General features: G+C 40.6%; 1 protein-coding gene across 1 annotated transcript; it reads right to left on the reverse strand.

Annotated features, from left to right (window-relative positions):
- Positions 1 to 8,173: 8,173 nt before the first annotated feature.
- btbd10b (BTB (POZ) domain containing 10b) lies at positions 8,174 to 34,612 on the reverse strand. The gene is made up of 8 exons (XM_062028588.1): positions 34,458 to 34,612; positions 29,173 to 29,366; positions 20,805 to 21,120; positions 19,196 to 19,298; positions 16,240 to 16,360; positions 15,833 to 16,030; positions 15,633 to 15,743; positions 8,174 to 9,158 (listed from the first exon to the last, which is right to left on the reverse strand). Exons 2-8 carry the CDS (start codon positions 29,321 to 29,323, stop codon positions 8,827 to 8,829), a joined length of 1,332 nt encoding a protein of 443 aa, XP_061884572.1. The 5' UTR covers positions 29,324 to 29,366; positions 34,458 to 34,612; the 3' UTR covers positions 8,174 to 8,826.
- Between the last annotated feature and the right edge of the window lie 37,477 nt (positions 34,613 to 72,089).

Below are 72,089 nucleotides of genomic sequence, written 5' to 3' on the forward strand. Positions count from 1 at the left end.
AGGGCCATCAATCAAATTTTGACATAAAGTAACTCTCCCCCTTACCCCCACCATCCTCTGACCTCCCCTTCACCCCACCCCTCCTCTTACAGGGCCATCAATCACATTTTGACATAAGGTGTCTCTCCCCCTTAGCCCCGCCTCCTTCTGACCTTTCCTTCACCCCACGCCCCTCTGACCTTTTGAACTTAGGGTCGTAAATCTTTTTTTGACATAAGGAGTCTCCTTAACCTCTCTAACACCACATTAACATTTGACAACCAATCAATTACACAAGGCAACTCGGTAAAGAATCTCTGTATTATCTTTGGCCCAACTCTCTCATTTGAGTCACACATTAAACCTCTAAAGGCTTAGTGGCCACATGCGTGGACAGCAGCTTTTAGCTCTTATTTCCAAAATTGTGTACACTACTGAATTGGGGTCTTATGGCCGCTTATGTGGACACTTATACTGCCATCTGGTGGTGTCAGAAGAGTATAACATACTATGGAATTTGGAAAAAAAGTGTAAAAATAAGAATTAGCATGTCACTAGAGATGGGTAGTAACGCGCTACATTTACTCCATTACATGTACTTGAGTAACTTTTGGGATAAATTGTACTTCTAAGAGTAGTTTTGATGCAACATACTTTTACTTATACTTGAGTATATTTATAGAGAAGAAATGTTACTTTTACTCCACTCCATTTATCTACATTCAGCTCGCTACTCGCTACTGATTTTTATCGATCTGTTAATGCACGCTTTGTTTGTTTTGGTTTGTCAGACAGACCTTCAAAGTAGGATTTATCGCAGGCCTGCGTTTCACCAATCAGATGCAGTCACTGGTGACGTTTGACTCTGTTTCACCAATCAAACAGAGCCAGGCGGTCACATGACCGTCACACGTGGACCCCGACTTAAACAAGTTGAAAAACTTATTGGGGTGTTAGTGGTCAATTGTACGGAATATGTACTGTACTGTGCAATCTACTAATAAAAGTTTCAATCAATCAATCAAAAGTGTGAAGGAAAAAAGACACCTTTTTATTTCAACCGTACCTCTTTCAAAAGCCTAAAGACTGACCGCACAGTTCCTGTCTTCACAATAAAAGTGCTGCTCCATCGCGCCTGCGCTAACAAAATAAGATTCTCCGAAAGCCAGCGCAAACAAGCTAGCAAGCTACAGAGTTTGCCGCCAATGTATTTCTTGTAAAGTGTATAAAAACGAATATGGAAGCTGGACAAATAAGATGCCAAAAACCAACCACTTTCATGTGGTATTAGACAGAAAGGAGGAACTTTTTTTCTCCTCCATTTGAAAACGTGGACGTTATCAGCACTGCTGTCTGATTCCAATCAATGCAAGTCATCAGAATCAGGTAATACACCAACTTATATTCTTGTCTTCATGAAAGAAAGGAATCTATATGTTAAACATGCATGTATATTCATTAAAACACTTTTAACATGTGAACAAAAACGGCAAAATAAATAAATATAAATTATATACTGTATATATAAATGTATATATATATATATATATATATATATATATATATATATATATATATATATATATATATATATATATATATATATATATATATATATATATATATATATATATATATATATATATATATATATATATATATATATATATATATATATATTACCGTTCAAAAGTTTGGGGTCACCCAAACAATTTTGTGGAATATCCTTCATTTCTACAGTCGCGTTTCAGATGAAAGTTCTCTTTTTCTGGCCATTTTGAGCGTTTAATTGACCCCACAAATGTGATGCTCCAGAAACTCAATCTGCTCAAAGGAAGGTCAGTTTTGTAGCTTCTGTAACGAGCTAAACTGTTTTCAGATGTGTGAACATGATTGCACAAGGGTTTTCTAATCATCAATTAGCCTTCTGAGCCAATGAGCAAACACATTGTACCATTAGAACACTGGAGTGATAGTTGCTGGAAATGGGCCTCTATACACCTATGTAGATATTGCACCAAAAACCAGACATTTGCAGCTAGAATAGTCATTTACCACATTAGCAATGTATAGAGTGTACTTCTTTAAAGTTAAGACTAGTTTAAAGTTATCTTCATTGAAAAATAAGGACATTTTAATGTGACCCCAAACTTTTGAACGGTAGTGTATATATATATATATATATATATATATATATAATATGTGTGTGTATGTATATGTATATATGAGGTAGATCACCTCAACTTGGTCATTTAAAACGTAGCTCGCCTGCTGAAAAAGTGTGGGCACCCCTGGCTTACATGAACTCAACGTAAAATTTGAGGAAGCACGTCGCTGTAAATAGTTTGTCTGTGTTTAACACTTATAAGAGCAATATCTCTAATATCTGCCAACAATATGTAAATATTGTTGGCAGTTTTTGGATGTTTATTTATTGGGTTTTATGGGCAGAATAGAGGACCTCCTGTTGGCTCCGCTGTAAGCAAACTTCTGTATACGTTTATTTAATATTTAGAATGCATTAAAAAATACATCCATCATCATGTCTTTCATAATGATCGTGAACGATTCGCCCAAAAAAGAGCAGATCCCCTTTAAGAGAGGAGTTATGATGCTAATTTGACCACAATGGTGGTCACCGAAGCAGAATTATCAAACTGTTGAGCAGCTAAGAAATATGATATTAAGTTTTATTGTCAAGTTATTTCAATGATATTTATAATAACTATTTAAAGACATATCTCTATATATTTCTTTTTTTTCTTCAAAATTGACAAAACAAGGCTAATTGTTATGCTTTAGGTTGCGAGCAAAAATTGGGGTTACGATCCTCCCCACTGCTAGTTGGTGCAGCAAATGTCACAGTGAACCCTGTAAGGTCCAACCACAACATCTGGTCTTACTCGCTAGCATTAGGACAGGATAGACTTCATTTGCAGTGCTGGCAAAGTCCACAAAGATAAAGTAAAAACAAGAGGGAAACATTAAAGAACACAAAGGACATAAAAGTCATTAAAAGAGCACAGAGCTAGAACTAACAATGTTTTTTACGGTAAAATTATGGCAACTGTGCTGCAAGTTGTTTTTTTTTGTATTACCGTAAAATCTACGGTTGTTGCTTTCTTGGTGTATTACTGTAAATAGAAAAACTATACCACACTTTTTGACAGTAAAAAGCAGGCAGCTCAGTTGCCAGAATTTAAAAGGACCTGTACTGTTTTTCCATTTACAGTAACACACAGTAATACATAAAAACAGTGTACTGTTTTTCCATTTATCGTAATATGTTGGGAAAAAACAACAACAACAACAACACTACATTTTACAGTAACATTCTGATGACTGAGTTGACAGTTTTTTTACTGTAAAATCTTCAGTTGTTTTTTTTTTACATTGTATGTGAATATGCAATAATTAAAATGCATGTATTATTCGGGCATACATAACTGCGATGTGGCCCTTAATGAAAACTGTGTTAGCGTAACAGGACTAAAAGTAAAACCCAGAGACATGACTAAAGTGTCAATTTCAACTAATTGTTATTTTAAAGAAAATAAAGTTGGGATATGGAGCAACAGAAATCTGGAGGAAAAACAAACTGAAAGATTTACTGAACATTATATTTCCATGGTAAAGTGTAATTTTAAGAGAGAAGCAACAAACAAGTATCTAAGGTAGTTTAAATGAATATTTGGTGTTGTATTGACACAATCATTTTGATTTGCATAATAAAAACACACTTCACCGTTAATTTGAAAACACAGATGTAATGAACTTAATTCTGATGAACGTTGTTGGTATTGCGACCATTGGTGGAGTAGTGGTTCACACAGCTGATTTTCAAGGGAATGCCCCACTCACAACTGACACATGAGCGGTCCACCTCCCCATCAAAGTTCCAGCTCACCTCCAAAGTGGATTATGGGCGTTTACTTCATAGGATTCATGTTCACAAGGAATAATACACATCTGTGCTTCCAGTGCCCCCAGCCAAGAAAGAGAAAAGTGTTTCTGTCAGGCGCACAAACACAAACACAACAGCAGTGTGTGATGGGTGTGTGTGTTGTGTATCACTTACAAACTCATCAAGATTTCCACTTGCTAGGAACCTTCACCAAGTTCTTTTCCACCATTCATAACAAGAAAACAAAGGGACTGAACTTAGCTTCAGGGGGGAAATAACAACAATGTGAGTCAAGTCCTTTGTGTCGTGGTGGATGGGAGGGCTTCTCATGTCATCATGGATTGTGTTGCAGCGCCATATTGGTTCTTCTTTTCTAGCACGACACTGGGAACATGAACACATTATGTTGCATGTCACACTTATTATAATGCTGCAGGGAACACAGGCTGCTACTTTGTGTACATGCTAACCATTCTGTTACAGTAAATACTGTTGTTGTTTTCAACTGTTTTAAAGGATCACAATAAGTGAGCCTGAGATCCTGCACTTCATCTTCAACCTGAGTCTGAAGTTAGAAAGGATACCAGCGTTGGGATGGCGTGGCGCGGTTGGGAGACTGGCTGTGCCAGAAACCTGATGGTTCCTGGTTCGATCCCCACCTGCTACCAATTTCGTCACGTCCGTTGTGTCCTTGAGCAAGACACTTCACCCTTGCTCGTGATGGGTTGTGGTTAGGGCCTTGCATGGCAGCTCCCGCCATCAGTGTGTGAATGTGTGTGTGAATGGGTGAATGTGGAAATAGTGTCAAAGCGCTTTGAGTACCTTGAAGGTAGAAAAGCGCTATACAAGTATAACCCATTTACCATTTAGCGTTGTGGAATGACTTCAGACCGGTTGCCCTGACGTCCCAGGTCATGAAGGTCTACGAGAGACTTGTGTGGGCGCCCGTGGCTGCTGGGTCTGGTGCAGGGGGGTGGCTGATGTTGTGACTGGTGGCAGCGCGCGCGTGGTGGTTTCTCGGGGCTGACGAACTGTGTATATGTGTGTGTGTGTATGTATGTATATATATATGTGTATGTGTATATATGTGTATGTATGTGCATGTACGTGTATGTGTGTATGTGTACATGTATATGTGTACGTGTATGTATATGTATATAGGTATGTATGTATATTTCTGGGGGTACGCTCTGGGCCTGCCTGTCAGGCGGGGTTCGGCGCCTCAGGCTACTGCATCCGGACTGCGTGTCTGGAGCTCCTGGGTCCCACCGTCCATCCCTTCCGGGTGCCCGTCTTGGTTGGGGCCTGCTGGGTCTAGTTCCTGCGTCTACTGTGGTAGCTTGGTGCTGCAGGGTATTCCGAGGTGCTGCGAGTCGGCCAGTTGCTGGGGTAGTGACCTTGTGTGTCAGCATGTCTGTGATCTTCTTTTAATTCTTTTTTTTTTTTTTAAATGTATTTATTTATTCATTTATTTTTTTTTTTTTTTAAATATATTTTATTAATATTATTTTTTTATTTTTCCCCTCCCTCAGGGGGGGGGGGACTCGGCGGGGCGGTTGCTGGTTGTTCCATCTCCATCGTTGGGAGATGGAGATTAATGTAGGTCCTGCCACCTGCAGAAATACTCTGATGACTCTGCTGTGGTCGGGTGTGTCAGATAGGGACAGGAATTGAATTGGAGTACAGGACACTGATCGCTTACTTTGTGGAGTGGTCTCACGCAAACTATCTGCTCCTTAATGTGGACAAGACCAAGGAGCTGGTCATCGACTTCAAGAAGAAAATGACTTCGGTGAAGCCCATCAAGATCCAGGGCCTGGAGGTGGCAGTAGTGGGGAAGTACAAGTACCTGGGAGTCCACTTGAACAGCAGACTGGACTGGAAGGACAACACCAAAGCTGTTTACAAGAAGGGCATGAGCAGACTATTTTTCCTGAGGAAGCGTAGGTCCTTTAATGTGTGCTGCAAGCTGTTGGAGATATTTTATCAGTCTGTTGTGGCCAGTGCCCTGTACTTTGCAGTGGTTTTTTGGGGGAGCAGCACCAGCAAAAGGGACTTAAACCGGATTGACAAACTGATCCGGAAAGCTGACCAAACTATTGGCACGCAGTTGGAGACGCTTGTTTCAGTGAGGGACAGGAGGACACTGGACAAACTGCTCGCCATCATGGACAATCCTGCCCACCCACTCCACCAGACAATTGAGAGACAGCGGAGCTCATACTCCAACAGGCTCCTTCAGCTTCGTTTCCACAATGTTCGATTCAAGAACTCCTTCATCCCGCACTCCATCCAGCTGTATAATCACTCGCCATACAGCAATAGATATCTATTACCTGACACCTGACATGTTAGCTACCTCTCTTTGTTTATAATGTCTATTTTTGGCTGGATCTACTCTCTATTCTATGCTGCAGCTGTTACATATACTGTAATATTGTAGTGGAAGTCTATCAACTGACATTCTGATGGTGTGGCCAGCCCATCGCAGTTGGTACTGGAGAAAAGTGGCCTCCATGCTCTTGGTACCAGTTTTACTCAGGACTTCCGTGTGTGGCACACGATCACGCCATGTCAGCCCAAGGATCCGCTGGAGACACTTGATGTGAAAGTTCTCCAGCTGTTGGATGTGGCGGTGATACAGGGTCCAAGCTTCACAGCCATATAATAGTGTGGAGACAGATGGCTTGGTAGACTGCCACCTTGGTACGTATGCTGAGGTCTTTGTTCACATACACCCTCTTACGCAGTCTACCAAAGGAGGCTGAGGCAGACCTGATTCGATTTTGAACATCATTGTCCATGCTGCAGTTTTCGGAGAGGATGCTCCCAAGATATTTGAAGTCTGGGACTATTGCTAGGGGCTTGTCATCGATGTTAAAGACAGGTGATGGTGGTCGAGTTGGCGGAGGGGAGTTCCACTGGCACAGTACTTCCGTCTTTACAGTGTTCACAGTGAGACCCAGTCTACTGTAGGCCTTCACAGCAGCTGTTAGCGTCGCCTGCAGAGCCTCTGATGTATGTGCCACGAAGGCACAATCATCAGCATACTGTAATTCCACAATGTTCACAGTTTTGACCTTGGTAGCCGCCTGCTAATTATATATTATATAAAAATTATAATATGATAATATATAAATAAATGATAAATGGGTTATACTTGTATAGCGCTTTTCTACCTTTAAGGTACTCAAAGCGCTTTGACAGTATTTCCACATTTACCCATTCACACACACACATTCACACACTGATGGCGGGAGCTGCCATGCAAGGCGCTAACCAGCAGCCATCAGGAGCAAGGGTGAAGTGTCTTGCCCAAGGACACAACGGACGTGACTAGGATGGTAGAAGGTGGGGATTGAACCCCAGTAACCAGCAACCCTCCGATTGCTGGCACGGCCACTCTACCAACTTCGCCACGCCGCCCCATATATCATATACTGTATATGTAATGTGTAAATATTACATATATGTTATATTGCTACTATGGTACATTTTTAGTCTACTTTATACCTTTTGTTTTCGCCCTCTTTTTGTGCCCTTGTGTGCATTATCCATTCCATCCTTACCCGTTCCATCCTTTTTAACTGAGCTACTGTGTGGAGCAATTTTTCTTGTGGATCAATAATGTTTGTCTAAGTGCCACAGACATCTTTTTGATGTTCTTTTCCTCATACCGGTGGACCAGCTGATGACATTCATGTTCACAAATTAAGTGTAGTTGTACCCAATCCTTTAATTCACTGTTTCTCAAACTGGTGGATCAGTTGATTAAAGTACAGTATCCAGTGTTTCCCCCCCCTATATTCAAACACAGTGTTACTGTTCAAACTGTGTAATGATAGTTGCCAAAAACATTAAATATACTGGTTGAATATAACATTTGTTTTTATTGAATACTTAGGCCTATTACGCTACTGTATTCTAATGTTGGTCATTATGGGGGTAAGAGTCAAGTGTTTTCTGAGGTGGTACTTTGTGAAAAAAGTTCGAGGACCATTGTTTTAACTAATGCTTACTACTGTACTTTTATTTTTGTCATTACCAAGTGAGAGCAAAAAAACGGGACACATACTGCTGACACACAGCGCCCTCAATTGGTCACTTCAGTAAACATGGTGTAGCTTTGTGCACTTCTCTGTCATTACTGTTAAGGGCAATGTTCTCTGTAATTGGTGAACATTTATATTTTAGATATAAATATTTTATGTAAATTCTAAAATATGTTAAAACTGTTGAAACGTTCTTGTTTGCATGGCTTGGTTTCACTGAGCAATCAAGAGGCTGCAGTACTTTTGGACATCTTTATTGAACATTTGTCAAGCTTTGCACAAAAAGATTGAGAGCGCACAACAGCCTGTGCTCTGCTGTAATATTCTGTCTGCGGTAGGAGCGTAACATCACATATCACATCCAGCCAATGACGTAAGAGAACACGTGGAGATCCTGACACTACAGAAGTGAGACGTGATGATTTTCTCCATGAGCTGTCTTCTACCCTCCTAAAAGCACACTAAGTAGTTTAAGACACCCAGGAAAGTCTAAAATCTAGAAAGAAATGATTGGTGAAAGAAAATCTGTGAGGAAACATACGACAAGAGTGCTCAGCCAAACCTGACAAATTAGGATGCAACATTGTCAATAATAATCACAACAATAATAATAATAATGGTGATAATAATGCATTTGCTGACTATATTCCAAAAAAAAAAAAAATAGCTTTGGTCAAGTAAAAAAAACAAATGAAATCAAATTAAAGTGACTTCTTCCTTTGAGCAGTCTTATGTCTCACGGTCCACCAGCTTCTTGGCTCTCTAAGGCTGCGAAGGAGGTGTCAAGGCAATATGGTTATGGTGCCCCTTAGCACTCCATGCTGCAGCATGCTGGGAGTCGGACAAGAAGGACAGGAGTGGGGTGGAGGAGTCCTGGCCGACGGGTCCTCCTCAGACGGCTGGCGACGGTCCATCGAGGTCAGGCTCGTTACTGTAGTTGTTGCTGTAATGGTTCCCGCTGGGTGGGTGGTTGGGCAGGATGTCCAGCTCGTCCACCTGGGGTCCCGGGTGCATGACCACCAGCTGGTCCTGGGGGATGTCTGCTGCTGCCGCTGCCAGGTTGGTGATGGATTTGGATTTGACACACTGGAAGTCCACATGACGGCTCTTGCCCTCCTCTTTCTCCCACGACATGCGGATGAAGGGCCTCTGGACGTAGTTGTAAATGACCTCTGGGCGACCTCCTGGCCGTTTCTTCACCTTCTCTTTATATGTGGGGTAACCTGGAATATGGTTACACACATGTTCAACAAGACATTTACACACACTGTATTCCTGCATTATAGTTTGATTTCATATCCGTCCATGCAGCCATTGTCTTTACCGTTTATATGGAGGTTCATTTGTGTCTTTATTACAAATACTTTTTTGGACACTGAATTTTTGTAACTGAATTTTTTGCGTTTAAATTTTGTAAACTGAATTTAAAAGTTTGTATTATTAGGTCCATCAGTGTTAAATATTATAAACTTATCACTTTCCTCCGGCACTGTTCCCCTAGCATTCAAAAAAGCGGTTATTCATCCTCTGCTCAAAAGACCTAACCTCGATCCTGACCTCATGGTAAACTACCGACCGGTCTCCCACCTTCCGTTTATTTCCAAAATTCTCGAAAAAACTGTTGCACAGCAGCTAAATGAACACTTAGTGACTAACAATCTCTGTGAACCTTTTCAATCCGGTTTCAGGGCAAATCACTCTACGGAGACAGCCCTCGCAAAAATGACTAATGATCTATTGCTAACGATGGATTCTGATGCGTCATCTATGTTGCTGCTTCTTGATCTTAGCGCCGCTTTCGATACCGTCGATCATAATATTTTATTAGAGCGTATCAAAACACGTATTGGTATGTCAGACTTAGCCTTGTCTTGGTTTAACTCTTATCTTACTGACAGGATGCAGTGCGTCACCCATAACAATGTGACCTCGGACTATGTCAAGGTAACGTGCGGAGTTCCCCAGGGTTCGGTTCTTGGCCCTGCACTCTTTAGTATTTACATGCTGCCGCTGGGTGACATCATACGCAAGTACGGTGTTAGCTTTCACTGTTATGCTGATGACACTCAACTCTACATGCCCCTAAAGCTGACCAACAACGCCGGACTGTAGTCAGCTGGAGGCGTGTCTTAATGAAATTAAACAATGGATGTCCGCTAACTTTTTGCAACTCAACGCTAAGAAAACGGAAATGCTGATTATCGGTCCTGCTAGACACCAACATCTATTTAATAATACCACCTTAACATTTGACAACCAAACAATTAAACAAGGAGACTCGGTAAAGAATCTGGGTATTATCTTCGACCCAACTCTCTCGTTTGAGTCACACATTAAGAGTGTTACTAAAACGGCCTTCTTTCATCTCCGTAATATCGCTAAAATTCGTTCCATCTTGTCCACTAGCGACGCTGAGATCATTATTCATGCGTTCGTTACGTCTCGTCTCGATTACTGTAACGTATTATTTTCGGGCCTCCCTATGTCTAGCATTAAAAGGTTACAGTTGGTACAAAATGCGGCTGCAAGGCTTTTGACAAAAACAAGAAAGTTTGATCATATTACGCCTATACTGGCTCACTTGCACTGGCTTCCTGTGCACTTAAGATGCGACTTTAAGGTTTTACTACTTACGTATAAAATATTACACGGTTTAGCTCCAGCCTATCTCGCCGATTGTATTGTACCATATGTCCCGACAAGAAATCTGCGTTCAAAGAACTCCGGCTTATTAGTGATTCCCAGAGCCAAAAAAAAGTCTGCGGGCTATAGAGCGTTTTCTATTCGGGCTCCAGTACTCTGGAATGCCCTCCCGGTAACAGTTAGAGATGCTACCTCAGTAGAAGCATTTAAGTCCCATCTTAAAACTCATTTGTATAATCTAGCCTTTAAATAGACCCCCCCTTTTTTAGACCAGTTGATCTGCCGTTTCTTTTCTTCTCTCCTCTTCTCCCCTGTCCCTTGCGAGGGGGAGTTGCATAGGTCCGGTGGCCATGGATGAAGTGCTGGCTGTCCAGAGCCGGGACCCCGGGTGGACCACTAGCCTGTGCATCGGTTGGGGACATCTCTGCGCTGCTGACCCGTCTCCGCTCGGGATGGTTTCCTGTTGGCCCCGCTGTGGACTGGACTCCCGCTGATGTGTTGGATCCACTGTGGACTGGACTTTCACAATGTTATGTCAGACCCACTCGACATCCGTTGCTTTCGGTCTCCCCTAGAGGGGGGGGGTTACCCACATATGCGGTCCTCTCCAAGGTTTCTCATAGTCATTCACCGACGTCCCACTGGGGTGAGTTTTTCCTTGCCCGTATGTGGGCTCTGTACCGAGGATGTCGTTGTGGCTTGTACAGCCCTTTGAGACACTTGTGATTTAGGGCTATATAAATAAACATTGATTGATTGATTGATTGATAAAAAAAAAAAATATATAAATCAAATTATGCTGACGATTTCATTGAAAACACATTCGTAAGCTAAATGTGTTTTAAAAATTCAGTGTGAAAACATTGGCTGCTTCAAAAAGCAAGACTCACTTCCAGTAAATTAGACTGAAGTAATTGATCCTGTTTCTGGCCAATGAGGTGTTAAGTTTGAAGTCACGTGACACGGGTTTTTGCAAAACAGCATAAAAAAGGCAGTTAACTGGGCTACCTTGTCATAAAACAACGTAATTAACATTTCAGTGCAGCCCGCTGGATATTTGCAAACTATAGAAATGATTCCAATTGTTATAATCTAAACTTTTGAGTGACATGCAAAGCTCTGCTTCATACGGACCGGGCACAAACAGAGTGGGCGGGGCTTTTTTACAAAGCAAAAAGCCTGATAGCGAGTGTCAGACAGAGGCAGATTTCTACAGCAAACCTACGCAGAACGGTGGTATTATATTGAATATGTGGATTTTTATTGGGTTATAGATTGCGACAGTGCAGACTTTTGTATTGCACAGAGAGCTGTTTTTAATGTTTTCTACCTCTGAATAAGGTAACCAAAATATTATACACAGCCTTGATATGGCACACCGTGCAGTCAACTACAATGCTCCCTCAGACAACAGTGGGCGAAACTTTACAGTGGAACCTCGATTTCAACCACTAATTTTACAAACTTTTTGATACAGGAACTACATACGGAATAATAATATGCTTTGGTGTATTAACCTTGTCTCCATGTACATGCAGTCATTCATTTCATCCAATGTTACGTTCCCAGATGGCTCTGGGACTAGGGATCGTAGGAGAACGCAACATAAAAGTGTATAAACTAAATTAGGTGTATATTACAGACAACGAAGCTAAGAATTGAAAACAAAACTAGTGTTATTGAAAGGTAACCATGGGAAGGGGTAGACAAGACACAACACTAGCCTAGCTCGGGCTGTTAAAGGAATGAACAAAACATACCAAAAGACACCTCTGACAAACAAAGGTAAGCTTACTAACTAAAGCTATTTAATTAGCAGAAACCAGAAACCAAAAACCTACCTAACTACTCTAGCCAAAGAGGGAGTCCAAAACCTAGAAAGGTGACAGCCACCACTAAGCCTGGTGTCTCCATACATACAATTGATTCCATCTGCGATTCCGATGACGCGCAAATCTATAATTCGGTTTACTTCCGCATTCCCAGAAGTGTGCCGATAAAAGGCCGACTCAGATTGGCTGTTCCGCCGTGTCTTTCTATGCTTTGCAGCAGCACCTGAATAAATATTTCAGCTCGCGTGTCATAATTACGATGGATAAAAAAAAAAGTATTGATAGCAGTATCATTAGTCCAGAGGTTTTACGATCCGCTTGCACAGACCCAATTAGGAATCGGTACTCGGTATACATCCCTACCCATGTGTGATGTCTGTAGAAGTGTTTTCATGCATATTTGTCGTGCTATCTTAATGTACTGATGCCAGCGTCGTTAGCATGAGCTAATATAACACATTTACAAGTGTCTATGTTAGTAGTATTACCGTACAACAGCATTCTTTTTGTATTGTTTCCTCAGTAAAATCACGAAGACGTCAACGTGAAGTTATTGAGTCTGTTTATCTGATTGGAGAGCTAGCTTTTGCGGTTAGTGGGTCCATTACAATGACTTCTGTTTTGTTTGATCAGTCACTTTACTGCTGTGTTACAGTCACCGATCGGAAACAATTAAGGTATGTAAATAAACATTTACAAAATATTTTGTATCGTATATATACACAGGACTGTCTCAGAAAATTAGAATATTGTGATAAAGTACTTTATTTTCTGTAATGCAACTAAAAACATGAAAATGTCATACATTCTGGATTCATTACACATCAACTGAAATATTGCATGCCAAGAGATTTTAGAGCAATGCATGCTTCCATATGTTGAAAAGCTCTATGGAGATGATGATTTAATTTTCCAGCATGATCCAGCAGAGCCAAAACCACCAGTAACTGGTGTACTGACCATGGCATTACTGTCCTCGATTGGCCTGCCAACTCTCCTGACCTGAACCCCATTGAGAATTTGTGGGGTATTGTGAAGAAGAAGCTGAAAGACACCAGACCCAATAATGCAAATGAGCTAAAGGCCACTATTGAAGCATCCTGGGCATCCATAACACCTCAGCAATGCCACAGGCTCATTGCCTCCATGCCGCATTGATGCAGTAATCCGTGCAAAAGGATTCCCAACCAAGTACTGAGTGCATTAATTGACATTTTTAAATGTTTGATTTTGTTTTGCTGTTATAAATCTTTATTTTTTACTTGGTCTGAGGAAATATTCTAATTTTTTGAGATGGGATTTTTGAGTTTTCTTAAGCTGTATGCCATAATCAGCAATATTAAAATAATAAAAGACTTGCAATATTTCAGTTGATGTGTAATGAATCCAGAATGTATGACATTTCCATGTTTTTAGTTGCATTACAGAAAATAAAGGACTTTATCACAATATTCTAATTTTCTGAGACAGTCCTGTATGTGACTAATAGTCCGTTGCGGTTAATATATGGGAAAACATTTTTTATTCTAAAATATAGCGGGTGTGGCTTATAACCCGGTGCGCTCTATAGTCTGGAAAATACAGTATATGTGACCTGTGCTGGCAAAATGAGTCACAATGAGGAAATTTTAAAAACTGAGTTACTGTTATTTACACATTCTCCATCTAAAGACCTTCAAAATGATATATGGTTTGTTGGAATCGGACAGAAAATGACCGAGCTACATCCGATTGAAGTCGACCAAGTTTGAGGGTCCGTTTTGAGGAAAAACCAGCTTAAAGTTTACTGTTCCAGAACAGAATGTTCCAAAACAAAACTTCATAGCAACCATACCTTAAAAGTCCTTGTAGCAACACCAAAATTGGTACAATTAAAATCAAATCCCATGTCTAAAGGAAAAATATATATTCAACTCTATTGAAAACGGTTACTGAAAACGGTTATGTACAAAAATTTCAACACTGTTATGTCAGTTTTTTTGTTCACTGGTCAGTTTGTCAGCTGGTCAGCTGTCTGTAATATTCCTGACCAGCAGCACTAAGAAGATTCGCCGACTGCAGTGAATTTAGCGCACTTGCAACCGCCTGTGTACCCTCTCCACCTTCTAAATCCATTACGGAATGTAAAACAGTCTAACTTATCCACAAAAATAATAATTAAATGTTCGAAAATCACCTTTTTTCACATAATATTCCGCTCGAATTACTGTGTTGTTTTTCATCAGGGCGCAGCCATGATACCACAATGCACCGCGCGGGGTGATTCAACCAATGAGGGTACGCCTCACAGGACCCTTAGCAACAAGCCGGATTTGTTTACGTCGGGACAGGTTTAAAAACTCGAATTGTATTGGTTCAGAATGGCGTCATCGGGAATTCCATGCTCATTTTTAGAAAGTATGTAAACTTGGCGTCACAATGATACCAAATATGGCTAGGGGGATTCCCCCTTATTGCCGCGAGTGAGCGTTGAAAACACTGGATTTTCTCAAGGAATTTTAACACAAAGGACTAATTTCTGAAGACATACCTTGTACAAAACCTTAAAATAAAGGTGATTTAAGATGTTTTCTTGCTATTTCGATGATTGGGATCGCTAGATTGTGGCTTTATGGACTCATTTTTGTGAAAATCTCAATTCCAACCAAGATACATTTTTTTCACTTATTTGTCTGTAGCTCAAAATTAGCCTGTGCGCATTCCGACTCATTTTGCCAGCACGGGTCACATATATGATACAGATTTCCCTGAAGAGCTTTGCGCAAGTCCACCATTGTCGTTTGTGCTGTACTGAATAAGCTCCTACTTGTTCTCTATCCTCTTGTTGTGTTCAAGAACATATTAAGTTGGTAAATCGAGATTCCACTGTATATGGCAAGGAATAATACTTTGTAAGATAAACAACACATGCCATCACTATATCCCAGATGAACCACATTTCTTCCAGCCAAGAAAGGTTGACAAGTACATAATGAAGTATACACAGGTATGTTATACACAATAGTGTTTCATTAAGTTGCATAACACGGGTTAAAGCATGCAATGTGAGGTTTTCAATTATATCACAAGCTGCTTGATAAAAAATATTTTCTTATACGACTGACATACGACGGTAAGTTTCAATCGCACACGAAGCAGCACTCCAGCCCGATATAGGATGACAGAGTATCCTGCTTTTTGCTCACATAAAGCATCGACACCTGAGTATTTCTGTGAACATACCTTCAATGCCCAGCCTTATTTTCTTCAATCCCCTTTCCTTCAACACCGATTTGGCTACATCTCTATTCTCGATGTACTTGAAGAATCTGTAGAGCTTTGTACTGTAGATGACTGCAATGTCAACAGCAAACGGAACAATATTCACACACCTGTTACACGGACATAAAGCACAGAGCCGTACTTATTATCACTATACTCACTTTGAGAGTACTCCTCTCCCATCTGAGGCGGGTATTCTTCATCCCAGTCCACTATGTCGTCATCGGTGAGGACGACGATGTGACACTCTCTCTCGCCGCTCTGGGCGCTCGCCACCATCAGAGGTACAACCATTTCTTCAAGGTAAAATTCAAACTGTTGCCGAGCGCCATCATTGGAGAGCTCGTGCATGAGAGCACCTGAAGACAAGCAGTCACTATGGTCATACGTCTTGCTGGATGAGCTTGTAGACAGTGAATGCAACATGTCATTCATCTTCTTACACCTCAAGCTTTTTTACAGGTGAAAGCAATAGGAACATTTAGAGGAATTTAGATGAATGGCAGAAAATACAAATAAATGTGTTAAAAGTGTCATAAAAAGAATGCTTCATCATGAAAACACTCACTGAGGTCTCTGCATTTGATGGTGCTGTAGTCAAAAGAGATGCATAGATAGTCACACGCCTCACGCAACTCAGGGATAGAGATTCCATCAGGACAACGAATGATGCCCGATTTGTAATAATCCTGCCAATTAGACACAAAGCAAAGTCAGTTGAGTGTTTGTGTAAAAATCAACACGTCTGGACAAAGCTTAAAAACAAGAGTAATCTTAGTTAAGACTACCTCTAAAATATCATTAATAAATATACTGTAAGTACATCAACCACTTTTTGTGCCAATTGTCCCATCTGTGAGCAACATAAAGAAAAAAAAAATCTTACTCTCAGTAAACTGTGGAGTTCCTTCAAGGCATTATATTAGGGCCTTTACTGTTCCTAATATACGTAAATGACATGTCATCAGCATGCGACTGTGAATTGTTCCTGTTTGCGGATGACTCGGCCCTGCTGGTATCCGGCAAGGACAAGTCACAGGTGGAAAAAATCCTCAGTGCTGAACTCCTTAGTATTTGCACCTGGCTCGCTGACAATAAACTATCTATTAGGGGTGTGGGAAAAAATCGATTCGAATTCGAATCGCGATTCTCACGTTGTGCAATTCAGAATCGATTCTAATTTTTTAAAAATCTATTTTTTTTTTTTTAATACATATATATATATATTTTTTTTTTTAATTAATCAATCTAACAAAACAATACACAGCAATACCATAACAATGCAATCCAATTCCAAAACCAAACCCGACCCAGCAACACTCAGAACTGCAATAAACAGAGCAATTGAGAGGAGACACAAACACGACACAGAACAAACCAAAAGTAGTGAAACAAAAATGAATATTATCAACAACAGTATCAATATTAGTTACAATTTCAACATAGCAGTGATTAAAAATCCGTCATTGACATTATCATAAGACATTTATTAAAAAAAAACAAAAAACAATAGTGTGCTTACACTTGCATCGCATCTCATAAGCTTGATTACACACTGTGTCCAATATTTTCACAAAGATAAAATAAGTCATATTTTTGGTTCATTTAATAGTTAAAACAAATTTACATTATTGCAATCAGTTGATAAAACATTGTCCTTTACAATTATAAAAGCTTTTTACAAAAATCTACTACTCTGCTTGCATGTCAGCAGACTGGGGTAGATCCTCCTGAAATCCTATGTATTGAATGAATAGAGAATCGTTTTGAATCGGGAAAAAAATGTTTTTGAATCGAGAATCGTGTTGAATTGAAAAAAAAAAAAAAATCGATTTTGAATCAAATCGTGACCCCAAGAATCGATATTGAATCGAATCGTGGGACACCCAAAGATTCACAGCCCTACTATCCATACACTCAGGTAAAACAGAATCCATCCTATTTGGGTCCCAAATCAATCTCAAAGAAAGTCAGTGACTTCACTATAAAAGTGGGTGACATTGTTATCACCAGGAAAGATGAGGTCACCTACCTAGGTTCCATTCTAGAGGTTAATCTTTCCTGTGATAAAATGGCAACCAAGGTAATCAGAAAGGTCAACCAACGAATGAGATTTCTCTACAGAATCTCCTCTCTGGTCAAAAAAGCACCTTGGAAGATTCTAGCGGGAACTCTCGTTCAACCCTGTTTCGATTACGCTTGCACGTCCTGGTACCCCAGCACCTCCAAAACCCTCAAATCTAGACTCCAAACATCCCAGAACAAGCTAGTCAGGTTACTTTTAGACCTCCACCCCAGATCACACCTCACTCCTACAAAGTCAGGAGTGGAGGACAGAGTAAAACAACTTGCACTGAGCTTAGTCTATAAAATCCGCTACACCTCCCTGATACCGAAGTACATGTCAAACTACTTCCTTAACGTGATGCTGAATTTCCCCCAGGGATCAATAAAGTACTTTCTATTCTATTCTATTCTAAATGAACGCCATAACCACAACACCAGGGGGAGTTCCACAAACCACGTTAAACCCAGATTCCGATCTAACAAAGGTCTAAACTCATTCTCCTTCTATGCCACATCAATATGGAATGCACTCCCAACAGGTATAAAAGAAAGTGCATCTCTATCCTCCTTCAAAACCGCACTAAAACAACACCTCCAGGCAACTTCAATCCTTGACTAACACCCCCCCCCCCCCCCCTCCACATCCCACCTCCCCGGATTGTAAATAACCAAATGTAAATAATCAAATGTATTACTAATGTATATACTTGTTCTTATGCTATCTGAACTCACTATGTTTTCTGCTCGCTGTACATATCCTACCAAGTCAGACCTACACTGTTTCAATGCCCATTTTTCTGATGATGCAATTGTTGATGACTGAAGTATGCTGTTATCAACCAAACCCTCCTCATCCCACCCCCCGGATTGTAAATAATGTAAATAATTCAATGTATATACTCAGATGATTCACTTGTATGATGACTGTATTATGATGATAGTATATATTTGTACCATGAATTGATTACGTGGACCCTGAACTTAAACAAGTTGAAAAACTTATTCGGGTGTTACCATTTAGTGGCCAATTGTACGGAATATGTACTGAACTGTGCAATCTACTAATAAAGTTTCAATCAATCAATCAATGCTAAGCCGGAAACACAAAGTCAATGAACCCACATGAACACACCTCATGTTAGTGAGACTTAGATACTTCCTGGTTAATATTCAGCCAAGCAAAACATTTTTCTCCCCTCGTTCAGTTATTTGCTTTCATGTGGCTTGTTTGCAATTCATTTTGAGTAGTGCTCAACAACACTTCTAAAAGTGATTTCTGATAACATTATTTATTTGGAAATATTCATACGGTGCTCAAAATCGAGCTGCCATTCACACCACATAAAAACTGTATTATAGAAAACATAACATCAAATAATTTCTTATCATACAATACCATACAAACATTACATTATTACAAAATACAAGTGCAACGTAAAAAACAAAAATTCACTGACCAGAATTGCTCGGAAAACTGTTGAGCTAATTCCTTCAGCAACTTCAAACTCTCCCTTCTCATTGGGCCGTGTGAAATTATGCTCTCGTCCCGATCCAAACATCCTGAAATAAAGCAGCTTTGGTTAACTTTCAACATTGACATAACATACACATACATTAAAATACTTTTTAGAAGGGATGATCGATCATAATGCACAGATCGTACAGCCACCGATCGGTGTACTATGAAAATGTTTTGTGATTTCTATTGCTTAATAATGCCTTTTAATGTCGATCAGAAACGCTGATCTTCTCTGGCTGACAAGCAGCTAGCAGCAAATGATGTGTCTCCATACAGTGTGGAGCAGCTGCCCTAAACTAATAATAGTCCTCTCCATTATGGAAAATAAACTGCATTTCTTAGTATTTTCAGTATCATTTTCAATTATTACTGTGGTTTTTGCTGATGACACACATTTTTGCTCTGGGGAGGACTTGCATTGTCCCTAAACTTGAACAAAATCAAATTAGTGGTTTACAAAAACTGCAAAGTACAAATAAATGTAAAATTCGAAATTGATAAGAGATTTAAAGAACATATGAAAGTACATTTTTGGGTGTTGTATTAGATCACAAGCTCTGGCGTAAACCTCAAATCAAATATATGAGTGGTAAAAGAGCAAAAAGTATTGGAAACCCAGGAAAAACAAAACACACCCTGAACCATAAAACCTTGAATACTCTATATCAGGGGTCGCCAACCCGCCGATCGCGATTGACCAGTCGATCTTTGAGACCCTAACGGTCGATTGCGAAAATATTAGGAACAAAAAAGATATTTGACATTAGTTACACACCCACCCTGAACACGCCTCGCCTCTCTTCCTTCAGCCTCACATCTCACGGCTCTCGACACAGCCGCCACACCCCCCCAGGTCCAGCCGCACACTTTACCCGCTCGTCTCGCAAACGCGCATTGTATGACATGCACAAAGATCATGCAGCTGCAACAATACATTAAGGCTGATTGTTGCACTACATTGGACATTTTCTAGCATCCAACATCTCTTCCCTCAACCACGACAATCATCGCTCGCCTGCGACCAGGTGAACAGCGGATTTTACCACTTCCGGCGCTGACATACAATGAACAAATACATTACATTACTAAGACTATAGTGGCCATAAACAGTTAGTGTCTACAGCTGAGGTGCCCAAAATGCGGCAAAGGGGCCATGTTTTTTATTCATTATTAACATCAACTTGTCAACTTGTTATATTAGGTCAAAATATATACTGTTGTTGATAAGGAATCAAATTACTATATCTGAGTGATGAGGCAGGACATTTTAAGATTTTGCTTCTACCTACTTCTTTTTGGACATGCTAAGTTTTTCTTTTTTTATTTATTTTCTTTAATTTGTATACATGGTGAGTATTTTCAGTTGTTGTGATCGAAAAAAAGGATAAGACTATTACTCTCACTGGAGGACGAGACTCAACATTATTACACATTTAGATAAAACCAGGAGCCGGCATGGTAATAGCTATCCACATAGCGACACATCCCTACTTTTTAGACATTAATGTGATTGTACATATAGATGGCCCATGCAGTGTGCATCATACCTGCCCAACATTGTATTAGGCTGTGCAGTGAAAATGGAGGGGTCGACCACAAAGCGTGTGTTGTCAACGATTAGCGTAACTCTCTCTGACGTCCGGATGTTTCGGTTGCAGACATTGGCACCGGCTGCGCCTTCCTTCGAGTTCTCGTACACAAAAACCATATCTCCGACAGCCAAACTTTTGAACGTTCCTTCAGTGCTGGACAGGCTGCTGTTGCGGCTGCTAACCACTCCGCTGCTGCTGGAGCCGCTGGGAGAAACTCTCTGTGGTCGAGGACTGCTGGGCCTTGATGATGGCCCGCCATCACGGTCACGGTCTACAAGCACGAGGAAGGATAGAAAAATATTTTTTTTCAGTCACAGAGGAACTACAAAGCCCAGTACTAAAATTTTAACCACAACAGTTTTGTAATTACCGCAGTATTACCTGTTTGGAAGTCTAATTGTGTGGTTGTTGTGCAACTCATATCATTTCACTGCAATATTTGTGTTTTATCCGCTAACTATGACCGGAAGCTGGAACCACATGCAACACTGGCTAAAAGAGGGACAAAGATAGAAATTAAAGTTCCCCCGCTGCCAGATGCAAAATGACAAAAGGAGGAAATGAACAAGGATGGGCCTTTTTTGACAAAAACGTCAAAGACGAGGTCATCGACAGGAAAGCAATGATGTCATAACAGCCTCAATACTAAGCGTGCAATCACTTTGCTCTCATGTTATCCCGAGCATTGTGATAATTGTGATATACACAGTGTATTTTTTGTCAATTTAGCTCACTGACAATGCTCTCTTTCAGTCTGAGGGCAGTGGGCAAATACATTTTTAAGGAAAACCGCATCATTAATGCTTGAATTTTCAGTAATTTGATGCACAAAAGTATTGTTGTAAAAGCTAGCATCCTAGCATTGTCTAAACGATCAATGTTGTTAGCTGGCAATGTCAACAAAAGTAATTTTTTTCTTTGCTGACTTCTTTGGTTTAAAACATTGTGTCAAACTCTGGCCCGCGGGCCAAACTTGGCCCTTGAGGCGATATCAAATTAACACTAGAGCTGGCCCGCCGATTATATACAGTGGTGGTGCCGCGGTAACACTGCATTCACCGCTAATTCTCATACTTGCCAAACCTCCCGGGAGACTCCCATGTTTCAGTGCCCCTCCTGAAAATCGTCACGTCCGCTTTTCATCCAGTCCAACGAGTGCTGGCCCAGTCACATAATATGTGCGGCTTCTGCACACACACACAAGTGAATGCAACGCATACTTGAGCAACAGCGATACAGGTTACACTGAGGGTGGCGGTAACACTGTTACAAATACAAACCCCGTTTCCATATGAGTTGGGAAATTGTGTTAGATGTAAATATAAACGGAATACAATGATTTGCAAATCATTTTCAACCCATATTCAGTTGAATATGCTACAAAGACAACATATTTGATGTTCAAACTGATAAACATTTTTTTTTTTGCAAATAATCATTAACTTTAGAATTTGATGCCAGCAACACGTGACAAAGAAGTTGGGAAATGTGGCAATAAATACTGATAAAGTTGAGAAATGCTCATCAAACACTTATTTGGAACATCTCACAGGTGAACAGGCAAATTGGGAACAGGTGGGTGCCATGATTGGGTATAAAAGTAGATTCCATGAAATGCTCAGTCATTCACAAACAAGGATGGGGCGAGGGTCACCACTTTGTCAACAAATGCGTGAGCAAATTGTTGAACAGTTTAAGAAAAACCTCTCAACCAGCTATTGCAAGGAATTTAGGGATTTCACCATCTACGGTCCGTAATATCAAAGGGTTCAGAGAATCTGGAGAAATCACTGCACGTAAGCAGCTAAGCCCGTGACCTTCGATCCCTCAGGCTGTACTGCATCAACAAGCGACATCAGTGTGTAAAGGATATCACCACATGGGCTCAGGAACACTTCAGAAACCCACTGTCAGTAACTACAGTTGGTCGCTACATCTGTAAGTGCAAGTTAAAACTCTCCTATGCAAGGCGAAAACTGGTCGCTACATCTGTAAGTGCAAGTTAAAACTCTCCTATGCAAGGCGAAAACCGTTTATCAACAACACCCAGAACCGCCATCGGCTTCGCTGGGCCTGAGCTCATCTAAGATGGACTGATACAAAGTGGAAAAGTGTTCTGTGGTCTGACGTGTCCACATTTCAAATTGTTTTTGGAAACTGTGGACGTCGTGTCCTCCGGACCAAAGAGGAAAATAATCATCCGGATTGTTATAGGCGCAAAGTTGAAAAGCCAACATCTGTGATGGTATGGGGGTGTATTAGTGCCCAAGACATGGGTAATTTACACATCTGTGAAGGCGCCATTAATGCTGAAAGGTACATACAGGTTTTGGAGCAACGTATGCTGCCATCCCAGCAACGTTATCATGGACGCCCCTGCTTATTTCAGCAAGACAATGCCAAGCCACGTGTTACATCAACGTGGCTTCATAGTAAAAGAGTGCGGGTACTAGACTGGCCTGCATGTAGTCCAGACCTGTCTCCCATTGAAAATGTGCGGCGTATTATGAAGCCTAAAATACCACAACGGAGACCCCCGGACTGTTGAACATCTTAAGCTGAACATCAAGCAAGAATGGGAAAGAATTCCCCCTGAGAAGCTTCAAAAATGTGTCTCCTCAGTTCCCAAGCGTTTACTGAGTGTTGTTAAAAGGAAAGGCCATGTAACACAGTGGTGAACATGCCCTTTCCCAACTACTTTGGCATGTGTTGCAGCCATGAAATTCTTAGTTAATTATTATTTGCAAAAAAAAAAAAAAGTTTATGAGTTTGAACATCAAATATGTTGTCTTTGTAGTGCATTCAATTGAATATGGGTTGAAAAGGATTTGCAAATCAATGTATTTAATTTATATTTACATCTAACACAATTTCCCAACTCATATGGAAACAGGGTTTATATACGCCACACCAAACAAGAATGACAAACACATTTTAGGAGAACATCCGCACCGTAACACAACATGAACACAACAGAACAAATACCAAGAACCCTTTGCAGCACTAACTCTTCCGGGACGCTACAAGGTGTGTGTGTGTGTGTGTGTGTGTGTGTGTGCGTGTGTGTGTGTGTGTGTGTGGGGGGGGTGGGGGGTGGGGGGGGGGGGTGTATTTTGTAGCGTCCCGGAAGAGTTAATGCTGCAAAGGGTTCTGGGTATTTGTGCTGTTGTGTTTATGTTGTGTTACGGTGCGGATGTTCTCCCGAAATGTGTTTGTCGTTCTTGTTTGGTGTGGATTCAGTGTGGCGTATATTTCTAACAGTGTTAAAATTGTTTATACGGCTACCCTCAGTGTAACCTGTATCGCTGTTGATCAAGTATGCATTGCATTGAGGTGTGTGTGCGTACAAAAGCCGCACGTTGTTAGAATGGATGAAAAGCGGACGTGACTACAGCTCGAAGAGGACGTTAAATGCAATGCAAGACTGTGGTCCGGGTTGACTACGAGATATAATGACTGATGAACACCTTCGTTCGATAATAAAGGTTGCCTCAGCTCAAAGCCTGAGCCCCGACATTAATGAACTAGCATCCAAGAAAAAATGCCAGGTATCTGGCTTGGGCACATCAGATTTGAGTTTGACACCCCCGGTTTAAAACGTGCTGCTGCTGCTGCTGACATGCCAGTGTTTCCCACACATTCATTTATTTGTGGCGGCCCGCCACGAAAGAATTACGCCCGCCACAAATAAAAAACATTTTAGGAGAACATCTGCACCGTAACACAACATAAACACAGAACAAACAGAACAAATGATGAGGTGGTTCGGGCATCTGGTCAGGATGCCACCCGAACGCCTCCCTAGGGAGGTGTTTAGGGCACGTCCGACCGGTAGGAGGCCACGGGGAAGACCCAGGACACGTTGGGAAGACAATGTCTCCCGGCTGGCCTGGGAACGCCTCGGGATCCCCCGGGAAGAGCTGGACGAAGTGGCTGGGGAGAGGGAAGTCTGGGTTTCCCTGCTTAGGTTGCTGCCCCCGCGACCCGACCTCGGATAAGCGGAAGAAGATGGATGGACAAATAAAAAATTTTTTTTTTTTTGGTTCTCTCCAGCTTCTCAGGCAAATCATATAGTTGATGTAGATGCCCATATCGGCTGTTCAGATTTACTTTACAAAAGAGAAGTGTAGGATACTTCTCTTGTTGCCTTTTTTGGATTTGACTTTATTAAATGTATTTATATTATCATTTGGTGCAGCTGGGCCGGAGCAGGAGGGGATAGAAAGAGAGAAAAAAGAAGACAGAGGGGGAAATGGTGGGGACAAGAGGGGGATTAGACAGAGAGACAAAAACAACAACAGCAAACACAACACAACAACAACAATAGAGCAACATCAGCAAATACGACATGTACAAATATGATGGTAAAAGTAATAGCAAATAAGCAGTTAGCGAAAACAAAAAACAATACAGAAATGACAATGAGCATTATTACACTACAAACGGAGCAATACAAATACCAATAGAAATAGCGCTATTGATAATGAACAATACCAACACTTTACCTTTATTATCAACAATACAGTTGTTCAAATGCAACAATACATATACGTAATGATAACTTGAGATACGAAAGAATGCAAAAAATGGAGGGGAAGAAAGAGAAGCAACCTACATAAACCTTGTAGATTGTTATAGTAACAACAGATTAAGCTTTGTCAGTGTGCCATGTGTTACCCAGTTTACCCTAGGGCAACAACTTTAATATATGTTTGATGAAACGTGATTATGTGCATGAGTGTATGTATGCATATGTACTTGTATATATACAGAATGTGTATATGTGTTTGTACAGTGAATGCATATGTACAGGATGTGTATATGTATGTTTGTACAGTGAATGTATATGTACAGTATGTGTATGTTTGTATATTTAGTATGCACTAATTAAAGGGGCAGAGCTTTAAGAGACATTTTAGCTTTTATATTTTATAAGATATATTTTTTGTAAGAACCACAATTAATAAATATATTTCAGTGAATAACTTATTGTTCAAATCTGTATATAAATATGTACATAAAGGGTTGTAAAAATGGATGGAAGGACGTTTAAAACAAAACTGTTATTATTAATTAGTAAGTATACATTTTTTGAGCCTTTTTAGAGAAAATTATGTCATTGTAGAAAATTATGCAAATTACTCGATTATGTCATGGTGACCACGCCCATAGTTACACCCCCACAGGTATCTTGGCAGTTTGTGGGAAACACTGCATGCTCAGAGTAACAACATTAGCAAACTCGTTTTTACATTGTGTCCAGTACGGCAGGAAAGGAGACAATGGAAAGTAATCAAGGAGTCAATCTTGCTGCACATTGCCCATTTAGACAGTAAAAAATAGGGATTCAGCCATGCGACTCAAGGTGTGCTTCCAAGCTACAAATAAATATTTTAGGCGGTCACCTTGCGGTCACGGCTGCGTTGACCCTGGAAAAAAGAGCTGGACTGCTGCTGAGTGGTCCAAAGTCATGTTTTCTGACGAAAGCAAATTTTGCATTTCCTTTGGAAATCGAGGTCCCAGAGTCTGGAGGAAGACAGGAGAGGCACAGGATCCACGTTGCCTGAAGTCTAGTGTAAAGTTTCCACCATCAGTGATGGTTTGGGGTGCCATGTCATCTGCTGGTGTCGGTCCACTCTGTTTCCTGAGATCCAGGGTCAACGCAGCCGTCTACCAGCAAGTTTTAGAGCACTTCATGCTTCCTGCTGCTGACCAGCTCTATGGAGATGGAGATTTCAAGTTCCAACAGGACTTGGCGCCTGCACACAGCGCAAAATCTACCCGTGCCTGGTTTACGGACCATGGTATTTCTGTTCTAAATTGGCCCGCCAACTCCCCTGACCTTAGCCCCATAGAAAATCTGTGGGGTATTGTGAAAAGGAAGATGCAGAATGCCAGACCCAAAAACACAGAAGAGTTGAAGGCCACTAACAGAGCAACCTGGGCTCTCATAACACCTGAGCAGTGCCAGAAACTCATCGACTCCATGCCACGCCGCATTAACGCAGTAATTGAGGCAAAAGGAGCTCCAACCAAGTATTGAGTATTGTACATGCTCATATTTTTCATTTTCATACTTTTCAGTTGGCCAACATTTCTAAAAATCCCTTTTTTGTATTAGCCTTAAGTAATATTCTAATTTTGTGACACACGGAATTTTGGATTTTCATTTGTTGCCACAAATCATCAAAATTAAATGAAATAAACATTTGAATGCATCAGTCTGTGTGCAATGAATAAATATAATGTACAAGTTACACCTTTTGAATGCAATTACTGAAATAAATCAAGTTTTTCAAAATATTGTAATTTACTGGCTTTTACCTGTACACACACACACACACACGCACAAAAAGAAACAAGTGGTGGATTCGACAAGTAGTGAAATAAGTGAGATAAAAAGAGAAAGAAAAACCATAAAGAAGAGAGAGCGGTTCGTGTTTACGTGAGCGGTATCATGATGCAAAGGCATATTGTGAGTGAGAAAAAAAGTAAAATGAAAGAGGGTATAAAGCATAATGAAAGAAAAAAAAAAAGAAAAACATTTACCGTGCTTCAGATGTTAATAATACAGCCACGACGTGGCTTCCAAGTCACGGTAAAGTTGACCGTTGATAAAAAGTTTATCCACCCCGATGACAGCATGGCATCCTTTGGCGATAAATGTCTTACGAAGCGGGAACAGGTGGCGCCGTCTGACGAGAATCTCCTTGGGGAACTGGTCCTTAATGCTGAAGTTGGATCCTTGCAGCTCTCAGCCCCGGCTCTTCACCTGCTCCTTCTGCTTGAAGTGTTAAAACTTTGGCTTCCTATTCTCCGGCTTTTTGGCTCCAAGCCGGTGGAAAGTTATGTTCCTGATCGATGATGTCCGCTGGAAGCTTGAGCTGGTGTTCCATGAAGGACTTCACGGTTTCCTCGGATTCTTCCTCTGTCTTTTTCGGTATTTTCACAAAGACCAGATTGTTTCTCATGCTTCTCGCCTGGAGGTCCAGCATCGTCTCCTTAATGGTCTTGTTTTGCTGGATGAGTTGTACCACTCCGTCGGTGAGGGATTTCACGAACGCACGGAGAGCAGCATTCTCTTGGGCGTGAGAGACGACCTGTTGTTGTCCGAAGTCCAAACTCTCTCGGATGGCTTGGAACTCCTTGTGGATCACCTCGACAAGTGCGAGACGGCCCTCCAAACAAATCAGTCTCGTCGATGGAATTCAAATACAGCAAAGCTTTAACACGGTGGTGACACAGAGCCAGGTGAGTCTTCCGCTTGGCTCCTTTTTTATGTTGGCGTCTTCGAGGGCTTCCCCATGACGAGACGATTGAAGTACTCTTCAATATAGTCTTCGAGTGCTTCCAGATTTCCATATTTTAAGGTTGTTTGCTTATTTTTGCCTTAGTTCAATTTTGGCGGATGTCTGAATGAAATCAGAATTGTTTGACAGCCTTGTGATCCGCTGGACTGTTTTTGTCCCGTGTCATGTGCGCTCTCACGAGACTACAGAGTTACTGACACCTCCTACCTTACTGACATCTTTTGACGGCCGGTATAGAGTCTGTTGAAATAAAAATTGCTGCTCGCATTCCTGCCGGTCATTTTTTTCTTCTTCATATTAAGCTCACAGCAGCCGCCATCTCACAAAATCCTTGGGTGCCATGTGTTTCAATCAAGTGACAAATGTGACGTCATAGGGATGATTGCTAATTTTTAGGTCTATAATGCCCCACGATCGATCAAAGCATCTTCTGCAAATCCAACGGTAGCTCGCTATTGATTTAATAGGCAGAGAGAGAGGATAATATAGCAGTGACTGAGGAGTCCTGGCATCAGTTGGTGTGTGTAGCGGCCAGGCTACACTTAAAAGGAGGGCGATAGCCATATATCGGTAGTGTGTATACCAAGGGTATAGCATCAGTATGTGATAGACACTAGAGCGGTTAGATTTATATTTTTACAAAAACCTTTTTTGTGTTTGGAAATGCTTACAAAATCAGGGAAGAAGTCCCCTGACACAAGAGCACTGAGGGCAATAACCAAATTATTTAAAAAAGTAGTAGATAGTAATGTTTCCTTTTCTTTAGTAACTGTTTACTATGTACTTAGTTTTTCCCAAAGAATGGTGTGTAATTAAAAAGGGAATAAAGAACTACTTTGAGTAAAATTGAAAATGTTCCACTGCCAATAGCACTCACCATAAATACATTTGAAAAATGACACTTAATACAAGTGATCAGTATTGGTATTGGACAATCTGGATGAGCGGTATCGTAACTGGCAGCATAAAACTCTGATCGGAACAACCCTACTTGTCTATGTGTGCATACTCACCTATGTTGTTTTGGCGGGTTGGTGAGGTGAGGTTGCGAATGCAAGGGGTAAGCTGCCCCTCTCTCTCATGCGAGGAATCCCTGGAGCGATCGCTAGAGCGGCGGCGGTCACGTGAGCGGTCGCAGCCCCCACTGGCACCAAGCAAGCTCATTTTCCTCCGTTGTGCCTCCACTTGAGATGACCGGGCTTGATTGCTGCATTCCAACAGAAAAAGCTTACTCAACATCTGTAATAACACAACTTTTGCTCTATTGCTATTAAGTCACAACAAGCATATGTACAGGAGCTTAAGCACCTAACACAAACATTTGCAGGGTTGTCCCACTTTGTACTAATCTTATTTGGATCTAAAAAAAGTGAAACAACCTGGACATATTTATATGCAGCTGTAATTAAAATTGTGACAAATGTGTACATAATGCAGTCAAACCACATTGACGATCAGGTAACAAGCGAAGCCAAAGTAGGGCCTGCCTATTAAAATTTAAATAGACAAATCCCAATGTTATACTATACGATAATGGATAAAAAAAATATAATCGAAGCATACATAACCCAGCGGATCTAGACTCACTGGTCACATAGGGTCACCAATACAATCAAATTAAAATCGAATGCAAGAGCTGTATTTGTATGACAATTATGCCCCTCTCTATGAAGATAATGCTTAGATTTGATTAAAAGGGAGTCATTTAACAATGTTTTTATTGTATTTTGCCTTTCAATCAGCTATATCATTTATTTTGCCATAGCGAATCAATCACATGTTTGATTTGTCATATCAAAACCTCCCATATATCCAGGCTTTGGATTGGCACACAATAAATGTCTCAGTATGCCAGTTGTATACCACTATTAACTTGAATCCTTGAAAGTAACTACAACCACAATAATATTCAAAATATTGTGTCAAACCAGAATGGTTCATAAAATCACCAGTATGAAAATCCAGTAAATTAATATTGTGGTTCATGGCTGTTAAAGTGGACCTGCACTTTTGGAGGAATTTTGCCTTTAATTCACAATTCTTACAAGAGACAAGGACACAAGTCTTTCTTTTTAAATGCAATCAAACTGGTAAAAGAAAAGCCCGCTTACAATGGAGCCATGAATTTATGACATCATTCCGTCCCCCCCGACCATAAAACTCACTAAAGAAACAGCCAAAAAGTGCCAACAATACCCTATTTACATTTCATGACCTAAATATTAACCAAGACTTTAAAGACATAGATCAAGAGAGGTAACAACCTTCTTTTTAAGCACTTTATAAGCAGAAGAGAACAACTCCCATTGGCTCCATTGCTAGCAGACTTACAGTCGTGGTCATTAGTTTACATACAGTTGTGAAGGACATAATGTCATGGCTGTCTTGAGTTTCCAATAAATTCTACAACTATTATTTTTTTGTGATAGTGATTGGAGCACATACTTGTTGGTCACAAAAAACATTCATGAAGTTTGGTTCTTTTATGAATTTATTATGGGTCTACTGAAAATGTGACCAAATCTGCAGGGTCAAAAGTATACATACAGCAATGTTAATATTTGGTTACATGTCCCTTGGCAAGTTTCACTGCAATAAGGCACTTTTGTTAGCCATCCATAGGCTTCTGGCAAGCTTCTGGTTGAATTTTTGACCACTCCTCTTGACACAATTGGTGCAGTTCAGCTAAATTTGTTGGTTTTCTGACATGGACTTGTTTCTTCAACATTGTCCACATGTTTAAGTCAGGACTTTGGGAAGGCCATTCTAAAACCTTAATTCTAGCCTGATTTAGCCATTTCTTTACCACTTTTGACATGTGTTTGGGGTCATTGTCCTGTTGGAACAGCCAACTGTGCCCATGACCCAACCTCCGGGCTGATGATTTTAGATTGTTCTGAAGAATTTGGAGGTAATCCTCCTTTTTCATTGTCCCATTTACTCTCTGTAAAGCCCCAGTTTACTTTTGACTCAGCAGATTTGGTCACATTTTCAGTAGACCCATAATAAATTCATAAAAGAACCAAACTTCATGAATGTTTTTTGTGACCAACAACTATGTGCTCCAATCACTCTATCACCAAAAAATAAGAGTTGTAGAAATTATTGGAAACTCAAGACAGCTATGACAATATGTTCTTTACAAGTGTATATAAACTTTTGACCACGACTGTATGCTAACATTTATATACTAGTTAAGAGTGTATAACAAAGATAAACGTGTGTTCTTGTCTTTCAAAAGGATCGTGAAAGATAGGCAAAATTTCCCTTTAAATGTTAACAGTGCCAACACTCATCTCTGCTTGCTGAAGTTCTGCCTGATATTTGGCTTAAAAGGGCAACCTAAAAATAAGACGCATATCATGACTTGCACAGATTAACCGCCTCACACAGAAATTGGTCCAGTTACAAAACAGTTAATAACAAATAAGCAGGTAGATTTCAAATCCCATATCGACGTGGTTAAATGTTTCCTACGTATTTAAATCATATCAAAATATGGCTTTGCTTTTGCCCCGGAAGGTGTTGGGCTTGCTCACCTCGAATGTTTACACACTTTGCGAGGGCGGCATGTTGCTTCCCGCTGCCAGTTTTCGGTGTCACTGGAGTTAGTGCATAAGACCAGTGGTCCCCAACCACCAGGCTGCGGCCCGGCACCGGTCCGTGGACCGATTGGTACCGGGCCGCACAAGAAAAAATAAAAAAATAAAAATAAATTTTTTTTTTTTTTTTAAATCAATATCAAAAACACAATATATACATTATATATCAATATAGATCAATACAGTCTGCAGGGATACAATCTCAGATACAATCCGTAAGCACACATGATTGTATTTCTTTATGACAAAAAAACAAAACAAAAAAAAACACCCTCCCCCTCGGTCCGTGGGACAAATTTTCCAAGCGTTGATCGGTCCGCAGCTACAAAAAGTTTGGGGACAACTGCATAAGACTGCAGACTTGCTTTGTTGCCATCACCCATTCAGGGGGTACATCACCCGTACAGGGGGTACATCACCCGTACAGTACAGTCCTTTTTGACTCTACTTAAATGTATAATACTGTATTTATATTATTCACATGTGAATAATGCTGTATAATAGATGCTATTTATATTATTCACATGTGAATAATTCTGTATAATAGACTATATTATTCACATGTGAATAATTCTGTATAATAGACTGTATTTATATTATTCACATGTGTACAGCTCCACTAATGGACATTGGAGTGTTAATTTCAAAGGCAAAATTAAAGTATTGCTAGAAACATAATTTTATATTGGACTTTATTGTATTATATGTATAGTACATGTTCCAAAAAGAAAAAAACATAAAACACCACCAGAATTAGAGATATTACAAGTCAAAGTGATGAAGCTTAGTGTTACGCTCATGACTTGGTGTAACTAAACATTACCCTATAAGACAAAGGCAATTGCATTTTATTGATATTTGAAATGTATTCAATGTTTATAAATGTACTAAATAAATAAATATCCATCCATCCATTTTCTACCGCTTATTCCCTTCGGGGTTACGGGGGGCGCTGGAGCCTATCTCAGCTACAATCGGGCGGAAGGCGGGGTACACCCTGGACAAGTCGCCACCTCATCGCAGGGCCAACACAGATAGACAGACAACATTCACACTCACATTCACACACTAGGGCCAATTTAGTGTTGCCAATCAGCCTATCCCCAGGTGCATGTTTTGGAGAAATACAACATTCTTAATTATTTTATTTTTATGTTATTACTTATGGAGTATATTGTGAATAAATTGAGAACAGGAAGTGAACAATAGTGTTAGCAAATGTTATGTAAAGGAAAAGTGGTAGGATTAAATAAGCTCTGCTTCTTCCTACTCGACTTCAAACATGCTGAAAAGAAAAACTGGAAATTGTGATGTATCATGCTGTATGCATGCATGTTCGAAATAAACTCAAACTCAAATTCTCTGGACTTATGGGAATCCTAAGTACACAATAACAGGTACCAATAGGTAAGAAAAGTTGGTTTTGTGTAGTCGTACCTCTTTAAAACATTTGTATAGGAATGGGAATAGGCTTTTTTTTATTGTCATTGCACATTAAGAACAACGAAATTACGGGTGATCCGCCAGCAAAAAACTCCATAAAAACAAGACATTTATGTTACGGTTAAAAATGTATATATAAACAAAAAGGTATAAAAAAGGTATGTAGTAAACTGTAAAAAAGGGAATATATATTCAAAATAAGATAATTAAATGAAATCTAGTTTGGTTACGCCAACATGAGCGCAACACAAGGTTGTAAAAGTTTCAACTACAATTCTAAATAAGATGTCAAAAGTAAACTGAAATCAAATACACACAGCTTAAAGATTGATCAATACCTATTTAAACTTAGTAATAGATAAATATGATGATTTATCAAAATATAAAAGAAATATACCTGAACAGAACGCTCATGATGGTTACACCAAAAAGTAACGCTATGAATTGCGTTTTTTTCAAGTTTTGGGGGCATTTTTATGCTATTTCCAAGCATCTCCTTTTTATTATGGTTGATTTTAAATGGTCAAACTAATGCATATTATATATGCATGCCGTAGTAAACAAAAAAAGTCATATTTATTTTGATTAATACATTTTGAAGTACATTTGTGCAGGTGGGTGCGAATGTACCCATTACCAAAGCTGTACACACATGTAAAAAAAAAACCTAAGTGTTCATTATCTATTGTGAGCGAACTGTGGTGCTGAATTTCCCCAAGGGATCAATTAAGTACTTTCTATTATATCCAGGACGTGCATCACCCGTACAGGGGGTACATCACCCGTACTGTGGGTACATCACCCGTACAGGGGGTACATCACCCGTACAGGGGGTACAGGCGGTAGTCCGCCCCGGATGTGTCACCCTTCCTAATCGACAGGTCAACTGGATCCGCTGATTAGAAACTCCTGACAAATTCGCCGCTAGCTGTTCGCAGTTAACAAGAATTGTTCAATTTTCACCAGTGACGTCGACTTAAATAAAACAGTGTCTTACTGGCAGTCTCAAATGTGACATTTTAAGGAGAGTCAGGTGACATAAACCAAGTCACGGTTGCCGTTAGCTTAGCGAGTTCCCTGTGATAGCACTGCTACCTAGCTACCATTAGCGGCCGTTGCTAGCATCAATTTACAGTACAGTCCCAATGCAATTTGGGATGATTTACTGGAAAAAAGTATCATCCCAGCACTGCTGTGACATAAATACATGAGCGTGTAACGTACATGTGGCAAAAATATACAAGCATAGCTACCAAACTGGAGTCTTTCTTCGCTGAAGTGTAATCCCGACAGCTCTCTTGCTCGCCAGCCTCCTTCTTTCAAAACACTCATCAAACTGACGTACAGCGTGACGCTCCACGCTGTGACGCACAGACACCCACTACAAATACTTTTATCCACTAATTGTCTTTTTTTATACATTGTAAATATTTGAAACTATTCACATTTGACGGGGAAATACCAGTTTGAATAAATGGGTTTATTACAATGGGTCTTTTTGTTGTATATTTCCTCTGAAAAGCATCGAAAAGTTGCTCGTGACAAGTCTCGCGATAAGTTGGGGCTACGAGATGTGGGTTGATTTTTTTTTTAAGTACATTTTGCCAAAATATCCAGTCCTAGACAGTTTTAGTAGTAACAACAGTAAGAACATTCTACAATACATTAATTATTATTCTATAATATTACGAACTGACGCTAGACGCAGTCAAATACACGCAATAATAATAATTTAATCCACTAATTATCTTATATAATTAACTATAATGGTCTGAAAATATTCTCATTTCATCAAGAAATACACGTGTAAATATATTGGTTTAATACGATGGGTCTTTTTTTGCATTTTCTGTAAAAAAGTTCGAAATGTTGCCCGCGACAAGTCTCGCGATATGTTGTAGCAACGAGATGTGGGTTGATGTTTTTAAAAAAAATATATACCGTATTTAAAAAAAATATCCAGACAATGTCAGTAGTAACAACAAGAAGAACATTTACAATACAGTAACAATATTTTTACAAGTTATCTGCAAGTCTTGCTGCTTTGTAATATATCTGACATATCTTGAAGAATAAATATATGTTCATGTTAATATCTAAATAATATTTGCTCCAACTCTTAGTATTTTTATATCACTGTTAAATATACACATTATACTTATATTTAATGACAAATAAGCACAAAAAGCATAAAGACAACGACCTCACTGTTTGAGTGAAGATATTTTTTGTAAATAAAGTACAATTGAAATATTGCCAGTCATATAAATAAAACACAAATAGCTCACCTCACCTTTTCTTTTTGTGATAGTAATAAAAGTTGTAAAGTCATGTGCTCTAGTGTCTATATTTTATGAAGCATGCTGTGAGTTGAGTTGTTGAAAGAAATTTGAAAAAAAAAAACAGTCAAGAATGAGATTACTGCAAAATACAAAGCAAATACATGAAATAATGCTGCCAAAGAACAATGGAATCTATCAATATTTGTAAGATGAGCTCTTTAATTGGTCCATTCTACATTTAAAATGCACAATTCCCTGTAGAAACAAAAATAGTTGGACATGTTGTTTTAAAATTCAGAAGAATAGCAACAAGATGATTGACAAATTATCAATGACAAATAATAATGAAACAAGTTAGAAAACAAAAAAAATAAAAAAAATGTTCCTTGTATAACTGAATACAAATGGCACTGCATTACAATTGTTAAATTAAAGCATTAATAAATAAAGTAACACTTTGTACGATAAATTAATTAATAAATTAAATAAATAAAAAATTATATATATGTACAGTATATAATATAAAAAGTTTCTGTTACAGAAGACACTGAAAATATATTGAATTCAGATTTTCTTTTTGGATCCAAGAACTTCATTTGGAAATATATTTTTCAAACTGTCTGACGACTGTCCATGTTGGGGTTTGACACTCGTAGCAATAATGTCCTTTAACTTTTCCTGGAGCCATTCCTGTCTCTCTCCCACTTGTTTGTGTTCCCGAACATTGTGCATTAACTGTACCTCGCTGATGGTTCTCTTTCTGTACACAAAAAATATCACAGTGTCACTTGCTTGAAAAAGATGAATAATCAGCCTTTGAAAGATGATATTGCACAAGGGTCAAGTGGAAAACAGCATTTACCTCAGGGGTTTAGCATCTGCGTGCAAACTTGAGAAGATGAGTATTAGAATGGCTGTATCCAAGCAACGTTGCACAAACATGTCGATGAACTAAAATTCAAATAGTTTTTCAATTATTGTGTTGTCCCATACAAGGAAATCAAGGTTTGAGATACTTTTTGTCAAACAACACAGACAAAAACTGTCATGTCAATGCATGTCTTACCAGATTTTGTGTGTCCTTCTATCCAGGAAATGATGTTTTTTTTTGTTGGGACAGGACAACATGGACAAGACAGAGGCCTCAAACTTGTTGATCAGATTTTTGGAAGGAGTGGGCTTCTGTCCTTTATATATAGACACACAGCCTAGCCCTCCCCTGGTCATCGATGAGCAATTTCACTGTTGATGCTGATGTCACCGAACCAATGCATTGATGGGAACGGTCATCCGTCCTTGTGACACCACCGCCACAACTCACTACTAAATCAGCTTTCAACACCTCTGGCTGCACTGCCCGCCCACACTGCTTTTGGTCCTCGTCCCGCTTCACCCTTCATTTGAAATAATGTCTCTCATTAGCGCATCAAACACCCAGTGAAATACTTTTGGCGGGCCTGTGGTTAGCTATGTGTCACGCAGTGGGACTGAAGAGTAAAAGTAAACCCTTTGAAATGGCAGTGACTGTCACTTGAATTTATTGGCGACACAATTCGTTTTGTGGTTCACGCCGCATACTGTATGCATGTAAAGGTCGTGCAGGGGGGCAAGGGAACAGGCCAATGAGACAAAGCACCGATGACTAATGCACAAGTAACTCACTTCGCTTAAGAGTTCTTATCAATTATAATCCTGTTATTTTTCAATATTTTCATAATGACATCGTCACAACTACCTTTGTTGCACAGTGCAACCTCCAAAGTCAAACTGCTTTCTCATAACAAATCCTATAAATGTCTTTCAAAGCGCACTTTATAACATTCTAATATTACTGTCATTCACAGGTGTAAAAAGAAGTTGACCACTGTACTATACAATTAAAATGATGTAAAACTTACTATGAGGAGACATTTGACGCACATAATTATATTAGATGTTTTTGTTGTCATTGTGCACAATATGAAACGAAAACACAACAAAACTTAATTCAGAGCTCCACTCCAATTTCCAGCAGCATTAGGACATGCTAAAAGAAATACTATCAATCTGAAATAAAGTGTACCGATACCCAAAATATGCTAAAAAGACAAATTACATGTTAAAATTCTAATATATAAAATGTTTTAAAATATACTTAGAAAATTAATTAGAAGCGTGTTAGTGTCGGCCAATCAAACCTCAGTCATGTCAAAATAAAAGTACATCAAATATGAGCAAAGATAAATAGAGGAACAGCGAGATATTTGCATATAGAGACTTCAGGACAGCCTGACTTTCTTATCTTGCAGTAAGTGCAGCTTCTGTGGTTATCATTGTACTTTTTCCCTTGGACATCACTAGTATTCTTTTATGGTGGCATTACAAAAACTGAAGAATAGCAAAATAATCCTTGAAGGATGGCTTGGACCAACTTTTTTGATGCACTTCATCTTTGACATCGATAACACAGCTTTGGTTTAAGTGATGTGGAATGAAAACGCCTGACAGGCATTGCTAACACAAAATGTCATCGCAGACAATGATAGTAACTGCAACTGTCAAGTTTTTGCAGAACCCCTTACGGCCGTGGTTCAACACGTGGATGCCCAGTTCTAACTTAGAGTAATCACAAAGGACGTGCCCAAGCATTTCCACGTACTGGCCGTGTTTTAGTGGCCTGGCGACGGTCATAGCAATGACTCTTGGAGGATCCTCCGAGTTACCGGTGAGTACTGTAACCTACAGTAGAACTATGTCTAAAAAATGTGTTAAGTGGAGCAAAATGTTAAATAAGGTTGTAAACAGTTTTTATGCTGTAACTGTAAACATATTTGCTTAATTAATAATAATCCTATTTTGCAGAAATTTGTTTATCGTGTGTTGCACATGTTTTAATACATTCAAACTCTTAGTAGATCAGACTTATAATGTTTTGTTGTTCTTATTTCTGATATACAGTATCTTAAATATGTTGCGACTGACTCAAGAGCGCCTCTGGTGGTTGCAGCCAAGTAGTGCACTTTCTCTACATAGTGCGGTTTTACACATTACATTTTGGGGACAAAACATGACTAGAAATGAAACCGCTTCTTCAAAACAAACCTTTTCCAAGATGCTAAAACTGGACGGTACATCCACAAGCATACATAATCTGTTTTCCTGTAGCTATACATTAATTTATTTTAGTCTCATACATGTTTTTTTAAAACACTTTAACACACTATCCTAGCAGGATGACCTTTTCACAGTGTCCACTGGTGCGTTAGGTAACCACAAAAAACATTTTCTAAAAGTGGCAAAGGAATGACACTGCCATGAGTGAAGAAAAGGACAGCACATTGTCTTTTTGTCTTCAATACCATAAAAGATTATATTGCATATTGTGAGTACTTTCAACCGGTTATGTTCCAGGGTTTACACTTTCTGCAGTAATGATCTTATTTATGGATTTTAAAGCACTTTTACTGGCATGTGTCCTTACCACCTGTGGACACTGAGTGGACTATATTTTTTGAAACAAGTGTGGTCCTCCCCAACGAGCCACTTTGGTTAGCTCATGCATTCACAATGTGAGCCATGCCAGTAATGGTATGTTGTCGCTTTGCAAGAGCACTTGACAGCGAGGGATGCAAAGAATTGCATGCAAATCATTAACTTGGGTCCCCCGCCGTGTGCAAACCTGCAATCTTTGCTAAATAGACACAGTAATAGTCATGGACATTTGCCATAATGGAGACATGTTACATTGTATGTTTTAATAAAGTGCAGGGAGTTTGTTTTGGAACATGAACATCATAACACTTGTTTCTCCAGGAATTGTGTGTTGTTATTTAACGATATGGAGGCTTCCCCTTGAACTCTAAATATGGCGTTACTTTTTCATGAAAATGAGGTCAACGCCAAGGTATCATGTGTCAAAATGGTGTAAATTTAGACACGACATCATCCCACCTTTGCCTGCGAGACCAAACAAACACACAACACATCTAAGTAACTTTTGGATCACACCTGATCGCTTTTGAGGGCAGTGACAATCCAGTGCAGCGATGAATCATCCAAATGCATGTGATGCAGCTTCGTCTTTGCGGTGCTGACACTGTTTCACCGTCAAAATCTAGGGTTTATCCCGCTGTTACAAAGGCTTGCAGAGACATGCAAGTCTTGTCAGAGTCCTTTTATGTGAATTCTCGCACATCAATCCGTCACACGCTCTTGATATGAACATCTGACTAGCCGGCACAGGTGGTGCTGGTGTCAAGTTAGTAGTTAGAATCTCATCACTGTGCTGCACATCTTAGAGGCCCACAGACAAATGACCTCGCTGTGAACTTTTCACTTTTTGGTATCCTTTGAATTGAAAGAATGATACAAGATTTGAGATGGCATTGTATTTGAAAATGTGTCAACACAATTGTTACCAGCTTAGAAAATATGACTGTCTGCTAGGAGACAAGCATTTAATAAACCTAAAGCTATGTATTAGAAGCTTTAAATTGTTTGAATGCTGACGGACGAGCATTCACACAATATTTTATGGGCCTGCTCGCACGAAAGCAACCCATCTTATCATCCCCTACACTTCATATGTAACACTTTTCTTCATCTTTATGTGTTATTTGGACTCAAATCTATGTCTAAGTTGTGCCGCCAACCCAATACAGTGGTACCAGATGTGGGCACTCAATGCACTCGTGCCAACCGTAGTACCCAAACAGAAAAAATAAGAAGCTATACATGCTTCATTTTGGTGCTAAATAAATGCAACCTGCAACAAGTGCTTTTGCGGTGATATTGTGCAAATAAGGTCTTGTAAGTAATGGAGCGTTCGACAGAAGCACACACCTATTACTGCACTGAACACGACAACAGCAGCCCTCATAACATTGCTAGCACGCTAGGCTAGCCAGTAGTTACCAGTCTGTATGACTTAAATGTTTCAGAATTCCTTAAGATTAAAAATGTATTTTAGTTTTTACAAATATGTGCTCGTTTTCCAAATCTATACTTATGTTTTCTCAGGCACCATTTAAATTAGGCACTGGCACTGTTTTTTCAAGTAAAGATTTGGTATTAGTATGGGTTATAATGTAAACAACACCTATCCCTAGAGATACCTCGATTTTTGTACGACTCACTTTTTGTAAGATTCGGCTTTTGACGAATATGTTCACCATAATTTGGCCTCTGTTTTCATCTACTGTCTCAGTTATCGTACAGCCAAAGGTTGTACATAACAAACCTTTAGCCTGTGTAGCATTTCTCAGAATCAAGTGCCAATGCTAACCTAAACAAAATACTGTAATTCACACTGTGAGGCCGAAGAAAGTTGAACGTGCCAGCACTTTAATGAAGAACTAATGGTTACTGTTGACGTGAACCTAGGATGCACAGACGGTAGGCGAAGTGCAGTTAAGATGGTACTTTAACTAGAAATAGGTAAATAATAATCCAAAGGCACACCGTGAACGTTAGTGAATGAACCAGAAAGGCGACCTTGGCAGATACACCCACCTGATTAGTGATTAGAGGCAGGTGAGTCCCCAGATATGGGAAATAGCACAGAAAAACAGTGGTGAAGTCCATGCAAAACCAAACCACAACAGGAAGAGTAACAAAAATAAAAGCACTCCACAGGAAGAAACACTAAATACAGGAAAAAACCCCAACCCATAAACTGCCATGTGGATTGAGACACCCTCTGCTGATCGCTGTCTTCACCAACAAGTAACTTCAAAGGTAAAACTGATGTTAAATGTTTATCATTTATCATTTGTATATATTTCATATTGTTTTCTGCAAGTAAAACTATAATTATTTTATACAAAATGTGTTTTGTGTGTTAATATTTTGGGTTTCTGGAACAAATGCATTGGATTTACATTATTTCCTATGGCACAGGTGTCAAACTCAAGGCCCTGCCAAATAATTTATTGTAATAATAATAATAATAATAATAATAATAATAATAATAATAATAATAATAATCATACATTTCATTCATAAGCACCTGTCAAGAAACCGAAGGACACTTTACAATATACAGATAAAAAAAATTAAGATATAATATAAAGACAACAAAGGATAAAATCAACATCCATCCATCCATCCATTTCCTACCGCTTATCCCTTTCGGGGTCGCGGGGGGTGCTGGAGCCTATCTCAGCTGCATTCGGGCGGAAGGCGGGGTACACCCTGGACAAGTCGCCACCTCATCCCAGGGCCAACACAGATAGTCAGACAACATTCACACTGACATTCACACACTAGGGCCAATTTAGTGTTGTCAATCAAACTATCCCCAGGTGCATGTCTTTGGAGGTGGGAGGAAGCCGGAGTACATGCAAACTCCACACAGAAAGATCCTGAGCGCAGGATCGAACCCAGGACCTTCGTATTGTGAGGCAGACGCACTAACCCCTGTTTCACCATGCTGCCATAAAATAAACATGTACATATAACATTATTTAAAGATACTGACAAAATCAAAGGATAATATCAACATGTAGCAAACAAACAGAGGACAGTGTAGTAATTAAGCAATTTTAAACAGATGGGTTTTGAGTCCCATGGATCCCCCGGGAGGAGTTGGATGAAGTGGCTGGGGAGAGGGAAGTCTTGGCTTCGCTGCTTAGGCTGCTGCCCGCGCGACCCGACCTCAGATAAGCGGAAGAAGATGGATGGGTGGATGGATGGGTTTTGAGTCTTGAAGGCGGATGTCAGGTGGGAGAGAGTTCCAGAGTTAGGGAGCAGAGTTACTGAAAGCTCTGCTCCCCATGGTGACGAGGCGTGTTGACGGCACTGCAAGGTGGATGGAAGAGGAGGATCTGAGGAAGCCTGCTGGAGTAATGATGTGGAGAAGGTCAGACAAATAAGGAATGGTGAGGATGTGGATGACCTTAAAGATATATAGCAGGATTTTGTAATTGATTCTTCGCTTGACCCGTAGCCAGTGAAGTTTTTGCAGTAAGGCGGTGATGTGGGCAGCACGATGGAACAGGAGTTAGTGTACCTCCCAATAAGAAGAACCTGGGTTCGATCCCTGGGTTCGGGGTCTTTCTGTTTGCATGTTCTCCCTGTGACTGCGTGGGTTCCCTCCGGCTTCCTCCCACCTCCAGTCCTGAGTTTGAAAAATTTAAATAAATAAAGAAAAGAGTGTCTTGTGTGACCATCGTTTGAAGTGATAAAGCTGGAGTAATAATGTGATTTGGTTTGGGTGATACAGTCCTTATAACGTAGGGTGTGGCTTTTGTGCATTCCCTTATGGACTGTGAGACCAGTCCTTTTTATGGAGTCGCTCAAGCTGGCGACATTTAGTCTTTAATTTCCGTCTTTAAATGTGGCCCCTGAAAGCCTGTAAATGTGTATCAATAAAGCAGCTAATTTTTATTGATGTATTTGATCTTTCAATTTTGACAGAGAGAAATATATTGCATGTAATTGCAAATGTTCTAAATTGTAATATTATCTGATCATGCAACAAGATATTCATTCAACATTGTTATAAGAAAAAACCCTAAATATTTCCTTGTTACCACGACCTATGAGATCAAAGGAAGTTAAAGCCTGCTCAGTGGCCTAGTGGTTAGAGTGTCCGCCCTGAGATCGGTAGGCCGAGAGTTCAAACCCCTGCCAAGTCATACCACAGTCTATAAAAATGGGACCCATTACCTCCCTGCTTGGCACTCAGCATCAAGGGTTGGAATTGGGGGTTAAATCACCAGAAGGATTCTTGAGAGCGGGCACCGCTGCTGCTCACTGCTCCCCTCACCTCCCAGTGGGTGGTAAAAGGGGATGGGTCAAATGCAGAGGATAATTTCACCACACCTGGTGTGGTACTTTAACTTTAACTTGATCTAACAGTTAAAATAATCTAATGCATGGACAGTCTGTAATTACATAATGAGGTGATCATACATTTAAATTGACATGTGTTCACTGTTACAAGCGACCTCCTAAGGGCAGCCATAACTGCGATGTGGCCTCTAATAAAAATGCAAGTATTGAAATGTTAGAGGAACCACCCAAGGTACATTTGACTTCAGGGAAAAATTTAATTTTAAATATTTAGCATATCAATATGTTGGATAGAATAATGGAACATCCCAGCAGTCACAAGACATTGATACAATGTTGATTACATATTTGCTCTTTAAAACTGACTTAAAAACAACATTGTAAAATAGTTGTATTAGTACATTGAGACTACGTTGATGTCTAACGTTGGATCAACGTTGTTGGTTGGGAAATGACCAAAATTCAATGGTCAAATGAACATCAGAACAAGACATCAAATAAACCTTGTCAAAAAGCATGTTGTTTCAACGTTATGTTTGAGTAGCTCAACGTCAGGACCTAATTCAACAAGTTCTTAATGTTGTTTCAAAGTTTTGTCCCTGCTGGGATACTGAATAGGGATCCAAATGCATGGAATAGTCCCAGAGCCAAAGTAATTATGTTGCACTAATGAGTGGTTTTACTGTCTCTAGTGGTGTGTTGTGACAAAGCCACGGCTCACTAATGAGGGAGAGCACGTGCATGTTGAGTGAGTAGGCATTGCTCATTTAAAGCTCTTATTTTTATCTCTTATATTCAACCACTAGAGGTCACTGTTATCTAACGTTTAGTTAAAACAGAGCCAACCTATATTTAAAAAAGTCAAAACCATTATAAATAAATTTGAATATAAATGTGTATCTATAAATCTGACCTATTTTAATAGACATCAAACGAAGCTGTTAAACAGAACAGCTAAACACATAATTTCTACTTGATTTTGACATATTGGATTCCAGCTCTAAATATGGTTCTATATTTGCTCGACTAAACACAGCCTTGACTTGGTGCTTAAAAATATATTTGTACCAATAAAACGTATATACTATATATTTGACATAAAAAGGGCTCAGACACTGCTATAATTATGTTGTAAAAACGTACAGTAAAAAGAAGTGACAATATGTGTTTTTTATTAATAGCAACGACAGAATAAACTGCTTGGCTCACTGCAGGTGTTAGTATATTGAAATGCAGCTCAAAGTTTGTGCTGATGTATCTCACTCAGACTGTGCATTAAATATAATTCACCATAGTTTCTTTATGATTTGCACACACCACATTTACATTAGAAGCAGCCAGCACTCACAGTAAACCATGAGGGCTACACATGAATTCTTTATCACACATACAAACTACTTTACATTCTAACAGATACTGCATGCAATAGATTGGCTATAGTGCTCAGGTTCCTTATGGTCAAAGGCAGCCCGAAGAGCAAATGACATGGAAGGTAGCAATCGTTGTTGAATTATTTATAATATGATGTTACAGCACTGTTGCACATATAATATAGAATCAATTCCAGGACGAAGCCTTGGCTAATACCAGTTCTTCACAAAGTCTTTTTTTTCAATGTAATTTATTTGAATCCAAGCCAACAACCTTGATAATTACAGTTCAAACTTCAATATCAAGAATACTGCAGACATATTGTTTATCCATTTATTGCTGCGGTGCATTCATATGAGAGTTTCAGGGTGAGGGTTGTTTTATATCACCGAGGGACTTGGACTGACATTAAAGGAGATCTTTAAATTCACGTCTCAAAATGCTGTCTCACCCTTGTCACACACCACATAAACAAGAACAACCACAATATTTACTGTATAATGCACTATACTACATCATACATTTTATTATCTGATGACTTTTTTGGTGCTATCAAGAATACATTATGGGCCTCATCTATTATAGCAGTGGTTCTCAAACTTTGAATTTTTTTTTACCAAGTACAACCTCAGGAAAAACCACCATAATGACCAACATTAAAAATACAGCAGCGTAGTAGGCCTAAGTATTTATTAAAAACAAGGCAGAGGTTTTATTTAACAAGTATATTTGATATGGGGGGAGTAAAAAGAAAACAAAAACATTCAGTCTAAGCCTGGGACCCTGGAGAGGAGGTCCAGACTGAGGCCAAGGGAAACAAACCTCATAGCCATAGCACACTTAAACATGTGTGTAAAAGGGAAACATCAAAGAACATAGAGGACATTAAAAACATTAAAAGAACACAGCTGATGCAACCAGCTGCCACTCCAGCAGTGTCATTTATACATACAGCTACAATAGTAAAATAAAAAAATAAAAAATAAAAATTAACCAGGAAACAGGAGTAGACCCAACAAAGCAACCAACAGAGCCGACTCCACCCTCGGCCGCCTACTAACTCTCAGCCAGTGTCCAGTCTGCATGGATGAGCGAGGATACGTGCGTCTAAGGCAGTGGTTCTTAACCTTGTTGGAGGTACCGAACCCCACCAGTTTCATATGCGCATTCACCGAACCCTTCTTTAGTGAAAAAAAAAATATATATATATATATTTTTTTTTAATTCAAGAAAAACGTATATGTTTTTTTTAACTGGTGCACAAAATGAACCGTGCATGAACATCACCTTGTTCAAAGAACAAAACCAACACAGTGCATGAACTCATAACAAATTTCACACCTGCAAATCAGTGTGACTTCAGCTGTTGCCGTATCCATAATACGCCGATAGGGAGAAGTTTTTATTTACATAATGAGTTAGGTGTGTCTTGACCTCAGCGTCGGAGGCTCCGCCGAATCCCTGAGGCCGACTCACCGAACCCCTAGGGTTCGATCGAACCCAGGTTAAGAACCACTGGTCTAAGGAGACCGAGGTGTTCGATACCTGCTCATTCAGCCAAGACACTATGAAGCCCGTCTGTCCCGACGCTCAGCGCCAGCTCCGCAGCCCTGTCTCTTAATCCGCATCTCCTCCAGTCTCTCCAAACGGACTCTGGTGTGGCAGAGACCCAGCAGCTGGTCTTCATGGCCAAAAGGCTCCCGGGAGGCAGATCCAAAAGTTCACAAAAAAGCACCGCAGAAGTCACGAAAGTGCCACCCCTTGTCACACAGTCCCAAAGGGTCCTGAACCAAAGGGCAGAAAAAAACCCCAAAACCCCCCACATGAAAACAAGAGGGAAACATCAGGAATACAAAAGTATGATACAAGAGCACAGCGCTCCTGCCACCAGCAGCCACTACAGCGGCGACATCTTGCGTCTATATTTAGCATGTTTGGAAGGTACGTGTAAACTGGCACAGTTACGCACAAACGGCCCAAAGACACAGAATCATTCGTCTGAGTACATGTCAACATATTTGGACCATCAGAAATTTACTTTTTAGAAATATCGTTTATCTAGCAATGCCATTTAATACCTACTGGATAACTTAAGAGGCTCATTTGAAGCCAGTAGACACCAAAACAAATTCAGTTAATTTGTTTTGGTGTCAGCTGGTGTTCTTTTTAATGGTGTTTGTTTCTTCATTCCTCTTGCGCATGTTCCACAACATAGCAAAACACCACATGTTGGCGCATGTTGCAATGGATATGGAGGTAAACTGTAGGGATGATGTTTGATAAGAAATTATCGAGTTCGAGCCTATTATCGAATCCTATTATCGAATCCTCTTATCGAACCGATTCCTTATCGATTCTCTTATCGAGTCCAGATAGGTTGTTGTATGTGGAAAAACACACAATATTTGGTTTAACAAAAGCTCACTTTTATTATATAAGAAAAAAATAAAATCTAATAAATAAATAAATATTGACTGTTTCCCCCCTAAAAAATATAATAAAATAAATAAATATTGACTGTTGTTACCCAAAGTATATTAAGTGGGATTTTTCAGAAAAACAAATATATACAGTAACACAAAAACAACCTGTCTCTTTGATCACTATAGGTGTATAAATAATAATATAGTGTTAAATAAAATCAGTCCCTTCGGCACAAAACTTAAAATAATACAGCTCTCCAAAAAGTGCACTTCTGCTGCTATTTGACATAACTGTTTGTTATTATGATGCTTTGACATTTTTGCACTTTATTTCTTTATTGAAATAAAATTCTGTGAAGAGAAAAGTTGTTTGCAAATGTGGTTACAATGCTAAAAAATGAAAAGTTAAAGCTAAAAAAAGAAATACACTTTATTGAGTAAACATTATTTCTTTATAGGGGGAAAGATGTGATGCTATGAGCTAGGCTAGGGAATATAACAACTACACTACCCAGCATGCAACCGGAGCACGTGCGATAGCCCCGAAAAGTGTTGTTGCATGTCGTCACGTAAGAATGAGGTTATGAGCACGCTGTGAAAGTAAACGTCAAGAACTCAGCCAACACGCCTCGTCTGCGTTATTTATAATTAGACAGAAAACACATATACAGTGTGATTTTGTTTTGTTTACAAGGAAATAAAAACAAAAGTTAAAAAAGGGAGATGTCATATATGTTGTGTATATATATGTATGTGCTGCGGTTGCTTTAAGAACGTTGCGACAGCTGCTGTAAAGGAGGTGCGTTGCTAGCCTGGTTGCTATGTTTCCGGTTGGTCGTAAAAGTGTTCGTCATGTGTTTGTAGTCTGCTCAAATCTCTCAGTAAGGTTATTCATTGGATTATACCTTTTGTTTTGAACTTTATTACACCTTGGAGCGCTTTTTCCGGTGCATTGTTTTTCCTGCTTTCGCTATCTGCTCCTAATGACTGAGCTACGTGACATTTCTTGTGATGTCACACGGAGCATTTCTGGTCGGGACGGGATTCGTTCCCAGGGATTCGAATAAAGAACCAACTCTTATTCTTTACTATAGTGGTCTCGATAACGGGTACCGGTTTTCAAAAAGGGATTCGAGTCCGAGGACTCGGTTCTTTTCTTATCGAACAACCGGGAAAACCGGTTTCGAGTATCATCCCTAGTAAACTGTCTCCATGGTACCTGCAAAAACCTAATTTAAATAGGGCGCTCTGCTACATGCCCATTAATACGACATGGGATGTTATAGTTTGCACATGCTATTTGGCACTTATTATTTGGGATCAGACCCTATATGGACAAAAGTTTTAGGACACTCAAGGCCATTATTACCGTATTTTCCGCACTATAAGGCGCACCGGATTATAAGGCGCACCTTCAATGAATGGCATATTTCAAAACTTTGTTCATATATAAGGCGCACCGGATTATAAGGCGCACCTATGCATCCATTAGATGGAGCTGCGCTAAAGGGAATGTCAACAAAACAGTCAGATAGGTCAGTCAAACTTTATTAATAGATTACAAACCAGCGTTCTGACAACTCTGTTCACTCCCAAAATGAATAAACCACTGTTGTATTATTTTCCCCGAGGTAAAGTCAAGTGACGTGGTGTTTTGTTTATCCTTTAACAACAGCAAGGTATAACATGTAGTGCAACATTTATATCACATAGTGGAGGGAAGCTTTTCTCTGATTCAATAAACACGTAAAAAACAGTGACACTGTTACGGTAAATCAAACGTTAGTGCAATTGTGGTGGAATGTCCAAATCTTAAACAGCAACAAAAGTGAATTTAGTACAAAAGTTTTATTTACCCATAATCAAATGGTACAAGGTTGGATTGAATTGCCATGCAAACAGACAGTGTCTCCGGAGACGTTGGATGAAGCGACAATCATGCAAATTCTACCTAGACTTGGTCTACTTGGTTATTTATGTGTTTCCCTCGTGTGTCAAGGTCCAGTTGTTTTGGACCTGTTTGTTCTGCAACATCCTTGAATCTCTTAGCCATAACAAACAATCAAAACATCTTGTACAATGTGAGGACGACCATACGCTGAACTCTTACACATATATACTCTTTAAATGGTACAAAATAGAAAAAGGTGAAAAGGTCAGAAATTCCACTACACAATCACAATATAGTAACACTCAAAATAGTGCAGAGCAATAACAATATATCAATAACTCAACGTTGCTCAAACGTTAATGTCACACAACACAACACACAAAATAAACACGTAAAGCTCACTTTATGAAGTTATTCCTCATCCACGAATCCCTCAAATTCTTCTTCTTCAGTGTCCGAATTAAACAGTTGGGCAAATACGGCATCCAACATGCCCGGCTCCGTCTCATCGAAGTCGTCATTAATCGAGTCAGTGTCGGTGCTGCTCTATTCCCGTGTTCTACTGCGTGACTGATCGTCTTAAGTTTAAACTCTGCGTCGTAAGCGTGTCTCTTAATAGGAGCCATTTTGGGGTCTTTACATAAACAAACAAATGGAAATCAAAACGGTACGCCTTGCAAAGTCATATATCCCAGCATGCACCGCACGCTTCTTCTTCTACGGGGGCGGCTGCTTACCGTAGAAGAAGAACTTCTTCTTCTACTTCTACTTCTACTTCTTCTTCTACAGGGGAAAATGAAGACAGGGGAAAATTAAGTGGGTGGCTGCTTACCGTAGTTGAGATTGATTGATTGATTGAAACTTTTACCTGTTGGAGGCTCAATATTGGTCCTTATATAAAGTGCACTGGAGTATAAGGCACACTGTCAGCTTTTGACAAAATTGGAGGTTTTTAGGTGCGCCTTATAGTGCGAAAAATACGGTGCCCACTTTGGAGCTGTAACCAGTCTTCTAAGAGCACAAGAGTGCGTGTTTTAGAAGTGTTTGTCCATTTGTGAGGTCAAGAGCACTGAGAGAGGACCTGTTGGTTCACGATCTCTGTGCTAGTTCATCTCGAAACTGTTTGGTGGGTTCCTTGCATGATAAAGTCACAGAGCATGCACCATTTATAGCTTGGTGCATTGCGCACAGAACATTGTCTTTCCCAAACTGTTTCCCCAAATTTGTCCAAATCGTCTTGGTACCGTAAGATGAAGGATTAAGAAAAGCGTCTCAATTCCATTTATCCTTACAGCATATTCTGTATGTTTGCTTTTGCAAGTTTGCACATTCAATATGGGACAAATCTCTTTAGGGGTTATAGAAACTTTTTTCCAGCTGATTCATATTTCAAGTAAAGAAAGGTGACTTTACGAGATAGCAAGCAGGCCATATCTGTCATCGAGAGACTAACTGGATTGTTATTGTCAAGGGAGACATTTTGTTGCTTCTGTGAAATGAATATCTATAAAAAGTGAATAACAAAATCATGTGAAGAAAAAAGAGAGACAAGAGACACAGAGATCTTCTACAACTTTTTTTTATAAGATAGGAAAAGGTTTGGCAACAGCCTCACTTTCGAAACTGGTCTTCATCTACACTCCTACACTGCAAATGAACTGCCGCTTGCCAAGATTCAAAATGTTATTTTTAGAAATGTTCCTAGTTTTAAGAGCTATTTTCTTCTTTTTAGTCATTGACCAATCTTAATTTTAGCATGAATAATTATACTTTGTTTTAGTAGTTAAATAATCTTAAAATTTAGAAAATATTTTGATTTCCCCCACATAGAAAATTGTGCTTAAAGATTCTGCAACATCTCGAGTGTGTTTAATTTAAGAATAGCAAGTTGAATAATGCTAGTTTTCAAAATAAAATACTTGTTTCTAGCTTAAAAGTCCTACTGTTTTTTAGATATAAAAATCTTAATTTAGAATTTCTTAGCAAGTAACATTATCTGTCCATGCAGCTAGTTAATCACAAGTTTTTAGTATTTTTTTCCCTAAAATCCAGTCCTTTTAACTTATATTTATAGAACTCTTTTTTGCATAGCAACATCATTCTGTCACTCACATATTCTGTTTAATCAAATGCAGGCATGCATATCACTTTTACCGACTTTTCAGTAAGTGACATGTTAATAACAACAACAACAACAATGTAGCAACACAGCAAATCTAATGGCAGTCATAGCAGCGTGGTCACAATTATTTCTTCAGTTACTGCAAAGTTTGCTGGGAGCATTCCAGCTGCTACTTTGTCAGGTTCTAAAGAAGATTGTTGTGTGGAAGGAATGAGATGCACGGATGGATGACCTTCTCAAGGTCTGAAGTAAGGAAGGAAAGAGAGACAGAAGCTGGCCAAAGCGCTGTGCTGTGCATTGGACCATTTCCTGACTACTTGTCACATGTCTGCTGAGCTGTACTTAAGTGGATGTGTGTTTCCAAGTTTTCACTCAGTTTTCATTCTTAAATTATTAACTCACAACACTAAACGCTGTGAACTTGCATTTGCTAGCAAATCTCATTTGTTACACTGACTGCACTGTGCACTCAAAGTACTATATTGATGCTTCACAATTATCTTGTTGTGATAAACATCAGTTTAATTGCAACACAATATTGCTTAGCTCTTATTTTGAATATAATGTGTATGTAAAGCACTTTGTGTTACATATTGAATGTATAAAAAGTGATGGTTTATTTCAGGCAACTTAACTTAATCAACAACAACGTTTGTAATGTAATGTAAAAAATAAGAAACGGGTTACAAAGGCTCCTCAAAATGATTGAAAATTATCATACTGATACTTAAAATGTTTAAGATCATTGAATGATTCAATTGTTGATCACGATAATAATCAGACAAAAACACATTATGGTGGTATAACAATGTTTATTAAATATTTAAATTATGTTCTACTATTGGCTCTGATTTAAATAATTTGGTTTCTGCCCTTAAAGTCCTCATGTGTCCAGGGACTTATTTCTTGAATTTGTAAAGATAAAATAAAAAGGATGAAAAAATTAAGTTTGTGAGTGGGGTATTGACCTTACACTAATACTATACTTGGTATCGTTACTGTCCATATTTGTATCGATCCACCCATTTCTGTTTACATTCAAAAGCTCCAGTTTAGCGGTTAGCATAGCTTATTGTATCCTCCAATAATGTGTGTAGTGTAGCATGTTTAGCTATTCCTCGTCCTCCAGTGATAATGACGTAAAAAAGATACTTTCTTTGCTGCCACGGAGGGGTTGATTGCTGACTTAGAAGCGGCTATGCACTGAGGAGGGACATTAGCTGCTGTAGGACGCTATAGGACGTTTGGACATGGTCATCCGCTTATTGACAGTGTCATCAACACGAGTTATTACGATATGACGATAGTATTAAAATTGTTGGTCAATTTTATATCATTTATATTGTGTATTTACCAGATTGCACAATCATAGCATGGTGTAACTTTTGAAGTGGGCCCAAAACTGTCAACAAAGGTATTCCTATGTTGTTGCATGTTCTATTATTTTCTTAATGATAAATATTAACACACCATATCATGGCATAGTTATTAAATGCCAAATTTTAACCCATGTTACCATATCTGAGTTATTGCGCGGAAATATGGGGAAACAACTACAAACCCCATTTCCATCTGAGTTGGGAAATTGTGTTAGATGTAAATATAAACGGAATACAATGATTTGCAAATCATTTTCAACCCATATTCAGTTGAATATGCTACAAAGACAACATATATGATGTTCAAACTGATAAACTTTTTTTTTTTGCAAATAATCATTAACTTTAGAATTTGATGCCAGCAACACGTGACAAAGAAGTTGGGAAAGGTGGCAATAAATACTGATAAAGTTGAGGAATGCTCATCAAACACTTATTTGGAACATCCCACAAGTGAACAGGCAAATTGTGAACAGGTGGGTGCCATGATTGGGTATAAAAGTAGATTCCATGAAATGCTCAGTCATTCACAAACAAGGATGGGGCGAGGGTCACCACTTTGTCAACAAATGCGTGAGCAAATTGTTGAACAGTTTAAGAAAAACCTTTCTCAACCAGCTATTGCAAGGAATTTAGGGATTTCACCATCTATGGTCCGTAATATCATCAAAGTGTTCAGAGAATCTGGAGAAATCACTGCACGTAAGCAGCTAAGCCCGTGACCTTCGATCCCTCAGGCTGTACTGCATCAACAAGCAACATCAGTGTGTAAAGGATATCACCACAAGGGCTCAGGAACACTTCAGAAACCCACTGTCAGTAACTATAGTTGGTCGCTACATCTGTAAGTGCAAGTTAAAACTCTCCTATGCAAGGCGAAAACCGTTGATCAACAACACCCAGAAATGCCGACGGCTTCGCTGGGCCTGAGCTCATCTAAGATGGACTGATTAGGGATGATGTTTGATTAGAAATTATCGAATTCGAGCCTATTATCGAATCCTATTATCGAATCCTCTTATCGAACCGATTCCTTATCGATTCTCTTATCGAGTCCAGATAGGTTGTTGTATATGGAAAAAACACAATATTTGGTTTAACAAATCACTTCACATTCTCTACTGCTCGCTACTATAGTATTACCATATCTGAGTTATTGTGCAGAAATGTGGGGAAATAACTACAAATGTGCGCTACATTCGTTAACCGTATTACAAAAAAGATCAATTAGACTGATACATAATGTTGGATGTAGAGAACATACAAACACTTTATTTATTGAGTCAAAAATGTTAAAGTTCGATGATTTGGTAAAATTGCAAACAGCTAAAATTATGTGAAATTAAATGCTGGAATGGATTAAGAAAATAAGATAAACATTCAATCCAATCCAATCCACTTTATTTATATAGCACATTTACACAACAAGAATGTTTCCAAAGTGCTGCACAGCCATGTTAAAAACAATATTAAAAACAATATTAAAAACGATATTAAAAACAATATTAAAAACAATATTATGCTACACCAATGACTGAATAAAAACAAAGAATAAATGAATAGAAAACCAATACAGAGACAATATAAAAAATAAATATGATTAAAAACGATTTTAAAGGGTAAAACCAATTAAAACAGTAAAATAGACATCAAAATGTATAACCCTAACCCTAACCACACAGGACAACAGAGGACAGAAGACCACACAACTCACGTAGTGTTAAAAGCCAAAGAATAAAAGTGGGTCTTAAGACGAGACTTAAAACAGTCCACTGTGGGAGCAGTTTGAACATGGAGGGGCAGAGTGTTCCAGAGTTTAGGGCCGACCACAGAGAAGGCCCTGTCTCCCCTGGTTTTAAGTCTCGTCCTGGGCACCACGAGCTGGAGCTGGCTCTCGGACCTCAGAGCGCGTGAAGGAGTGTAAATTTGGATGAGGTCCGAGATATACTGAGGTGCCAGTCCATGTAAAGCTTTAAAAACAAACAGCAAGGATTTAAAATCAATTCTAAAATGAACAGGGAGCCAGTGCAAACTCCAAAGAATTGGGGTTATATGCTCACGTTTCCTGGCCTCTGTTAAAAGTCGTGCTGCCGCGTTCAGGACTAACTGCAACCGGGAGAGAGCTTTTTGGCTAATGCCAGCATAAAGTGCATTGCTGTAGTCCAGGCGACTTGAAATAAAAGCATGCACGACTTTTTCAAAAAGGTTAAAAGATAAAAATGGTTTTACCTTTGCTAAAAGACGAAGATGATAAAAACACGATTTTAAAACGCCATTGACTTGTTTGTCAAATTTAAAATCGCTGTCTATAGTGACGCCAAGGCTGGTGACTTTGGGACACACATAATTTTGCAATGGTCCCAAGTCAGTGAGAGCCGGACCAAAAACTGAAATTTCCGTTTTTCCCTCATTCATTATTAAAAAATTCTGGGCTAACCAAGCCTTGACATCACATAGACAGTTGAGAAGGGGTGTCAGGGGGCCGTGGCCTTTTGAAATTGGCATATACATTTGGCAGTCATCTGCATAAAAGTGATAAGACACTCCATGTTTCTTAAAAATCTCTCCAAGAGGGAGAATGTACAAGGACATTGTACTGATATGATCCAGTTTAAGAGGTTGTTCAAATGAATAGTGCTAACAAAGTACAAAGAGGAAGAATTATTATATATTATATATATTATATTATTTAAAATATGATATTCTTCATCTCTGTATATTAATAATGACTGAATTAATTAATTACATATTACAAATCTGTTGTATATACTAATTCACAGATATTTGATTATAAAAAAGGTCAGTAAATGATGTATATATTTGTAAACACTATGAAGTGGGAAAGGGGTAGGATTAAATAAACTTCACTTCTTCATACTCCTGTAAAGTGAAATTATATGAAACTGTGATGTATTATGATGTGGACGGTTCTGTTAGTTTTGGACTTCCTTAGTTGTTTTGTGCACTTCAGGGGTTTGTTTTAGTCACCATGGTTACTTATGACTTTCACCTGCCTTGTACGCGCACCTGTTGCTCTCCAGAGACTCTATTTAAGCCTGCCTTTTCCGGTCACTCGTCGTGGCTTCATTGTTTGCATTTGCAACAGTTACGTTGGCATTCTGGTTTTCGAGCTCATGATTCCTGTGCTAAAGTTACCATAGCTTCTAGTATTCCTGTGCTAAGTAAGTTTTTGCTTTAGCTTCTCGTGCGAACGGCACGCTTTCCTTTTGTTTCGTTCCTGTCTGTTGTTATGTGTATGATTTATGAGAAATAAATCATTTCCTACCTGCACGCTTTCATCCGGAGCCGTCAGTTTTGCGTCCCGGGAGAACGACTGAGTTACATGACGTCATTTCTTGTGATGTCTCACGGGGCATTTCTTGTCGGGACGGGATTCGTTCCCAGGGATTCGAATAAAGAACCAACTATTTTTCTTTACAATAGTGGTCTCGATAACGGGTACCGGTTCTCAAAAAGGGATTCGAATCAGAGAACTCGGTTCTTTTCTTATCGAACAACCGGGAAAATCGGTTGCGAGCATCATCTCTAGAAATGACAGAGGGGGATCAAATGCTTCACATTGCAGTTGTTACGTGTACAGGAGGAGGAGACGGCACAGACAACAGGGACGTCGTATTTAGCTCTATGTTTTATTTATATATAAATACAATATTTATAAATTATATATGAAGTGTGAAACTAACCAAAATGTATGTGGTGTGTGACTATGTGTGGTGATTAACTGTTGAGCGGGAGGCGGAAAATCAAGAGGGATAAGGCAGAGCTCGGAGGTCCGTGAGCAGGCAGGAAGTTGGGGGCTATAGGGAGGTGTTGAAGGTCCGTGTCCAGGCGGGAGGTTGAGATCCAAAAAGCAGTTTGGGAAGCAGAGGGAACACGGGGAGACGAGACGCACAGCTCGTAACGCAGGAACAGAGGGAGGCTGCTGGATTGACAAGAAAACACAAGACAAATCAACACAGAGAGGGAGAAGCACAGAGAGAGAGTATGCATAGAGCTAGACAGGTTTGGCTTACTGTACAGGACAGGTAGCTATGTTCTGGCCTGGGATAGCAGGTTGTGCAGGCTTATGAAGGCAGGTCCCCTGATCAGCCACAGGTGCGCTGATAGCTGGCTATTGATTGCAGCGCCTGGCGTGCTCCTGGAAGTGCGCTCAGCGCAGCGCACACATGAATGCGCACTGCCGTGCGCCCGGACCATGACAGTACCCCCCTCTTATGGGCAGATTCCAGATGTCCCAAAACTGGAACCAGAAAAACACAGAGATCAGGAGTCAAGGGAGGCTGGAGGGGTGAACTGGTGGTGGGTCTCCGGCCCAAGTGTCCCCGAATCCACCGGGGAAGAGTTTGGTGGAAGTGGCGAGTAGAACGCCGCTTTAGCCGGCGAGGCGGGCGACCAAAGAACGGCCACCTTCTTGGGCGTCGGGCAGGCGGACGCCCAAGAAGGTGGCCTTGGAGCAGGTGTTGGTTCGGGGACCAGTATTGGAGCAGGTGCTGGTTCGAGGACCAGTCTTGGAGCAGGTGCTGGCCAAACAGCTCAGTTTTTGTTTTATCTGACATCACATGGACAAAGATATGACCTTCTGGAGGAAAGTTCTGTGGTCAGATGAAACAAAAATTTAGCTGTTTGGCCAAAATACCCAGCAATATGTTTGGAGGACAAAAGGTGAGGCTTTTAATCCCAGAAACACCATGTCTACCGTCAAGCATTATGGTGGTAGTATTATGCTCTGAGCCTGTTTTTCTGCCAATGGAACTGGTGCTCTACAGAGAGTAAATAGGACAATAAAAAAGGAGGACTACCTCCAAATTCTTCAAGACAACCTAAAATCATCAGCCCGGAGGTTGGGTCTTGGGCGCAGTTGGGTGTTCCAACAGAACAATGACCCCAAACACACGTCCAAAGTGGTAAAGGAATGGCTAAATCAAGCTAGAAATAAGGTTTTAGAATGGCCTTCCCAAAGTCCTGACTTAAACATGTGGGCAATGCCGAAGAAACATGTCCCTGTCAGAAAACCAACAAATTCAGCTGAACTGCACCAATTTTATCAAGAGGAGTTATCAAAAATTCTACCAGAAGCTTGCCAGAAGCTTGTGGATGGCTACCAAAAGCTCCTTATTGCAGTGAAACTTGCCAAGGGACATGTAACCAAATATTAACATTGCTGTATGTATACTTTTGACCCAGCAGATTTGGTCACATTTTCAGTAGACCCATAATAAATTCATAAAAGAACCAAACTTCATGAATGTTTTTTGTGACAAACAAGTATGTGCTCCAATCACACTATCACACAAAAATAAGAGTTGTAGAAATTATTGGAAACTCAAGACAGCCATGACATTATGTCCTTCACAAGTTTATGTAAACTTTTGACCACGACTGTATGTAGAAGATATCTAAGTGTGAACCCGCCCGCCACCCGGTGGGGGAAGAGCGTAAGGGCAAAGAGCAGAGAAGAGTAGCTACACCAGTAGCCTATAGATTGCCTCCATCATATGCAAAAGCACAGGTGCCACAGACCCGAACCCAACCCCGCGGAAGGTGTTGTGTGTGGCCAAGAGGACCACATGTCTTGGGACTGTCCAGACAGGGAGCGTGGTTGGGACATCAGTATGGAGACTGTGTCAGAGACCCCTCGCCAGAACCAGCCCGTCACCTCCTGCTGGGCCATTGAACAAACAAGACGAGCCACCCTGCCGCCACACCAGGAGAATTTACCACCGCCCAGTGGAGGGATCCAAATGTAGAACATGCCAGGAGGAATGAGTCCGTCATCGACGACCAGCCTTGTGAGGAGGTCAGTAACCTGACTTCTCCTCACTTCACTGCAAAAAAGGGGTTATTGTGGAGAACAGTTGTTGGTGCCTAAAGACTTTGTGTCCTGAGTTCTCTTTTTAGCTCATACTCACCAGATGGGGCCACATCTGGATGTCCAAAAAATGTATGACAGAGTGCTGGGGAGATTTTATTGGCCAGGGGTGAAGAGGGCTGTGGGGGACTTCTGTCGAATCTGTCAAGAGTGTCAGAAGGTTGCACTCCGCCCCACTGTCCGTAACCCTCTCATTCCCCTGCCTATCATTGAGGTCCCATTCTCCTGGGTGGCAATGGATGCCTCTTCCCAAGTCAGCCCGAGGCCATAAGTTCCTCCGGCACTGTTCCCCTAGCATTCAAAAAAGCGGTTATTCATCCTCTGCTCAAAAGACCTAACCTCGATCCTGACCTCATGGTAAACTACCGACCGGTCTCCCACCTTCCGTTTATTTCCAAAATTCTCGAAAAAACTGTTGCACAGCAGCTAAATGAACACTTAGTGACTAACAATCTCTGTGAACCTTTTCAATCCGGTTTCAGGGCAAATCACTCTACGGAGACAGCCCTCGCAAAAATGACTAATGATCTATTGCTAACGATGGATTCTGATGCGTCATCTATGTTGCTGCTTCTTGATCTTAGCGCCGCTTTCGATACCGTCGATCATAATATTTTATTAGAGCGTATCAAAACACGTATTGGTATGTCAGACTTAGCCTTGTCTTGGTTTAACTCTTATCTTACTGACAGGATGCAGTGCGTCTCCCATAACAATGTGACCTCGGACTATGTCAAGGTAACGTGCGGAGTTCCCCAGGGTTCGGTTCTTGGCCCTGCACTCTTTAGTATTTACATGCTGCCGCTGGGTGACATCATACGCAAGTACGGTGTTAGCTTTCACTGTTATGCTGATGACACTCAACTCTACATGCCCCTAAAGCTGACCAACACGCCGGACTGTAGTCAGCTGGAGGCGTGTCTTAATGAAATTAAACAATGGATGTCCGCTAACTTTTTGCAACTCAACGCTAAGAAAACGGAAATGCTGATTATCGGTCCTGCTAGACACCAACATCTATTTAATAATACCACCTTAACATTTGACAACCAAACAATTAAACAAGGAGACTCGGTAAAGAATCTGGGTATTATCTTCGACCCAACTCTCTCGTTTGAGTCACACATTAAGAGGGTTACTAAAACGGCCTTCTTTCATCTCCGTAATATCGCTAAAATTCGTTCCATCTTGTCCACTAGCGACGCTGAGATCATTATTCATGCGTTCGTTACGTCTCGTCTCGATTACTGTAACGTATTATTTTCGGGCCTCCCTATGTCTAGCATTAAAAGATTACAGTTGGTACAAAATGCGGCTGCAAGGCTTTTGACAAAAACAAGAAAGTTTGATCATATTACGCCTATACTGGCTCACTTGCACTGGCTTCCTGTGCACTTAAGATGCGACTTTAAGGTTTTACTACCTACGTATAAAATATTACACGGTTTAGCTCCAGCCTATCTCGCCGATTGTATTGTACCATATGTCCCGACAAGAAATCTGCGTTCAAAGAACTCCGGCTTATTAGTGATTCCCAGAGCCAAAAAAAAGTCTGCGGGCTATAGAGCGTTTTCTATTCGGGCTCCAGTACTCTGGAATGCCCTCCCGGTAACAGTTAGAGATGCTACCTCAGTAGAAGCATTTAAGTCCCATCTTAAAACTCATTTGTATAATCTAGCCTTTAAATAGACCCCCCCTTTTTTAGACCAGTTGATCTGCCGTTTCTTTTCTTCTCTCCTCTTCTCCCCTGTCCCTTGCGAGGGGGAGTTGCATAGGTCCGGTGGCCATGGATGAAGTGCTGGCTGTCCAGAGCCGGGACCCCGGGTGGACCACTAGCCTGTGCATCGGTTGGGGACATCTCTGCGCTGCTGACCCGTCTCCGCTCGGGATGGTTTCCTGTTGGCCCCGCTGTGGACTGGACTCCCGCTGATGTGTTGGATCCACTGTGGACTGGACTTTCACAATGTTATGTCAGACCCACTCGACATCCGTTGCTTTCGGTCTCCCCTAGAGGGGGGGGGTTACCCACATATGCGGTCCTCTCCAAGGTTTCTCATAGTCATTCACCGACGTCCCACTGGGGTGAGTTTTTCCTTGCCCGTATGTGGGCTCTGTACCGAGGATGTCGTTGTGGCTTGTACAGCCCTTTGAGACACTTGTGATTTAGGGCTATATAAATAAACATTGATTGATTGATACTGGTGATTATGGACTACGCCACTCGCTTACCCGAAGCCATTCCTCTTAGCTCCACCACAGCTCGAGCGGTGGCTTGAGAACTGTTCCTGCTCTTTAGCCGGGTGGGCCTCGCCAAAGAAGTATTGATGGACCAGGGCACATGTTTTATGTCTAAAGTCGTCAAAGCCTTGTGTACACGGTTGAAAGTGAAGCAGCTACGGACCTCAACATACCATCCCCAGACAGACGGTCTGGTGGAAAGGTTCATTGCAATATTGAAAAAGATGCTGAGAAAGGTGATTGACGTAGATGGAAAGAATTGGGACCAGCTCATTCCCTACATGCTATTTGCTGTTGGAGAAGTTCCCCAGGCATCCACTGGCTTCTCCCTATTTGAGCTCCTCTATGGGCGGAGCCCCCGAGGCCTATTCAACCTGGCAAATGAAGCCTGGGAGAGCCAGCCGTCACCCCACCGCTCGGTAGTAGACCACGTCGAGCAAATGCAGGGGAGAATGAAGAAAGTGTGGCCTCTGGTGCGACAACACATGGAGAAGGCTCAGGCCGAGCAGGCTCGCACCTACAATTGAGCAACACAGATTTGGGAGCTCCAACCAGGTGTTGGTTCCAGGTGTTGGTTCCAATGCATGAGTGTAAGGTCCTGGCCAAGTGAGGCTGTGGAGAAGATGGGTCTTGTCAATGACAAGGTGAGAAGGCCAGGCCGGCGAAAAGGCTATCAGATATATCATATACATCTGCTGAAGAGATGGCATGCTTTGGAAACAACCCCTGTTCCTGCCTTGTTTACCACCCTCTGTCCACAGACAGAGCCACCAGTAGGCATACAATTTGAATTGTCTCCCACACATGCACAGGATTTAAAGGAGCTTATAGGCCGAAGCAGAGACATTTTCTCAGAGCTGCCTGGCCGCACCTATGTGATTGCCAATGACATTGACACCAAGCCAGGTGTGGTAATCAGGCAGAAACCATATCGCATATCGGAGGCCCGTCGGAAGGCGGTACAAGAGGAAGTGTGGAAAATGTTGGAGCTCGGGGTCATTGAAGAGTCCTATAGCCCCTGGTCGAGCCCCATCGTTATTGTCCCAAAACCAGATGGCACTCTTAAATTTTGTAACTATTTCAGAAAACTGATTGAGGTCTCCCTGTTCGACGCCTACCTGATGCCAAGAGTAGATGAACTGATCGAACGGGATGCTTTGTCAGCACACTTGATCTCACGAAGGGATAATGGCAGGTTACTCTGACACAAAGAGCCCGTTCGAAGACGGCCTTCTCCATCCCTGACAGGCTGTTTCAATATACGGTCCTGCCATTTGGGGTCCACGGCGCACTAGCCACGTTTCAAAGGATGATGGACCGCATCCTCCGACCCTTCCGCCAATACGCTGCGGCCTATTTGGATGACATCATCATCCACAGTAGCTCATGGGAGCCTCATCTACGCCATCTGGAGGCGGTATTGGGAGCACTCAGGCAAGCCGGGGTGACAGCAAATCCAAAGAAGTACAGGTTGGGGCTCCAGGAGACGGATTACCTGGGCTACACTGTAAGACGGGGTGCATCCAACCACAGACGAGAAAGGTGGAGAGGATCTAGAATTGGCCCCGACCCAGCATGAGGAAGCAGGTGAAATCCTTCCTAGGGTTAGTGTTATATTATCAAAAGTTTATTAATAACATTACTGCTGTTGTAGCCCTGTTGTATGACCTGCCAAGCAGCCGCCTGCCCCGTCACCTGAGGTGGACGAAGGAGGCAGAAGAAGCCTTCCAGGCTCTCAGACAGGCTCTGTGTGAGGAGCCAGTACTGGTGTCCCCTGACTTCACCAGACCATTTCCTTTCAGACAGATGCCTCAGGGACTGGAATCGGGGCGGTCCTGGCCCAAGTGATCAGGTGATTGACGGGGATGAGCATCCAATTCTGTATATCAGTCGTAAACTACAGAAACATGAGACAAACTATTCAACCGTTGAAAAGGAGTACCTCGCAATCAAATAGGCCATTCATCATATCCGGTACTATCTCTAAGGCCGGGAGTTTCTGTTGGTGACCGACCACGCCCTACTAAAATGGATGGCCACGAACAAGGATAAAAATGCCAGGGTCACCAGATGGTTTATTGAGCTGCACAATTATAAGTTCACAGTGGAACATCAACCGGGCAAGGAGATCCAAAATGCAGATGCCGTGTCCAGGATGTATGAAGAGGAAATCGAAGCTCCTGAGCCAAGCAGGAAGCTTAGGGTGGGAAAGATGGAGTGGCTTTATGGGGCCGGGCTGACCAGCGTCTTATCAGAGGTAAGAAGTGTGCCAGGTTGAGCCCAGCAGAGATGTGGCCCTAGGCAGAGTGGTTGAGGGGCGTTACCTGCCTGCATTCTTCCTCAATCAGTTCGAGATGATGACTGCTGGCTCTAATCACCAATGGAGGACACCTGGGTTCTGATCAGCTTGGGCTATAAATGTACAGTGTTTGGACTGTAACGCCATTAGTTTCGGCGGTAACTAGTAATCTAACGCGTTATTTTTTATATTCAGTAACTCAGTTACCGTTACTACATGATGCGTTACTGCGTTATTTTACGTTACTTTTTATGTAATATAAAGTGTTTTATCGGAGCGCTGCAGTGTCACCGTTTGAGAGACGTCCGCTCTGTGTGTGTGTGTGGGTGTGAGTGTGAGTGTGGGGAGGGAGGATAGGGGGGGGTGGAGGGGCATGTCTGATCATGGCGGAGCCAGAAGTCGAGTTTGCTAACATGGAGATATTTTCACTACTTTTCTTTTGTCGAGCACAAAGAAAATAACATTTTAGTTAAATGTAAGTTGTGTCTTGGATCAAAGATCCCATTTACTGCCCAAAACAGCAATTCAAATCTGCTGAAACAAGCTACATAAGCAACATGCTTCGACGTAGCTAGTAAAGAGAGACAGAGACTCCAATGCCACTTCACCTCCACCACCACCACTTAAGGATTAACTCTGCTTTTGCTCATCATTCAGCACTGAAGGTACACACTCTGTCAATCAATGTTCCCTCTAATTTTTCATGTGTGTGAGCAAACGCAAAAACTCCCTGAGCATTCAGTGGAGCCCATGTGAGCAACATCAGACGTGCACACTGTGGCTACACTAGCAGCACACATGTCCCAAACCTGACTAAATAACAACTTCAATCTCCATCCATCCATCCATTTTCTACCGCTTGTCCCTTTCGGGGTCGCTGGAGCCTATCTCAGCTGCATTCGGGCGGAAGGCGGGGTACACCCTGGACAAGTCCCCATCTCATCACAGGGCCAACACAGATAGACAGACAACATTCTCTTATTATTATAATCAAATGACAGCAGTCATTTCCATTTCTAATATAAGTGTTTAGGCCCACTTACAATGACAATAACACAAAATATAGTTTTTCATGAACTGTGTACTTGTATTGTTTGTCTGGGTGGAGGTCCTGCTTTGGAAATAATTTGTACCCCTTTAGACATTGCATTTAGTTCCCATTAAAACATTCACATGTTGCACAATGAGATGTAAGCAGGGGATCATGTGTACATTCCTGCAACTTCCTGTTTGTAAAAAATATATTTTCATTAGTATTTATTTAATATACTAACAGCATTTCATGATTCCATCCATCCATCCATTTTCTACCGCTTATTCTCTTAATATTTATAGATTAAGATTTCTAGTCTGCCCTGAGATCGGTAGGTTGTGAGTTCAAACCCCGGCCGGGTCATACCAAAGACTATAAAAATGGGACCCATTACCTCCCTGCTTGGCACTCAGCATCAAGGGTTGGAATTGGGGGTTAAATCACCAAAAAATGATTCCCGGGCGCGGCTACGCTGCTGCCCACTGCTCCCCTCACCTCCCAGGGGGTGATCAAGGGGATGGGTCAAATGCAGAGGACAAATTTCACCACACCTAGTGTGTGTGTGACAATCATTGGTACTTTAACTTTAACTTTAATAAATGACACTAGAATAAGCACGCATTTGATTGGTAAATCATAGTGTAACGACCTGGAATGCCACTTTATGTGTGGTGTTGGAGTTGTCCGACTTTTTGTGTGGCTTTAAACGCACCACTGGCTAAGTGCCATATGTGCATGTGTTGGCGCAAGTGAGAAAGAGCGAGCGGCTGCTGTTGATATAACAAAGTTGCTTTTGGTCTGGTTTGTACTGCAGAAAATGACCAGTTTTGCTAGATATCATTTTTTTTACTAATGTTTTGGTGATGTGTTTATGGCTGACAATAAAGAGTTTTGCTCAGTAAAGTGATCGATGGAATTCATGTCCTCAAAGCGTCTCGACAGACGTTACAATATTTGAACAATGATGACGAAAACTGTTTTCTCTGTCGTGTTGAAATTTGTTATGCGCTTATTTTTTTATTTGATTTTGTGTGTGGCATAGATTTGCCGTGCGCAGAGGACGCTTGGGCAGCGCGCAATTGCACAGGCGCACCTTAGAGGGAACGTTGCTGTCAATTCTCTTATATACTCTTTCATTCTAGACTTCTAGAGTGTTTGATTATCACATCACTCTAAATGTATAGACTATAAAGTTCACAAACATAAAGAGGGATGCTAGTGGGCCAGGCCAATCTTTATTTATCTCTAAACTAAAACTGGGGAAATGTGTAGTGTTCTGGGCTTCAGACATGTTTTGTGTCAGAATTCCTTGAGGAAAAAATGCCTGGTTAGGCTTTGTGTATGTAGTGTGTGCCTTCCTTGCTTTACAATAAAGAGTTTTGCTCAGTAAGTCTTTTTACATTTTTACCTCAAAAATGTAAAAAGACTTAGAGGGCTCATGTCAGCTCAAGACTTTGAAAAACTTGTACATGCCTTTATTACCAGTAGGCTAGACTATTGTAATGGTCTCCTTGCAGGTCTTCCCAAAAAAACTGTCAGGCAGCTACAGCTTGTTCAAAACGCTGCTGCTAGAGTTCTAACAAAGACCAAAAAATGTGAGCACATTACACCAATTCTTAAATCCTTACATTGGCTCCCTGTACATCAGATAATTAATTTCAAAGTCCTCCTGCTCACATATAAATCACTGCATGGTCTAGGGCCGAAGTATATTACTGATATGCTCCCACTATATAAGCCCTCTAGATCACTAAGATCTTCTGAGACCAATCTGTTAGCGGTTCCAAGAGTAAACTCAAATCAAGGGAGATCATCATTCAGTCACTATGCAACAAATAGCTGGAATAAACTTCCTGAAGATGTCAGACTTTCCCCAACTCTGACTACTTTTAAAACGAGACTGAAGACTTTTATGTTCACCTTAGCTTTCATCTAAATCTTTTATGCTTTTAACTTTTAACGTCTGCACTGTTTTTATTTTTATTGTCTGCATTTTAATTTTGCTTTTATTTTCTTTCTTTTCACTTTGTTGTCTGTGAAGCACTTTGAGTCTGCCTTGTGTATGAAAAGCGCTATACAAATAAAGTTGCCTTGCCTTGCCTTGCCTTGTTATTATGCTGTTTGTTACTTATGTATGTTGTGTTGCAGCTATTTGAAATAGTTTTGTCAATTTGTTCTGGCCTGAAACAAATCGGCCCTTTGAAACATATCTTTTGTTTTTGTGTGTTGTATGTAGAGCACATTGCTTAGCAGAGTTCAGTGATGCAAATGCATGTCAAGTTGATCAACACATTGTATTATTCTCCATAGGGATGATACTCGAAAACGGTTTTCCCGGTTGTTCGATAAGAAAAGAACCGAGTCCTCGGACTGGAATCGCTTTTTGAGAACCGGTACCCGTTATCGAGACCACTATAGTAAAGAATGGTAAATGGTAAATGGTTGTACTTGTATAGCGTTTTTCCCCCCCATTTTTAAGGATCCCAAAGCGCTTTGACAGTATTTCCACATTCACCCATTCACACACACATTCACACACTGATGGCGGGAGCTGCCATGCAAGGCGCTAACCAGGACCCATCAGGAGCAAGGGTGAAGTGTCTTGCCCAAGGCCACAACGGACGTGACTAGGATGGTAGAAGGTGGGGATTGAACCAGTAACCCTCAGATTGCTGGCACGGCCACTCTCCCAACTTCGCCACGCCGTGGTTGGTTCTTTATTCAAATCCCTCGGAACGAATCCCGTCCCGACCAGAAATGCCCCGTGAGACATCACAAGAAATTACGTCACATAGCTCAGACATTAGGCGGAGATAGGGAAAGCAGGAAACACAATGTACCGGAAAAAGTGCTCCAAGGTGTAATAAAGTTCAAAACAAAAGGTATAATCCAATGAATAACCTTACTGAGAGATTTGAGCAGGGTACAAACACATGACGAACACTTTTACGACCAACCAGAAACATAGCAACCAGGCTAGCAACGCACCTCCTTTACAGCAGCTGTCGCAACGTTCTTAAAGCAACCGCAGCACATACATATACGTATATGACATCTCCCTTTTTTAACTTTTCTTTTTCTTTCCTTGTAAACAAAACAAAATCACACTGTATATGTGTTGTCTGTCTAATTATAAATAATGCAGACGAGGCGTGTTGGCTGAGTTCTTGACGTTTACTTTCACAGCGTGCTCATAACCTCATTCTTACGTGACAACATGCAACAACACTTTTCGGGGCTACCGCGCATGCTCGTCACTCCCGTTTCATGCTGGGTAGTGTAGTTGTTATATTCCCTAGCCTAGCTCATAACATCACATCTTTCCACCTATAAAGAAATAATGTTTACTCAATAAAGTGTATTTCTTTTTTTAGCTTTAACTTTTCTATTTTTAGCATTGTAACCACATTTGCAAACAACTTTTCTCTTCATAGAATTTTCTTTCAATAAAGAAATAAAATGCAAAAATGTCAAAGCATCATAATAACAAACAGTTATGTCAAATAGCAGCAGAAGTGCACTTTTTGGAGAGCTGTATTATTTTAAGTTTTGTGCCCAAGGACTGATTTTATTTAACACTATATTATTATTTATACACCTATAGTGATCCCAGACACAGGTTGTTTTTGTGTTACTGTATATATTTGTTTTTCTGAAAAATCCCACTTAATATACTTTGGGTAACAACAGTCAATATTTATTTATTTTATTTTTTATTTTACTGTACAAGCACACAAATACACATACTGTACTATTTTTATTTTATTTTCAATACAAATACAAATATAAAATCAAGCATGTTTATATTCAAATCTCAAAAATATATTTACAAATACACGCTTATTTATACAAATTCTTGATTTATTTGCATGTCACATTTTTTTTTTTTTTTTAATGTCCTGCCCAGCTTCTCGGGCAAATCATATAGCAGATGTAGATGCCCATATCGGCTGTTCAGATTTACTTTACAAAAGAGAAGTGTAGGATACTTCTCTTGTTGCCTTACTTGTATTTTGACTTAATTAAATGTATTTATATTATCATTTGGTGCAGCTGGGCCGGAGCAGGAGGGGATAGAAAGAGAGAAAAAGGAAGACAGAGGGGGGAATTGTGGGGACAAGAGGGGGATTAGACAGAGAGACAAAAACAACAACAGCAAACACAACAACAACAACAACAACAACAGAGCAACATCAGCAAATACGACATGTACAAATATGATGGTAAAAGTAATAGCAAATAAGCAGTTAGCGAAAATAAATTAAAAAAATACAGAAATGACAATGAGCATTATTACACTAAAAATGGAGCAATATGAATACCAATAGAAATAGTGCTATTGATAATAAACAATACCAATACTTTACAATTGTTCAAATGCAACAATACATATACGTAATGATAACTTGAGGTACGAAAGAATGCAGAAAAATGGAGGTGAAAAAAGAGAAGCAACCTACATTAACCTTGTAGATTGTTATAGTAACAATAGGTTAAGCTTTGTCAGTGTGCCATGTGTTATACCCAGTTTACCCTAGGGCAACAACGTTAATATATGTTTGATGAAACGTGATTATGTGCATGAGTGTATGTGTGCATATGTACTTGTATATGTACAGTATGTGTATTTGTGTGCTTGTACAGTGAATGTATATGTACAGTATGTGTATATGTGTGTACAGCGAATGTATATGTACAGTATATGTATGTGTGTTTGAACAGTGAATGTATATGTACAGAATGTGTATATGTGTGTTTGTACAGTGAATGTATATGTACAGTATGTGTATATGTGTGTTTGTACAGTGAATGTATATGTACAGTATATGTATGTGTGTGTTTGTACAGTGAATGTATATGTGTAGTATGTGTATGTGTGTGTTTGTACAGTGAGTGTATATGTACAGTATGTGTATATGTAGGTTTTTACAGTGAATGTATATGTACAGTATGTGTATACAGTATGTTTGTATAATGAATGTGCGTGTGGATGTACGAACTTTGAGTGTGTAAATATGTACTGTATTTATTTGTATATGTATGTGGGAGCGTAGGTACCTATGTATGTCTGTATGTATGTGTGTGAGTATATGTGAATTTGCATGTACAATACATTTGACTCCCAGTGTGTGCGGGAGCCAGAGTACGGCCCCAGCCTCCCCGAGAGCCCATCCCACAAACAGTAGGTGTGGGGCCCAGGGAACCAGGGGCCACCGCCCCCACGCAGCCAAGCCGGACAGCGACAGGAACCCCAGAGCCTGGCCCACCGCGCCGCCCACAAGGGCCAGCAGCAGGCCGCAGACAGACGCACCCGGCAGAGGACAAGGCACGAGAAAAGCAGGGGGCAGCCAGACCCCAAGCCAGCGAGAGACCACACCCCACACGGACAGAAAGGCGGGACGCCCCGCCCGAGGGGCCCGGAGACCCCCCGCAACCGGACAGGAAGACCGCCCCCTCCCCACCGGCAACAGGGCCCCCACGAACCCCTCCCCCCCACCCCCCACCCCCCCACCACCGGAGAGCGCGGCGAGGCCAGCCCACGGCCACCCCACGGCCACCCCACTCAAGCCGGCCGCCACAGGACCACCCAGCACGGGGCCACAGGAACCACCCACCCCACCCGCAGGGACCCCAACGATGGAGATGGAACAACCAGCAACCGCCCCGCCGAGTCCCCCCCTGAGGTAGGGGAATAAATAAATAAAATAAATAAAAAAAATAAGAATAAATAAATAATTAAATCTATTTATAAAAAAAAAAAAAAAAAAAAAAAAAAGAATTAAAAGAAGATCACAGACATGCTGACACACAAGGTCGCTACCCCAACAACTGGCCGACTCGAAGCACCTCGGAATACCCTGCAGCACCAAGCTACCACAGTAGATGCAGGGACCAGACCCAGCAGGCCCCAACCAAGACGGGCACCCGGAAGGGATGGACGGTGGGACCCAGGAGCTCCAGACACGCAGTCCGGATGCAGTAGCCTGAGGCGCCGACCCCCACCCGACAGGCAGGCCCAGAACGTACCCCCAGAAATATACATACATATATATATACATACACATAAACATACACATGTACACATACACACACATACACATGCATACACATACACATATATATACATACATACATACATACATACATACACACACAAACATACACATACATATACACAGTTTGTCAGCCCCGACAACCACCACGCGTGCGCGCTGCCACCAGTCACAACATCAGCCACCCCCCTGCACCAGACCCAGCAGCCACGGGCGCCCACACCACAAACAAACGGCAGCAGAAACAGCAGCCACAACACCCCCAGACAGCCAGCACCACCCAATCAGATCAAAGCGATAAAAAAAAAAAACGCGACTGGCAACCACACGCCAACAGGATCACAGAGACCAGCCAGCAAATACACGTTTATTTATACAAATTCTTGATTTATTTGCATGTCACATTTTTATATGTATACATTTTATTTGTATATATTTTCAAATCTCAAAAATATATTTACAAATAAGCGTTTATTTATACACATTATTTATTTATTTGTATATCACATTTGTATTTGTATATTTATTATCATATGCATATGCATTAATATCATATTGATGTATATAAGTTGATGTGAGACAATTCTACTTCCATAGATATCACACACTTATGGGATTTGTAGTCCTCTTACTCCAAAATGGTGCTGGCCAGCTAGCATGCCAACATGCCTCCTAGACCGAATCTGGGGCAACTCCCCTCTTAATGTTTTTGTTCACAAAGTCTGCCGCCTTTGTTGGATGATCAAATCTGTGCGTCTGGCTGTTGGATAAGGTGATCTGCAATCTCGCCGGAAAGAGAAGGCCAAACCTCACATTGGGACATGAATGCAGCCTTCTCTTCAACGCAGCAAAGGTGGCTCTTCTCTGAGCTACGGCCAGAGTGAAGTTGGGAAATATTTAAATCCTCTTGCCCATATAGCATAGCAGAAAAGCCTCACCTGCCCTTTGTAGAATCTGGTTCTCGACTTGAAATAAATTCAGTCGTACAACAAGCGGCCGAGGAGGTTCGCCATCTTTAGGCCTGCCGCTGAACGTCCGGTGAGCACGGTCCAGAATGGGCTTGCATGTCCTCAAGTTTCAGGACCTCCTGCAAGAATTGAGCGGTGAACTCAGGGGGGCCCCACCACTCGGACATTATTCCACCTCGAGTGGCCCCTTCAGATCATCGCATTTTTTAGAGAAGAGATCCACGGTGGCAGTTAACTTGTTGACGCTAGTACGGAGTTCGGTTAGCTCGTTAGCATTAGCATTAGCAGCGAGCACCGGGCGAGCGATGGCCCCGCTACGGGACAAGATAATGCTCTTAAATGGCTCCATAACAGCTGCAATCTCTCCTCTGACAACGGATTTACTTTGTAAGATTGTCGAGGATGTCGGCTCGCATTTCGTCCATTTTCTGACATATCCTCTTAAAAAGGGCCGAGTCAACAACTGACTCCTCCATGATACCTGGATCTGGAGAAGCACAAGGCTTGTAACGGCCCGGCTTGTCGGATTTCCCTCAGCCAGACATCGCGGAACTCACAGGCGCAGTCCACAAAAAAGAAGCTGCACGCAACAGGCAGGTAAAACGTATGGTAGGGTTGACAGCTGGAGTTAGTAAAAGAGCCGATAAAATATAAAAAAGGTCACATTTTCACAGAGCCCCTGCGACCATGCTCAGCCAGAAGTCCCGTCGTGTGTGTTGACATTACACCTTGCTGTAATGTTTGGATAAAAAAGAGATTGTTGAGCCATTACCCTCTTGTTATGTTGGTTTGATGTAATGTATACATACATTGTAGGGTCTACAAAGTGTGCAGTTTTCTTTACTAAAATAGGGACTTTTGTCGAGGCTAGAACCAATTATTCATGTATACATTGATTTTTATGGGGAACTCTGCTTCACTCTGCACTTTTCAGTTTACGAACCATGTTCAAGAACCAATTAAGTTTGTAAATCAAGGTTCCACTGTACTCCTAAATTAAGGTACCACTCTGATTGATTGATTGATTGATTGATTGATTGAGACTTTTATTAGTAGGTTGCACAGTGAAGTACATATTCCGTACAATTGACCACTAAATGGTAACACCCGAATAAGTTTTTCAACTTAAATTGATTCATGATACAGATATATACTATCATATA

The sequence above is a fragment of the Entelurus aequoreus genome, linkage group LG02, assembly GCF_033978785.1.
Source record: "Entelurus aequoreus isolate RoL-2023_Sb linkage group LG02, RoL_Eaeq_v1.1, whole genome shotgun sequence".
Classification (NCBI taxonomy): Eukaryota; Metazoa; Chordata; class Actinopteri; order Syngnathiformes; family Syngnathidae; genus Entelurus; species Entelurus aequoreus.

Excerpts from the sequence above, each read along its gene's own strand:
- btbd10b (XM_062028588.1), bottom strand. The coding sequence starts at position 29,323 with ATGAGCTTGCTTGGTGCCAGTGGGGGCTGCGACCGCTCACGTGACCGC. Across the intron at positions 21,121-29,172 it reads AACCCGCCAAAACAACATAG|ACCGTGACCGTGATGGCGGG; the intron begins GTGAGTATGCAC and ends TCGTGCTTGTAG. Across the intron at positions 9,159-15,632 it reads AATAAGGCTGGGCATTGAAG|GTTACCCCACATATAAAGAG; the intron begins GTATGTTCACAG and ends ACCATATTCCAG.